This window comes from Octopus bimaculoides, chromosome 1 (genome assembly GCF_046866305.1).
Source record: "Octopus bimaculoides isolate indiv1 chromosome 1, ASM4686630v1, whole genome shotgun sequence".
Lineage (NCBI taxonomy): Eukaryota > Metazoa > Mollusca > Cephalopoda > Octopoda > Octopodidae > Octopus > Octopus bimaculoides.
Genome location: NC_142928.1, coordinates 57,983,828 through 58,055,916, shown reverse-complemented (window position 1 = coordinate 58,055,916; position 72,089 = coordinate 57,983,828). Strand labels below are relative to the sequence as shown.

The window sequence follows — 72,089 nt, the reverse complement described above, 5'->3', positions numbered from 1 at the left end:
TTATTATTATGCGAGGCAAAATGCTTAGCAGCATTTTGTCTGTCTTCATGTTCTCCGTTCAAATTCCACCATGGTCGACTGCGTCTTTCATCTTTTCAGGAGTTGGTGAAATAAGTACCAGTTGAGCACTGGGGTTGATGTAATTGATTTATCCCCTCTCCCACAAAATTTTTGGACTTGTGTCAAAATGTGAAACTATTAGATAGACAGGATTGATACAGAAATGACGGAAAGGGAAGGAGAATAAGTTGAAAAGAGAGTAAACAAACATAGAAAGAGGAAGAGTGGGGGAGAGAAAAGCAAACAGAAGAGACAGAGAGATACAGATAGAAAGATAGATATATAAAGAAGAGATGACTGATAGAAAGGGAAAGAGAATAAGCAGGAGAGAGAGAGTAGACAAACATAGAAAGAAGAAGATAAGTAAGAGTAAAATAGAGAGCCAAGTGAAATGTGAATATGAAGAGATTCTGGAGTAAATAATGTTAAAAGATTTTATTATTAATTATTATGCTATAAGACATATATGAAAATAAAGGTTATAATACAATGAATATTTGGTAGAGATGGACTATATGTAATCTGAACCTTCCCCCCCCCCCTTATAATTGCGTATACTTTGTTAAAATATTCGGTGGAGATGGAGTATATGTAATCTGGGTATACCCCACCTTTTAAATTTTGTTATTTTTTTTAAGGAATCCTATGTTTCAGACCATGGAGAATTCGATTCTGGAAAAAAAATTTCTAAAATCTCAATTTCAAAATTTCGATTCCCCCGCCCTGGTTTTTATATAGATCCACAGGGTAAACCTAACCCTAACTCAAACCCTAACCCTAACCCTGACCGTAACCCTAACCCTAACACCAGTTTTGTGAGATTTGGCTGTTATTTCTAGCATGTAAATAGCCTGCTTGGTGGGGGGGGGTGAAATTTTTCAAAAAATTTTTTTTCAGAATCGGAATCTCCATAGCCTAAAACGTGGGATTCCGTAAAAAAAAATTAATAAGGTCCAGCCGTGTAAAATAAGAACTAAAGGGATCAATAGGCAAAAAATGGTTAAGTACCACAGATCTAAGTGAATCACTAAGTGCGTAAAACGCATAAAATTCCAAACCATCTTGTGCGTGGATGCGTACGTGCGCGCGTGTGATAGAGGTAATACTTAGAGATCAATGGTTGAAGAGAGAAACTAATGAAGTTACTCAGGAACGGAACTACAAAAATTATATCAAAAACAAATAGGCTACAGTAACTAAAACCCTAACACAAAGGCAAACATTAGTGATTCAAATCTGTCAATTGGTGGCTCTGGTGAACATCCACGCCCGTAAGGATTTCTTGGTAGGTTACAGATGTGTTCATCGCTGTCATTTGAAGCTCAGTTTACCTTACGAAAGTAAGTGAATTTGGTTACCGCACCGTTTTGAGAGTTCAGTATTATAGCTATTGGCTCAATCCAATGCTGAGCATATATGAACCGCAGACCTTTCAGCTAGTTATCTGTTACCCTACAGACTTGGCGAACTTTCTCAGAGCATGCGACCAGTTCTCCGTACAGTTTCCGTCAACCAAACTTCATAAGGCTTTGGTTCACCTGAGGCAACAGTGAAGACATTTGGTTAGCCCAAGTTACCGACCTGAGGTTATACAACACCATCCCTTGATGTTAAAAAACAGGAACTCAAAATATTTCGCACGTGCTAGAAAAGATGGCTAAACTTCGTCGCAAGTTTAAAGCAAACCAGTGTCAAATCGGGTATAACGTTTGAACGTTCTTGGGCGAAGTTTTTGAATAACAATCACTACCTCATGGGGAAGAAAAAGGGCAAGGGACTGGGAGATATTTTTTAAAACTTTTTTTTTTTAGTATTCCTGTTTTTCTTACAATAGGAAGTAGGAACTTTTTACAGTTTACCTTCCCTCACCTCCACCATCATAGGATAGTAATACCTATTCCGAAACCCCACCCATATAAATAAGTAATAAAAATTACAAAAAAAAAAATCATCCCAAAAATATTACTTACCCATGCAAGGACAGTAGACTATATATCCACTTTGGTCAACGTCTAAGGACCGGCACTGCCCTACAATTATTAGCAACACTATTGTAACAACATTCAAAATAGTGTAAAAAGCCATGCCGCTCTGAGGTATTTCTCTTCCAAATCAGTTCAATAACAGGATTGGTGGTATAATATATAAATAACAGGGGAAGAAACCGAAACTGCAGCAATAAATAAAAATTGTTTTTCGAGTGTTTTGTTAGGTTATATGTGAAACAGCTTCCGTGAGGGTGTGATTCTCGACAGGTTGCATGACAGCGGGAACTTCGATATGTAAAACTTCATAGTGTAATCGATACAAAACAGTGATCAAGGGGAATTAATCAGTTAGACAGGTGTTTATCGCAATAACTAAATAAATTATACATCTGTTTGACGAAGACGCACCCACATATTTTATGTTCCGTCCGATACCAGTTGACTAAAAATGGCAGGGAACTGCGCGAAGAGAATGTGTAGATCAAGGGAAATAACTCTAATATCACTAATTTCTTCTGTCCTTAAAAATTAAGAATAAAATAATAAATCTGACTTTCTTTGTGGACATATAAAGAACGAATATCAGTTCTATCGCCTGAGATTTGAAACTGCATTTTAAAATTACTGGTCGCACTTTTGCCCGCCAAATCAGTTTGTAGCGCGGAAAAACTTATCCTGTCAATTAAAACAATGATTGATGAGTTTTTAATTACCAGCTAGGTGAAATTAAATTCAGATGAACCAGATCTGACCTGAATATTTAGCTAAGGTTTGTCCATCTTTCTATCGGCTGCAGACTGTTATAAATACGATCAACTGACCAGCCAAAGGGGTCAGTTCCCTGCTAGCGATCGTGGCAGCCTGTTGCAGACAGTTTGGGGGCTGAACAAGAAACGATGTCACTGGGTCAAATGAAAACTACTGTTATCATCTCTCCTTTCTCCCCCATTCATTTCTTTCACACTGACATACATCTACTCACACTTGATTTATCTATCTAATTGTCATGCCTACCACATTTAGATTACCCTTTCTATCACATGTCACACACCACACAAGACTAAGTAGATTGTCAACAAATGCATACAGTTAAAATTATATGTTGATTTTCATCGATCCAACGTGGTTGATTTATAATCGTAAATGTAACGAAAATAAATCATGTTGCTTGAAACTTCACCTTTCAGTTACACACTTTTCAACAAGAAGACATACTCTGCAAGAATCATCCTCATCGTCATCAGTTACGTCCGATAACTCCAACCAACACATCATCGTCAGATTTTCGGACCTCTTCGTTACAGATACTTTGATTGAATTATAAGTGCTTGGCAGAAGTTAATTTTTGATTTCTGCTCACTACATGTCAGTATATATTTTTTACTTTCTATAATTTAAAAACTTATTTCTATTACCTTAGATAAATGGGATTGTTTTATTAATTAATTTTAAACCTATTAGATAATACAATTTACCAAAGTAAACGAACAACAATATTAAAAACGGGACAAAAAAAGTAATAATAAAGCTTGTACACTTTCTTAATTATACACCACATCGGGAGACACTAGTGTTCAGTTCAAAAATGTTTTATCATTTTAGCATTTGGATTACTCTGTCAAATGCAATGCTTATTTGTTCGCATTATTTTGAATTAATCATGCATTATCTTGCAGCTTTTCGGATCTTATTTTTAGAATGTTGGCGTTAGGAAGAGCATCCAGCCATAAAAACCATGACAAAACAGACACTGAAGCCCGGTGCAGTCTTCTGCCTAGCCAGCTTCTGTCAAACTGTCCAAACCGTGCCAGAATGGAAAGCGGATGTTAAATGATGATGATTGTATAGGAAAGTGGGTTATACATCATTAGATGTATACCTGACGTTCCTGTATAAAATTAAGAATATAACGGAACGCTGAACTCCAGACTATCAACTTAAACAACATTTATTCAGGTGGTTAATATATACATTTTTAGCTCTTGTTTGTTGTTACAGCTTCTGTGTATGTGAGCATGGTTGTTGGGACATTGTTATGTAGATGTGAGCGAGCTGTCTAGCGTAAGTTCGAAAGATGGAGAGAGACAGCTAAACACGTCCATGCTCAATCACTGGCCAGCAAGAAAGAGACAGAATAGAAGCGGGAATGCTTGGTTGTTGAATTCCACGCATGCGTGAGACTACGCATGCGCACAGCGCTACTACAATTGTATAGGAGGTGTGATAGGCTGGATCTGGATGGTTTGAACATAAAGGAAGTAGAATATTTAAGCCAGATATGGTAGGTTTGAATGCTGAAAAGTTTCAAGCAACATAAAACAACTATGACATTACTACAAGTGAAGGCCATGTTAAAAGCCCTGAAACAAACATACCCTCACAGAAGTGATAATTGAGTGAAATACCTACCGTAGTAAAAACTTCACTGTCACCAGCTTGGCTCCTCCAAATATCTTGCTCACCATGAACTGAAGTACATAATCCACTGGCAAATTATGCTATTTCAACATTTTCTTCTATTCAGCTGTAGGTGCAGTAAACCCCTCTCCTCCACCACTGTTCTAAAGGTGTATGGTGGAGTGAAGGAGTCACGGTGGCATCCCATAAGAGGTATCTATTTGTAACCCAAAGCAAAATGTAAGCTCATTGTGTCTATTGTCATCATCCTTGGACAATCCAATGGCTTCATAATTGAGAATATATTTACCCCAGCTACACATTTATCTCATAGTTGTGAGCAAAGTGACTAGCATTCAGTAAAAGTGAAAATCCATGAAAACCTCCAGAATTGTGTAACTTACTTCATTGACATGTCGTTCTTCCACATATAATGGATCTGATTCATCGATCAGTGCAGATGCAGAGCTTATTTAGATTAAACAATGTTTCTGTTAATGTTTGAAGTATCAAAAAACAACATTTGTCTATCCTCAGCTTCTTTCTAAATTAATTAGGATATTAATTTCAAATTTTGACACAAGGCCAGTAATTTTAGAGAAGTACGTTGATTATAACAACTCCAGAGTTTAACTGGTACCTACTTTATCAACCCTGAGAGGGTAAAAGACAAAGTTGACCTTAGTGAAATTTGAACTCAGAATGTAAAAGATGAAATGCTGCTAAGCATTTTCTCAGCATGCTAATGATCTGTCAGCTTGCCATCTGACTTTTCTAAATTAATTAGGCCATTAATTATAAAAATTCTGAGACCTCAATCACCAACATGAAAACTAGTCAAAAAATGAAAGAAATGACAAAAACTATTTTTATTGCAACAAAACTCTACATGGCAAACTTGTGCTGATTGTCATGGCTGAAATAACTGGATCTTCATCATTTGTTCCTCAGAAATGGATACCTCTGTGCACAATCATCCAAATGAAGAAGAAAAGAAATTGATCATAAATGTGTACAAGAATCCCATCTTTTTTGCAGCTTGAATAAAAAATCCTACCCAGACATTGCCAATATTTACAAAAACAACTATTCTGGGATCATTGACTTGAAAGGTCAGATCAGTTTTCTTGAAAACAAGATTCTAGAGATGACCAAACATACTGTTTACTAGACTGTCCTCTCATTCTACATTACTCCCTAACTCACTTTATCCAAACTTATTTACTCTTAGACATCATTATCATAGCTACAATAAACCTTTCTGATGACCCCGTTCCTCAACTGGTACTTATTTCATTGACTCTAAAGGACGAAAGGCAAAGTTGACTTCGGCAGGATTTGAACTCAGAACATAAAGACAGACAAAATTCAGCAAAGCATTTTGCCCATCATGCAAATGATTCCACTAGCTCACCACCTTAACCAAAGCCTCTAATAATGCATTAATTGAACATTTCAAAAGAAAGTAAAAACAAGCTCGACATGGTCAGCACTGAATGTAAGGAAGACTTTTTCCTGTTATCCAGCTCTGATTAGACAGACTGAGACAAGGTGAAGATTGATCTATTGAGCAACAGTTGGAAATGGTAAGGACAAATTTTTAATTCCAATTATGATTACATAACAAAATCTGTACGTTATTGTAATCTATACTTTTTCCTTTATACTAAAAAAAATAAAGAGATTTAGCAGATTCAGAAATCATATATAATTTATCTATTCTTTCTGAAGACTTCAATTTCTAGCCTTACAATGAAATAACCTGAATCAGAGTAATCAGGAAGAAAAAAGATTTTGAGATTTTATCAATGTGATAAGAAATTTGCTTCCCAACAGCATGGTTTTGGGTTCAGTCCCCAGCTTGGGCAAGCATTAAAAACCATGAGTTTTTCATTTGTAGAGGTAACATGACTCTCATAGAACAATAAGACTGTATTTTCATTTGTCTGAATAGTTGTCATACATACAGAATATATATATGAATATATCATCATCATCATCGTTTAACGTCCGCTTTCCATGCTAGCATGGGTTGGACGATTTGACTGAGGACTGGTGCAAACGGATGGCTACACCAGGCTCCAATCTAATTTGGCAGAGTTTCTACAGCTGGATGCCCTTCCTAATGCCAACCACTCAGAGAGTGTAGTGGGTGCTTTTACGTGTCACCCGCACGAAAACGGCCACGCTCAAAATGGTGTCTTTTATGTGCCACCCACACAAGAGCTAGTCCAGGGGCACTGGCAACGATCTCGCTCGAAAACCCTACAAGGCCAGTCAGGCGGTACTGGCAACGGTCACGCTCAGGATGGTACATCTTATGTGCCACCCGCACAAGAGCCAGTCCAGGGGCACTGGCAACGATCTCACTTGGCTTGCCGGGTCTTCTCTCACACAGCACATTTCCAAAGGTCTCGGTCAGTAGTCATCGCCTCGGTGAGGCCCAATGTTCGAAGGTCTTGCCTCACCACCTCAGCCCAGGTCTTCCTGGGCCTACCTCTTCCACGGGTTCCCTCAACTGTTAGGGAGTGGCACTTTTTCACGCAGCTATCCTCATTCATTCTCACCACATGTCCAAACCAGTGCAATCGTCTCTCTTGCACACCACTACTGACGCTTCTTATGTTCAGCTTTTCTCTCAAGATACTTACACTCTGACGGGTATGCACATTTACATTACACATCCAGCGGAGCATACTGGCTTCATTCCTTGCGAGCTTACGCATGTCCTCAGCAGTCACAGCCCATGTTTCACTGCCATGTAGCATGGCTGTTCGTACACATGCGTCATACAGTCTGCCTTTTACCCTGAGTGAGAGTCCCTTTGTCACCAGCAGAGGTAAGAGCTCTCTAAACTTGGCCCAGGCTATTCTTATTCTAGCAGTTACACTTTCAGCACACCCACCCCCACTACTAACTATGAATATATATATATATATATATATATATACATATATATATATATATATATCAGTAAGTCATAAATCCGAAAGAGAAGCACACTCTATCTAAATATCAGGTCATCCCATAAGTTCTGTCCGATTTTACCTTTTTTAAAATTGAATGAAATTTAATAGTATTTTAGAATGTCTAATGGAATTAAAAATTATTTTTATGCATTTGTATACATTTAAACTAATTAAATATTATTTTACAGAATAATAGAATAAAATTTTTTTCTTTGATTCTAACATGGAAGTCTCCAAAGAGCATTTGAGGCACATAATGCTTTATGAGTACAAAAAAAGGAAACTCTGCAGCTGAAGCAATTCATACACTCAGTTTATGGGAAAGAATGCTTGAATGAAAGAACTTGCAGAGGATGGTTTGCAAAGTTCAGAAGTGGAGATTTCAGCCTTGAAAGATCAAACAGGACATCCTTGAGGCATTACTTGAAGAAAATCCTGCATTATCAGTTGAAGACTGTTCATCGTCATCTTCAACAACTTGGAAAGGGTGGAAATGCAGATCTTCATGCAAAATACACCTTACTGCATGGTTACCGATGCCAAGTTCAGTGGGATGCCTCGAGGCATAGGTCCTTGCAGACCTATGTTCCTCCCCCTGGGGCTGAGTAATAGCCAGTTCAAAAACGTCCATCTTCTCTGTCCCACCGTGTATGTGTATATATATATATATATATATATATAGATATATATATATATATCATCATCATCATCATCGTTTAACGTCCGCTTTCCATGCTAGCATGGGTTGGACGATTTGACTGAGGACTGGTGAAACCGGATGGCAACACCAAGCTCCAATCTAATTTGGCAGAGTTTCTACAGCTGGATGCCCTTCCTAACGCCAACCACTCAGAGAGTGTAGTGGGTGCTTTTACGTGTCACCCGCACGAAAACGGCCACGCTCGAAATGGTGTCTTTTATGTGCCACCCGCACAAGCCAGTCCAGGGGCACTGGCAACGATCTCGCTCGAAAATCCTACGGGAGCCAGTCAGGCGGTACTGGCAACGGCCACGCTCAAAATGGTGCATCTCATGTGCCACATATATATATTAAAAAATAGGGTAAAAAATCATATATTAATTAATATCGATTAACTACCAGGAAGCTAGCACATTTAAAGAATCAAAGAGATTCAGAAACAGTATCTGCAATCTCAGGGGATTAAAGTACATTTTTATATATAACGTTGACCACTAACGTGGACATTCAATGTGCTAGAAATAGATCACATCTTGTGTCTATTAAGATGTGATCTATTTCTAGCACATTGAATGTCCACGTTAGTGGTCAACGTTATATATAAAAATATATATATATATATATATATATATATATATATATATATATATATATATATATATATTCGCTCTTTTTTTGCATATCAGGACATGAATTTCATTCAAGCACTTGACAAATTGATACATATTATTGACAAGCTCCCAAGAAAAGTGAAATGTGTCCCATGAGTCATTCTGCGATGGTGCTTATTTCGCTTTGATATACATTGTTTTTAACATGTCTATGACGAGATTTTCTCTCAGATAAAAACTACAGCAGCATGCCTTTCTAGGGTATATAAATACATTTACAGGGTGGGGAACCAAATCTTGGAAATAATAGATAATTACCAAATTCTTAATTTTATAAACAACCAGCAACCCGAGGTAAATATTATTTTAATACAAGTTTATAGGTGTTTAAAGAGACAATTTATTCAATGTGTCTACCTTCATATGCTGCCTGAAGTCATCACAACTTTTCATGATGAAGTACTCTGACATTTGTCCCACTCTTCGTCCAGGACATTTTTCTTAAGATGATCAACACTTGGATGCGAAGCTCTGTTGGTAGAATGCTCCAATTTTCCCCATACGGCATAGTCCAGGGGGTTCAAGTCTGAGCTGGAAGAAGGCCAGAAGTTGGCAGGCCAAAAGTCAGCAAAGTTGTCTTAGCAGAATTTCTACACTTTCTTTGTCGTATGAGAAAGAAAACTATCTTAGGTCCACACATAATTACCATTGGGGTAATTAGACTTCAGCCAAGGCAAAACCTTATACTGCAGGACTTTATAGTAAACTTCAGCCCCCACCTTTTCCTCAAACTTGAAAAAAATGGAGAGGCATCTTTTTGTCCATCAGACGCCATGACACCGAGTACCATGACTTGAGCTGGGTGCTTGGTCCTAAAGATGCCCTTTACTTCAGAAGGTGACTTAGCAATGTATCGATCATGGCAACGGTTTAAAACAGTATCAACGGTAAAGATTTTTTCATCTGAAAAGATTTTGACAGTTTGTCCATTGTGCTTCTGATATCACAACACATTTTTGGCCCTTTCGTGCCTTCTGGCTTTCATTTCATGGGTCAATAGGTGTCTCAAGTTCCTCACATATGACCCCCAAATGTAAATCAGTGTGTACAGCAGTTCTGATGGTCTTTGGATCAACTTTCATGTCCATGGACAGTTTTCTCATAGATGTTGTTGGGTCTTTCGAAATTTTGGCTTTGAGAGATTTAAGAAATGCATTATCCCATTTTTTATATATGCCTCTATTTCCTTGCTTTCTCTTGATGCCTCCCAGCAATACGTCTAATTGCAACCCTGGCATGAAGCAAATTTACAGTGCGTTGTCTCTTGGCTTCTTGAGTAGACATGCTAGATTGTATGACTGGAACTTCTGCTTAAATTAACTCTATATACCTCCATCCTAAAATTGAAAACAGTTGTTTCACTTGTGATCATCAAGTTTTTTTACAACTCAGAAAGCATTCTGCAATATCAGTGACTATATTATTCACTATTCTTATATATTAAGGTGCAGATTTTCTTCAAGCAAAAGACAAAAGTGTACATATTGACAAGGTTCAAGAAATGCATCTACAAAGTAGAGGTGGTGTTCAACAGTAACAGCAACAATGTAAGGACACATACATGAAAATATGTTGGAGCAGCAATATGTTAGACCAGACTAAATAACCACAAGTCCTCTGAGGCATAATGTTACAACATTAGCCAGTTATATATGGCATTTAAAAGATGAGGAAATGCCATATAAAATTAACTGGAAGCTGCTGGAACAACCAGAGTGGTATCTCAACAGAACCAGACAGTACAAACATTGCTTGGCTGAGAGGACAATGATCCTAAAAAATTCACACAATCTAGGTGTCTTCTTAAATTCAAAAAGTGAAATTTGTAGATGCTTCTTACTTAAAATATGCTAACAAAAATTTAACTATTTTTTTCCATGTGGATGGCATCTCCAAGTACTTTGCCTCAGTGGTTTGATTTGTTTATTAAAAATAAACGGTAAATTTTCAGATTAACACCCGCACGATTTTCACTTGGGTGTTAGGGTCAGGGTTTTAGCGTGCGGGTGTTAATCTGAAAATTTACCAAATAAACTAATGTTACCTTACTGGGGAGATGGTGATTAAGATGTAAGAGAAATTTTATAGTAAACCACTGCTAGCAAAGAAAACTGAGCATTGTAGTTCTTGATTATGTATTTTTTAACCACCAGGTCAACATTATCGAAGAGGCTTATGATTAAAGGCTTTTCAACTATTACCGCCCCCCCCCCCCCACATTATCTATTGGTCTTGTCTGCGAAAGTAAAGAATACATACACCCGGTGTTTAGGGTTAGGGTTTAGAGTCAGGGTTATGATTAAGGTTTTTGTTACGCCGAAAGTGGGTGGTGTACGTATTCTTTACCTCCGTCTGTCTTGTCTATATAGAAGAGGGCAAGGTTTGATTTACCTGCTGTGTTAACCTGATTTAACAAGATATATGATCAAATGCTTTCCATGACTATCCCTTTATTTTCAGAGGGGAGAGTATCTAGGAGTGCATTATTTGTGTTCTTGCCTTCTTTTAAAATGGAGTGTAATTTAAGGGAGAGGTGGACGCTATTTCTAGGTCAACCAACAAAGTTAGAGGCCTTGGTTACAGTTGAAAATATTTCACTTTACTTCCAAAAACAGGTATCACATTAAGCCAGTTTCACTTCCCTATAAATTCGTGGAAACCTCTTTCATCAAATACGATTCTAATTGATTAGAAATTATTTCAAATGATATAGGTTAGCAAACAATATACTATTATTTATTCTACGATATCATAAAAATTATTGCACACCTTCGTAAAATCAAAAATCTGAAAGAAAATTCTATACAAAATTATACCTAGCTAATATTGTTAGCGCAACATAGACTTGGTTGTTGAAATAATAACAACATAAGTTGATTGTGCAATACAACTCTTCTCGCCCACAGTTTCATTTAATGTTCCCTTAAAAGTTGATACTCGTTCCATTAATACAGATAAGGTTTTTTGTAAATAGATAAATGAAAAAATTCAGTATATATACATATATAATTTTTTTTGGCACTGTCATGGTATTAGCTGTCAGAAGCGAAAGTAGAAAAATCTAAACAAAGAATGTTACTGCTGGTTTGAGTTGAAATCTGTTTCTTTGGCTACTGACTGGCCGGAGCTATCTATCTATCTATCTATCTTTCTATCTATCTGTCTGTCTGTCTATCTCTCTATCACTCGTCCACCTTCGTTTGTTTCCGTAGAATTTATCAAATTAGAAAAAAAAACTTTTTGGCTACTTCCATCATGCTAGCTCCACACGAGGGGCATATTTTGGGGGTATTTAAAAGTCCATGTCTCTTAAGCCAATTAATACTATTTTCTGTTGTAGCGGTGGCGATGGCAATATCGCTGTGATTAATTCCAACTTTGGATTACGCGTGGTGGTGGTCATTGGTGGTGCTGATTGGTGTATGTGATTTGTTTTTAAAAACAATAATGAATAATGCAAAAATATATTTATTTATAAAGTTTAAACTGAATTTCATTTGTTTAAATTCTACGAGGGAGAGACAGACAGACAGATAGCTCCGGCCAGTCAGTAGCCAAAGAAACAGATTTCAACTCAAACCAGCAGTAACATTCCTTGTTTGGATTTTTCTACTTTCATTTCTGACAGCTAATACCATGACAGTGACTTTTTTTTATTCCAATATATTTTAAAATAAGAATTAACGTGTATTGCATACAAACAAAAATATAGATATTAATGTTTCAAGAATCTTAACTGCAAAATTAAACGGAAGTTAGCTTTTCGCCCATGGATACCGGAAATGTATAAACAGCCATTGTTTATCGTAACTTGAGCGTTGCGATTGAGTGTCTCGCTGTTTGTTAAGATATTTGTGAATCAAACATGGGAGTTCCAGCATTTTTCAGATGGCTAAGCCGTAAGTATACATCAATTGTTGTACATTGTGTGGAAGAGAAGCCAAAAGAAATTGAGGACACAACAGTACCAGTAGACGCTAGTAAGCCGAACCCGAACGATGTTGAATTTGATAACCTATATTTAGACATGAATGGCATTATTCATCCATGTTGTCACCCTGAAAACAAACCTGCTCCCGCAAATGAAGACGAAATGATGATTGATATTTTTGAATATATCGATAGAATTTTTAACATTTGCCGACCCCGTAAGCTTTTGTATATGGCCATCGACGGTGTGGCTCCACGTGCAAAAATGAACCAGCAGCGTTCACGGAGATTTCGTTCTTCCAAAGAAGCAGTTGAAAGCGAATTCGAAAAATCTAAACTACGAGATGAACTTTTGTCTAAAGGCTACCATTTACCACCACCGAAAGAAAAAGGTGAAAGATTCGATAGTAATTGTATTACTCCAGGTACTCCATTTATGTTTCGTCTTGCTGAATGTCTTCGCTATTACGTCTACGATCGCTTAAATAATGCACCTGGATGGGAAAACATCAAAGTAATTCTTTCTGATGCAAATGTTCCAGGAGAAGGAGAACATAAAATTATGGATTATATTCGACGACAGAGAGCCCAACCTGACCATGATCCAAATACGCATCACTGTCTCTGTGGAGCCGACGCTGATTTGATAATGTTGGGACTGGCAACACATGAACCACATTTTACTATAATAAGAGAAGAATTCAAATATAATCAACCCAGACCATGTGAGCTATGCGGGCAGTTAGGTCATGAAATGACAGAATGTGTTGGATTACCAAAAGAAGAATGTGACAAACCACTTGAAAAAGCATTGGGTTCAGAACAAGAGTTCATTTTTATCCGATTGTGTGTATTAAGAGAACACTTACAACTACAACTCCATATGGATGGGCTCCCCTTTAAATACGATTTTGAACGAGCTGTCGATGACTGGGTCTTCATGTGCTTTTTTGTTGGTAATGATTTCTTACCTCATCTGCCATCATTGGAAATCAGAGAGGGAGCTATTGATCGTCTTGTTGGCATTTATAAAAGGTGTGTTTACAGAACTGGAGGATATCTGACTGAGGATGGTGTGGTAAAGTTGGATAGAGTACAATTTGTACTGTCAGAGTTGGGAAAAGTGGAGGATGAAATTTTCAAAAATCGTCGTCAAAGAGATATTGAATATCGGCGCCGAGAAAAGCAAAATAAGAGAGCTAAATTTGGAGATAAACCAAAATGGATGCTTGGAGGACAATATGCCCCATCAGCAGTTGGAAGTAATAGGGACCCAGTTCAAAATCCTCGTCAAACAGCAGCAGATATGCGTAAAATGACATATGGTTCAAAACAGAATCACTCTGATAATTCTTCCAGAAATGAATCTGAACGAAGCCAATCTAACAAACGTAAGCATGAAGACGATGAAGAAGAAGATGAGCCAGCAGATGATGTAAAACTCTGGGAAAATGGTTGGAAGGACAGGTATTATAAGTCAAAATTTGATGTTGATAAGGATGATGTTGCTTTTCGGCATCAAGTTGCTAATCATTATGTACGTGGACTCTGTTGGGTTTTGAGGTACTACTATCAAGGATGTTCCAGTTGGAAGTGGTATTTTCCATATCATTATGCACCATTTGCCTCAGATTTTTTAAATGTAGGTGATCTATCAAATGAATTTGAAAAAAACACTGAACCATTTAAACCTTTAGAGCAGCTAATGGGAGTTTTTCCAGCAGCTAGTCGTCAATTCTTACCTGTTACTTGGCAGCGATTGATGGTTGATGAGGATTCTCCAGTTATTGACTTTTATCCTACTGATTTTAAAGTTGATCTTAATGGCAAGAAATATGCTTGGCAAGGAGTAGCTCTTCTTCCTTTTGTTGATGAAATTAGGCTAAAGAAAGCTCTTAGCACTGTTTATGATGATCTTACAAGTGAAGAAAAACTTAGGAATACCAGAGGTAGTGACCGATTGTTTGTTGGTTGTAAAAATCCAATTCACAGTTTCTTTGATTCTTTATACGAGCAAAATCTATATAGTGTGAAGTCACAGATTAATCCAAAGTTAGCTGATGGTATGGCAGGTATTGTTTGGTGTGATAACACTGCTGTTTTACCAGGCCACACTTTCTTCTCACCTCTTTCAAAATTGAAGGATTTTAAAAACCAAGCATTGTGTGTATATTTTACTGACCCACAATATGGTGATGACTTTTTGTTTTCTGCTAAAGTTTTGCGTAATGCTGTTTTCCCACCACCCTCAATCAAACCATCTGACTATGATAGGAAAAATCGTAATCAGCCATATAGACCTCAATTAGGATTTCAGAGAAACTCTGGGTACCGTGAAACAGATGTTAATGCAATGGTACGAATGATACGCCACAGTACCAATCAGCCGAATCAACAACCTACACAACAAGGCTACTCTGGAGATGGTGCTAGGATTCCCCCACCTTTGGAGTTATATCAAGGAAGAAATTATAATAATCCTCCTCCAATGTTGATGAATTGGAACAATGACAGTTACAACAGCAGTGGTTACTCTGGAAATCGTTATGGAGGGGGAGGAGGTTATAGGCAACAGAACAGAGGTGGTGGAGGCGGAGGATATAACAGAAGATTTAATCCGCGAGGTGGTGGAAACTATGGTTATAACCAAAATAGAAACAAAAGTGGGTGGACTGATCAGTATGATCAATATAGAGACAATAACTCCAGATCGTACAAATGATTTCCCCTTGTTTTGAGGGTTTTATATATTTAACCTATTATATTCATAAATATATATTTGGTGATCCATTCGTACTTATAAACATTTATTCAGCATTTTTTAAAAAAGATTTTTCTGTGTACCATCTAATGGCTCAACTTTGCAGGCATTTTACTTTACAAAAATGAGTGTATATTATTAATATAGGGCAGGGGGAACAATTTTCATAACAAAGTAGTGAATATAAAACATTTGAGTTGGGTGTCATCATCATCTTATATTTTATTGTATAATTTTTGAAGCTGTTTGAGGATTTTAGATGTCTTGTCTAAAGACAGCTTCTCTGAAAGACTCCAGCGTCTGTAGTTATCAATTGGATCGGTACCAGTCTCAGTTGACATTTAATTTGTAATTAAAAAAAAGGCATTCAGTTGTAAATATTCAGTAGCACAAGCCTCTCAGAGCCATAAATAGCAGCATAAAACTTTGTTTAAAATGTCTAAGATGAATTATTATGATTCTAATTTCTCATATATTAATCTCATCTCTGAGGATGAAACCTTTTTTTTTTTATAGAAATTTCATTAGTCAGCATGATTATCCAATCTTCATTGTGAATGCGAACGTATTCCATAGCATAGAGTTGTATCATTTTGTAATATGCCATGCCAGGTGATGAAAGAAGTCTTGCAAATTGGGAAGTAAGGGCTTATTTGGATTTGAGATTTGCTTTCAGTATAGGTTCCTTGAATAGTGCATTGATAATTGCAATATTTTTGAGTTCAAATCTCAATGCAATTGATTTTTCATTGCTTCAAGGTCAGTAAAATTGTACTAACAGTATACTGGAATTAGTTTAATTGACTCTCTTTACTCTTTTACTTGTTTCAGTCTTTTGACTGTGGCCATGCTGGAGCACTGCCTTTAGTTGAGCAAATCGACCCCAGGACTTATTCTTTGGAAACCTAGTATTTATTTTATTGGTCTCTTTTGCCGAACCGCTAAGTTATGGGGACGTAAACATACCAGCATCGGTTGTCAAGCGATGTTGAGAGGACAAACACACACACGTATATATATATATATATATATATATATATATATATATATACATACACACACATATACGACGGGCTTCTTTTCAGTTTCTGTCTACCAAACCCACTCACAAGGCTTTGGTTGGCCCAAGGCTATAATAGAAGACACTTGCCCAAGATGCTACGCAGTGGGACTGAACCCGCAACCATGTGGTTGGTAAGCAAGCTACTTACCAGACAGCCACTCCTATGCCTATGTAAAACTTGACTGTAAAACTTCATCCTCTTTTCAAATGAAATTAATGGGATTTTCATCATGAAGTCATAAAAGATGTTATATTTTTCTTAATCACTTTATTTTGTTTGTTATTCATGTTGTGACTCTTTCTAGTTTAGATTATACAACTGAAATATATATATATATATATATATATATATATATATATATATATATAAAATTCAAGAATCTTCATTTATTTTGATGTTAAATTCATTTTGCAATAGTTTGAGAAATTCTTCAAACTGTTGTTATAAAGATTGAAAACTTGTACTTTTGGTTTGATTTTAATAAAAATCTAATGATAGGAGAACTCTTTGTAAGAAAAACATGCAACCTATTCTCCAATTGTTAGAAAGAAACAAATTGATTTTAGTAGACATTTTTATTTGTGGTTTGATGAAATTGTCCTTTGAAGGACAATTTCAAATACATTAATCTGGTTTTCCTTTAAGAAGACTAGCTTTTTCTTAAATTTAAGAAATGGCATAATCTAATCAATGAGTATACAAAGAACTTAGGATATTCAGTAATAAATTTATTTTACATCATACATTTCAGTGTTGAAAGAAAGCTAAGTAATACATGGTCTCTATTTTTTTGTTTTCATAAATCTTCCCTCACACCAAAACCTGGTCCAGGAGGTGGGGTAGTCAAACAAGTTAGTCCACCTTTTGGCTCACAAGAAAAACGATGTTGCTGACCACTTCTGAAATACAAAGCATTTTATAATGTATAATTTTCTTAATGCTGAAAAAATTTGAATTTACATATTAACTATATTTAAACTGAATAATGAAGAAATTTGTATTTTTAGTTGAATGTTCTTTGTTCACTTTGTTCAAAATGACCCAGACCTATGTTATGGAGGTAGGTGGTTAACTATGTGCTTCAGGGTTATATTGTAGATTGCACATGTGTTACCATAAGAAAATGTGTTGTGTATGCACACTTAATCATGTATTTCACTGAGGTGCAGAAGTTTTTTGATCATGTTCCATCTAGATGATTGTCCAACTGTTATGATGACTAGTGGAAACTGTTGAGTAATGTAGTAGATTCTGTTTGATTCTTTGGCAAATTAAGATAGTGATCTTCTGTGATGTAATCGTGTTAATGATTGGTTGGATATGTAAATAACCTTTGCCAAGCTCAATGAATTATATGAAATTTGAAACTTTTGAGGACATAGCCCTGTGAATAAAATAAAATAAAATGGAAGGCTATCTGGTAATTTATGAGGAAGAGAAACTAGATGTAGCATGTTAGGAATAGTCACAGTTCAAAGTTGTGAATTGTACGAGGGATGGAGTCAGTATGGGCAAAAGACAGACCTTGAATGATTAGAAAAATAACAATAATTTGATGATAGGTATATCTAGTAAGGAGAAGGTGAATGAGTTTTGCCAATATCCTGTACAAAATTGAAACAATATCTGTGAATCTGAGCATAGTTGGGAGGAAATGCATATATAACGACACGGGTGCATTCACCTTCAGTAATGCTGGGAAGTGGCACAGAAAAAAAGGTATTGCAAATGGTTATATAACTCGATGCAAGGGAGATTATTCTAAATAGACAAACGGTTAATGAAATTTGATAGATATGCTCAAAAGAGTCATTCACGCTACCAGGAATAGTTGCTGGGATGATGAAAATAACAGGATGTGCTGTTCGTTTGCGTAGTCCATCAGACTGTTGCTTGCCTCAACCTGACCGAGCACGGCTATGATCAGTGATCCTACTTTATACATTCTGTCTTAGAAGTATCTAGGATTAAGTACAGAGAGGCATCATTCTTAATGATAAGCAACATCAATGTCAACTCGTTAAAGAGCAAAGGAAATACTTCAGAAATTAATTAGTGAGACATCAAAATTATAGACTAAGTTATGAGAATGGTAGAGCTCTTGCACAGTCGATTAAGGAGAGAACTAGCTGCAGTTTGGGTTGGTGCAAGAATAGGGAACCATTGATATGGCATTAAATGAGACAACCAAGAACAAATCACTGTAACTAGCATTCTTTGACCTGGTTAAGGCTTGATGGCACCATGTTCAGTATGAAAGCCACTAAAAGAACTGGATGTAGATGAATTGCTTGTGAACTGACATCAACAGTACCAGTGAGGAATTTAACATGACGGTAAGGTGTCCTTAAAGCTCACTTTTTAGCCTATTTAGCTTACTGCTGGAGTTTAAAGCTGTCTGAAGAAAGTTCTCTCTGCTGACAACTGGTTCTCATAGTCAAATCAGTTGAAAAATCTCAAGTGTAAGCAAGGGATTGTAGAACTTAACTGTTATCTAGGAAGTGGCCATACTTGATATGTCAAAAAGGAATAGACGTTTATAGTGTATGTGTGCTGAACATTAGAAGCATCAGTTGTGTGCAAGAGAGACGATTGCGCTGGTATGGACATGTGGTGAGAATGGATGAGGATAGCTGCGTGAAAAAGTGCCACACCCTAACAGTTGAGGGAACCCGTGGAAGAGGTAGGCCCAGGAAGACCTGGGCTGAGGTGGTGAGGCAAGACCTTCGTACATTGGGCCTCACTGAGGCGATGACTACTGACCGAGACCTTTGGAAATGTGCTGTGCGTGAGAAGACCCGGCAAGCCAAGTAAGATCGTTGCCAGTGCCCCTGGACTGGCTCTTGTGCGGGTGGCACATGAGATGCACCATTTTGAGCGTGGCCGTTGCCAGTACCGCCTGACTGGCTCCCGTAGGATTTTCGAGTGAGATCGTTGCCAGTGCCCCTGGACTGGCCTGTGTGGGTGGCACATAAAAGACACCATTTCGAGCGTGGCCGTTTTCGTGCGGGTGACACGTAAAAGCACCCACTACACTCTCTGAGTGGTTGGCGTTAGGAAGGGCATCCAGCTGTAGAAACTCTGCCAAATTAGATTGGAGCCTGGTGTTGCCATCCGGTTTCACCAGTCCTCAGTCGAATCGTCCAACCCATGCTAGCATGGAAAGCGGACGTTAAACGATGATGATGTGTAATGTTAACTTGCATGAACAACAGAGTACAGCTGAGCAGAGAGAAAAGAAATCAGCAAAAGTGTGTAAGAGAGGCAACTGCACTGCTACAAATGTGATGCATATGAAAGATGACAAGCAATCTAATAGAACAAGCCTGTGAAAGCAGAAGTGACAAAAGCTGATCTTAGTTGAATTTCATGAAGATAACAAAAGACTGTCCAAACTACTCAAGTAACTGTTGACTATGCAAGCAGTGAGGGATGTGAAAAGATGATGATACACAAACAAACACTTAAAAATAAAAAGGGAATAATGATGACAGTGCAAAAGACTATGCGTGTACATAGTATGGATACTCATACATTTTAAAAGATGGGAAGGGTTTATGATCATAAGAGAAGACATTAGGAAAAGAAAACCAGTTACTGAAAGTAGGGCAATACCAAGGAGTAACCCAAAGAACTGGTGTCAGGCCATTCAGATATGTAGATGCGCATATGAGCAGTCATCTAAATTGTGCAGTGAAGGGGTAATTGATTAGAGGATATATGTTTAAACTACAGAGAGGAGGGTTTAGGATGTATGGATTGAGATATTTGAATATGAATCTCCATGTTATCCCTGATCAAGTAGACTTCTCATCAAAGGTGTTACAGCCATAACCATCTTGCCTAGTTTTCAGACATAATGTATCTAGGATTTGGGCAATGAGGCAATTGGTGGAAGTAGATTCCTTGAATAAGAGTATTTTCTTGTGGAAGAATGGGTTTTTGAGCATGCCAGATGTTCTTCCCTGTATCAGACAATACTACTTTTACTAATTAGTGTTAATGTAATATTGCTGAAGTTGTAGAGCTTCTAGAGTGCATCAAGTCTTGAGAAAGAAATGTTGCAAAATAAGTTGGAACAATGTGATCATAAACTTTACTGCTTTGTATAACTATATGAGTTTTTGTATTAAAAATTGTATTGGAAGAACTTAAAATATTTTTGTAAATATAGTAATGCTATTATATGGAATCAACAATAGTTACATGTTGAGAAATTTGACTAACATGGAGTAGATATAAATGCGATGAGGAAAAAGAAGTATCTAATTTCTTTTCATGGAAGACAATTTTGCATTCTGGCAATATGCAGTGCTTGAGAAGATCCATCAAATCAAGTGAAATCGTAGTCATGGCTGATGTTGGTGTCATGTAACTGGCACCCATGCTGGTGGCATGTAAAGAGCGCCGTTTGAGCATTGGGCCGCATGGAGGCAAAGTGGCTGAGTTCCTTTCGAGTGTTGAGCCTCACCGAGGCAACAACTGAGACCCATGAAACCAAGCAAAATCACAATTGTGGCAGATACCGGTGTCATGCAAATGGCACCTGTGCTAGTGGCATGTAAAAGCACCCATTACACTCTTGGAGTGGTTGGCATCCAGCCATAGAAAACCATGCCAAATCAGACTGAAGTCTGGTACAGCTTACCAGCGCTGGTCAAACCATCCAAGCCATGCCAGCATGGACAATGGACGTTAAATGATAATGATGATCAAAGGTATCAAATAAAGTCTCCTCGAACTGAAGTGAAGGCTTTATAGATAAAATACAATCTTTGCATTCTAAGGTTTCTAACCTCTTACTTAGGATACAACCTACAATGATATTCTCTCTAGCAGCAGCAGACCCAGGCTGTGTCACTTGACAGGCAGAAGATAGCAAGCTGATGAAATACCTACTGCTCTCTGGTAAGTTTGTTTTCAAACCTATGGCAGTGGAAACGTTCTAGGTACCTGAATCACCTTCCTACATTGGTTGGAATAGAGCTCACCATCTTGTGGGAGTGAGTTCTGCAAGGTAGAATGGCTGTTTTAGCACATCTCCCTTACGACTCTTCAGAGTGGTAAGGGAGATGTCTCTGAAGACTATGATACATTTGCATAATTCACTAATGAAGTACTTCAAAAACTAAATTTGAAGAAAGATAATCAGTATTGGTAACCTGATAAGAACATCCAACTTTGATATTTGACTCAGTGTTTTTTTTAAACCAAGAAGGGAGCTGCCATGTATTGCTTGTTCTGCTAAAAATACCTCAAGTCACACCATACCACCTTAGAAAAAGAAAGGACACATCAGAAAACATAGTTAATAAAACAGACAGGATAATTAGCTGGAAAGCATTTAGCCATAGGTTTGCTTGAGAGATGCCTGAGATTAAAGAACAACTACCAAGAAGAAAGAACTAAAAAGGCAACATAGTACTTATTTGAAATTGTAACATAAATCCAAGTCTTCTGGATTCGAATACTAGAAAAGCATATGGAGAAATCAGATAGAAATGTTAATAAAAGATTCCTGTACAGAATAATTGGTTTAATGAATGCATGGGAAATAAAAACTTACTGTGGTCCTGCTATGGGCTTTTTACCAACTTTAATATCATCCAAAATATTATTTATGTCTTCAACAGTTAAATCTTCCTGTAATCAACATCAAATTATTTAGACATTAATATGAATTATATTTTTCAGTTTGAACAATTATTAAAATGATTACTTTCAACACAAAAGCCAATATTTTCAGATGTGTTTAATCCTTTTGATACTAACCTAAGATCACCTCTGATTCAACAGCACAAAAGCACAAGTTTTAAAATGGTTATATTCAAATTTAGATTTTCCATCATAATTTTACAAAAGAACTTTTTTATTAACATTCCAAACACAAGTTTACTGATAGAGAAGTTACTTTACCAATCCCCTCGAAATTATTGTTTATTATAGCAATTAAATGAAACACTTAGGCATAGTATATCATTAGGAATATGGTAATAAATATATTAACACTGAAATAATAGATATTCTATGTTATATACATTTAAATCTTTTGATCTGACTTGTTATCAAATTAATAGTGCAATACTAAGTCAGTAATGTGAAAAGTTACAGATTAATGAGCTTTAGACCAGTACTAACTAGCCACTGTACATTAATGTCAGCAATGGAAAATCAAGGTTTAGAATTTAAGTTTTCATACCCCACCCACCACTCTACACACATTTTGGTAGCAAATCAATTCTTGATTCTGAATTTACATTCTCTAAATAATTTTATTCAATACATGTTAACCAGCTAGTAATCTTAACAGCAGTGTTACAAATAACCTTGATTATTTTCTTTCTAGTGCAATCAGAAAATAACAAAGACAGGTGTTTATCTTCAGAGCCAGAAAATATTTCAGCCTTTAACAATTACTAACTTCTGCAAAGCTCATGTGATAACCCACAATGTAACTGTTATATATACAGACATCCAAGACTGCATCTGGGGAAAGGCTACTTGACTAATTAGCATGAATTCACTCACATATTCCAACCTCTGGTGCACAGACAATGTCTCCACACTCTGCAATTTCTATTTCTACAACAAGGGTCTCTGCAGCTGAAGGAACTCCTCTATTGACTCAGTCCACTACTATCTGTTTGATGCTGACTTTTGTTTCAAAGATTTGCCTTACTTTCACACAAGAAATGTGAGTTAGCAAGGATTAATAAAGGTTAATAAACCTGGTAAAATTTAACCAACTTATTCTTTATTCCTTTGGTAAACCAAGGAAAATGAAAATCATAAGGATACTATTGATATTTTACTAGCGCTAATTGTAAAGGAATTTAATACATTTATATATTAACACTGTGGAAAAAAGCAATACTCACATAATAATCATCATTGATTTGCACCATAGGAGCATTCACACAAGCTCCAAGACATTCTACTTCAGTAAGAGTAAACATATTGTCGGTGGTAGTTTCACCAACGTTAATACCTAAACAAATAAAAAAAAATATATATATATATATATATATATATATATATAATTCTGATTGTTAAAATCTTTCAGTTAGTTTCTTCACTTTGTGTTGTAATGGCTTCTACAGCTGTGAAGAGTTAAGTCCTAACGTATTTTGTGGTATGCATTTTAGTATACCTGCAACAATTATTGTTGTACCTCAGGTGGAAGGAGCGCATAACTGCTTTTTTCTACTTGATTGAGAATAAATTTCAATTGAAGTCTTTGATCAAGTGATTAATAATGGCATAGCATACATTATGCAGGCTGCATAGGGAGATCACTTCCTATACATGTGTTTACTGTAGTTGAAGATATATCATGATTCAGGAAGTGGGTGGCCAATTTAGGTACTGCATAGAGTGGCCTAAACCCACATTACACCACTAGATTAGTAGCACAAACATCCATTTGTTAATCAATTATTTCAACAGCAATCCATTCTATACATTATAGAATGAAAAAATAACTATACATTTAGTAATATTTTTTTTTTATTATAAGTAAGTAGTTTCATATTTTAATTATGCAAACTTACCAAGATTTTTCTTTATGGCTTCAAGGATTAAATCAGAGCCAATGCCACCTAGCATACAAGGAGTTGTGGTACATACCTGGACAAGGTTCTTGCCCACAGGTTCTCTAAGAATACAAGAATATTGTAAGTGTTAGAGAAAATATGAAATGCAATACATTTAATTATTATATTCTGGATAAAAGTATTTTAAATTAAAAAAATAAATATTTACTTGATTATATAAAGGATAGCAGTGCACTTGCCCTGACACTGAGAAGAATGAAGTATGCAAATAATATTACAAAATGACTGCTGAAAGAAAGGGGTTACCCAAAAAGAATCCAACAAAGGAACCAGCTAATGAGGTTGACTGTTGTAGAAAAGTCATTAAAGATATGAATGCAGGGAAAGCAACAGGTCCATCAGGGGTAGATGCTGAGGTGTTGAACAAATCTAGCAAAGTAAGATACATGTTAATTACTGTGACAGCCAATCAGATATTGTAGGGAGGTGTTATTCTCCATGGCTGATACAACAGAATACCTTGAACCACAAGTGCAAATAAGATTCTCCAAACATTAAACTGATAAACTAAGCAATGAAGCTGGAAGAAAGAATTATAACAAAACTCATGAGGGAGAGAACTACCTTAGATATGATGCAGCTTGAGTTTGTGCATTGTGAGACCCATTCAAACTATATACAGAGATGCTGTCAGTAAAATGAGAATTTATAACAACCTCATTTAGAAATTTTAGCATGTAGATTGGTGTCCATGAAAACTCATTTTTGAGTTCCTTCCTGTTTATTATTGTTCTTCAGGCAATAACAGAAGACTCAAAACTAGGTGTTGGTTTTTGGGAACTCCTGTCTGTTGATGACTTAGTTTTGAATGTCAAATCAGCCAAAGAATACGAGGAAAACCTCCAAATGTGAAAGCAGGATCCAGCATCAAGAGGCTAAAAAGGAAAACTTAAGAGATTCAAAAGTTTTAGCTACTAAGAGGAAATACAGAACTCTACTGCTATCTAGAAACTATTTCATCATCATTATCTTTTAACATCTACTTTGCCATGCAGCAGATTTCTTATAGCCAGATGCCCTTCCTGACACCAACCCTCAACTGTTCCCAAGATAATTCCTCATGGCCAAATATTTTTTTGCAGAATACTGCATGTATGACAGTGGCATTCATTTACATAATGTAAAGACAAAGAGATACATACATACATACATACATATATACAACAGGCTTCTATCAATTTCTATCAAAATCCACTCACAAGGTTTTGGATGGCTTCGCTTCAGTAGAAGGTGCCATGCAGTGAGACTGAACCTGAAACCATGTGGTTGGAAAGCAAACTCCTTAACTGCACAACCACATCTATGTCTGAACACCCAGTAAATAATTGGTACACAAAAGGTGCAATGATATCTTAGGGAAACAGACAGAGAGAAAATGGATTTCATATGTAGATGTACAGGAATAGCCAACAGTAAGAACATCCAAGAAATGAATTCTTTCAGTTGCTCAGAAATCTTGTTCGAAGTAGTTAATAGCTTGTTATCTAGGTGACCTAATCAGCTGTGGAGGTATGTATTACAAAAGTATAGAAGCTAAAGTAAAGACAAGGCGGAAAAATTTCAGGGAGTTATTACCTCTCTCCATATTAAGAATAGACTGTATGATGTTTGTGTACAATGTGTTGTTTTGTCTCCAGTCAGCCTTGATTGAGCAGACTCTTCCTCAAAGGTCTTCCAACCTTCACCATACCATTTCTTTTAGGGTTATCTAAGACTACATTATCTAATGTATTGTTTCCATTTTTAAAGACGGTGTGTGATTTGGAAGAATTTGGCTGCTGTTTTCAGCAGTTCAAATGACCACATAGAGGCCTCCACTTTGGTTTGTGCAAAGTGTGATATGATGATGATAATGGTTGGTAGGATTATAATGGAGTGTTATATTTAATACTTAGTAGATACGTATAATTTTCAATGCATTAAAGTTCTTTACCTGTTAAACATAGTGTAGAATGTAGCTACTTCATAGACTCTCATACGTGATATTCCCACCATGTCAGCTACTTTATGCATTGCTGAGATGGGAGTCCAACCTGTAAAAGAAGAAAAAAAGTGTAACAAGTTACAGAAGTTTAACAAGTTACAGGAGTTTAACAAGTTACATGAGGCAGCTTCTATGTGAGTGCTCAGCCAGTTAGAAACAACAATCAAACCTTTCATAACACTGTGTAACAAAACTTTTCATTTTTCTTGTGTGCGGTAAGTGTTATTTTCTATTTGCTTCATCTCAAAATCAAATGAAATGACAACTATTTCCTTCAAACTTTGCTTTTGTGACCTGGATATCAATGCTTTGAAACTAAACTATTTTTCATTACATTTCAGACATATTCAGTGCTGAGTTGTTGAAGCAGAAATATCATTGTAGCAAATATTGTGCACAACACCACAGATTTCCTTGTCAGTTGCTTGACATTAACCACTTGAGCATGTCCCTTTGTGGCTGACAATATGTGCATCTCTGATCATGAGTATGAGTAATGAGTATGTAGCATCATAACCATGTGTTGAGAGAGATTCTTTGGGGTTTGAATAAATGTAACAAAAGCAAAGTTTGAAGGAAATATTAGCCATTTTTCATACCTTTTCGGGGTGAGCAAATAAGATATAACAGTTGCTAGGACAAAAATCATGTTACACAGCTTAGTAGTACTTGTCATAATGACATTGATAAAGTAACACTAGATACACCAGGCTTGAATGATAAAAATGTGCTAAACAACGTTAGACATCTCACATTTAGGGCCTCCCAAATGAGATGGCACAGGATCAAAAAGAATGAAAATATGTGAAATTACAAGGTTTTCCATCCCAAATCAGCATGAGAAAGAAAATGAACACTGAAATGATGATAATGACATGGAATTTATATTTTAATCAAACAAGTATGCTTTTTATTGGGAGGTAATCATTGATTTAATCAGATATTTGATTAATTCATAATTAGTTGAATAAATCTCTCCATTTAAAATCTACCTACAAGTTAGAAATATACAAACATAACAGATTTTTAAATATTTTTTTACCCACCATATTGCCTCTGCGCAAGATCCAGAAGTGGAATAACAGCTGCAGCTTTATGGGCCTCAGGATAGTTGGAAATTATGGCTTCAGCTCTCTATAGAAAACAAAGAAATCAAAATATATAGTTTTTTGCTACTGTAAGTGCACTAAACTTCTAAAGAATGGAAAAAGATTTAAACAAAGAGCTTTACAAAGCTTGTGACACTTAATACTAATTTACACACAATCTAGCTACAATTTCATTTAAATTGTATTAACATTTTTGAGATAATCTAGTTTTAGCAGTAGTTCTTTGAATTAAAACTACCAAATGAAAATAGTTTCTGTCCAGCCAAGTATTTAAGATATAGTGAAATAAAAGTGAAGGAGTGTTCATCAGATTCTTAAAAGACATAATAAGTAATTTCAAAAGTTTTCCATATATTTTACTGCTATTCTACAATTATTATGCTTAGTGTCATCTACTTCTGATGAATAAATTTATAAATCTTTATAACATTATTTTGTTATACTAAAACTTTTGATTGCCTTTTTGTGTCAGTTAAAATTGTTTAAAGTATGACACTCAAACTTGTTTCATTATGTTAAAGATTTTGATCATATCTTCAATATCATTCTGCGGTTTAAAGTGAAAAAGTTCAATTTTGTTTCATGAGTTAAAGACTATATTTATGTCTTTGATTTCATCCCCAAGGCTATTAAAAGTATAACACTCAAACACATGTTATGACACACTGAATAATATTATAGATAATCTAACATTTTAAAGACAGTTTCTTTAAATTTTACACCACTGTTGAATTTGACTTCTTAAAAGCATATCCTTTAATGCTTACTACAGATGTTTGATGCAGCAAGAATTTACCTTACTTACAAAATATATCTCTAGAAAAAACGTACTTTTACAAGTAATTATGAATTAGCTAATATCAAACTATACTTACAACAGTAAGTAATGATTTGAGGCAAGCAGGTTTCACACTTTTACCTATTGGAACTAGTAAAAGTGCATAACTCTGAAAAAACTTTTGTTAGTGCATAGCTGTTTGAAAGGTAAAATTCCCATTGAAATCAGTGAACAAGAAAGTGGATATACAACATCTAAGTTTGGAACAGAACTGTTTTGTTGGGCCTCCTCCAAGACTGGCTGAGAAAAGAAAGAGACCATGACTTACTGGTTTGCCTCAGAGTAGGCATCTAGTGTAAATACTTGTAACAGACTGGACTTTATAACAAGGCCAGATTGGGGAGGTTGGTGGGGAGGATGTTAAATCAGGCAATGAAGTGAGTTTTCTACTAAAACGCAGGTGTGTAGAATTTTGCTCTATAGGGCTTCACATAGTTTCTGTCAGTCTAGTTTCACTTGTTTGATCAGTCCAAGAATATAGTAGAAGACACTTGCCCAGGAGGAGTCGAACCATGAAACACAAATTTTAGTAACATGGCCATGCCAGGATCATTCTGAGGAATGATTTTTAAAAAGTCTAGTAGGATACACAAAGGTTATGGGTACTACTCCTCCTTTCTGACTAAACCCTAAAAAACAGCAAATAATCTATATAAAAAATACTTCATCAACAGGAGAATTCAAGTCTATCTTCCTAAATGAAAATATGTTTACTAACTTATTGACAACATGACAAGAAAATACATTTCATATGTTTTAAATGTAAGCTAAATAAATGATGATAGTCCTCTAGAAAAAAGAATATATTAATTGTTAAAAGTTAAAGCATTTATTATAACAAGATACCTACCTTCAGATTTTCTGCAGTGAATTCAAATGGTGTTTGGGGATTATTATAGCTGCTGTCACGGTGCTAAAACAATTTGAAAATAAAATATGAAGTTTAAGATGGTACTTAAAGTCTTCTATTTAAAACAACAGTTATAATTAAACATTATTAGCATATGAAAATATGCCAATTGCAAGATATGAGAAGGGACCTTAAGTCTTTCTCATATAGAACAGTCTCTCTAGTGCTAAGGACATAAAATACACTCATTTTATCAATATCAAAGTTGGCTAGTTTTCCTTGTTACTATCTGTGCTAGATAACAGAGACTTTGATGATCTATCAGACCCTTGCCAACAGGAAAATGGATGAAAAATGATAATAAATCATTATCGTTTAATGTCCACTATCCATGCTGGTATGGGTTGGATGGTTTGACTGAAAACTGGTAAGCTGGGGGCCTGCACCAGGTTCCAATCTGATTTGGCAAGGTTTCTACAGCTGGATGCCCTTCCTAATGCCAACCACTCCAAGAGTGTAGTGGGTGCTTTTTACATGCCACCAGTGCATGTGCCATTGATGTTACACCAGCATTGGCCACAACTATGGTCTCACTTGGTTTGAGAGTTCAACACAAGCATGGTATATCGCCAAAGGTGTTGGTCACCTATAACGGCCTCCATGAGGCCCAACGCTCAAATGATGCTTTTTACGTGTCACTGGCAACACTGGCATTGGCCACAACACTGGCATTGGCATTGGCCACAACTATGATCTCACTCAATTCAACAGGTCTCCACAAGCACAGTATATTGCCCAATGATTGAAAGGTGCTTTTAACAGGCCAGTTACTTGACACTGGCATTGGCCACAACTATGATCTCACACAATGAATGAGCTAAGATTAAGCTTAATGTGGTGAGTTGAGATTGTCATTGTATGACATGATGTGATTCAATATAATCCTGTTACTATACAGCATAATCATTGGAAAAGAGAAAACTTACCACGAACAGAGCATCACTACTTGCAGGTGTAGTTCGGTGAAGACTGCGCCGGGCATGGTGACTCTTAAAATTAAAAATAGTCATTTTAAATTTATTTTCAATTGCTTAGATCATTAATTTCATTTATATTTCAAAATTTAGGTGACAAACAATCTAATTATAATCTTGTTAAATGTTACATAAATGATTTTCATATAGATAAGATGCGTTCTTTTAAAATCATACCAGCAAAATTTCTCAGAAATTACACCTTACCATCTTAAAAAAAGTAGAAACTATTGGGTATCGTAGACATATACAACATTTGAGAAGTGAGCAGTTGATTGCAATAGGAACAATTTCGAGCTAAATAACAACAAACTTAATCCATAGTACATTTGCTTCATTCAGCTTATCAGAAAGTATGCTATCTCTAGTTTAATGGTTGACATTAGGTCATTTATATATATATATATATATATATATATATATATATTGTTGTACTTGGGGATGGTCATATTGCCAGTTTAGCCAATAAAAACACACGCACTGTATATTTGGTGTTAATTTTCTTTCTTTTTTTTTTTTTTTTTTTCAGTTTTATATAATCTTAATCTTAATCTTATTTCGGCCAGAGTTCTTTCGTTACACTTCTGTGACCTCATCAGTGGTCCTTTATATGTCTTTTTTTTTTTGCAGTACAAACAGAAGAAACAAATACCCAATACATAAGGTGGCTTCGAAGAATGTATAAAAGAAAACTTGTAATGTCTACAGAGAGAATCTTCACTTCGTACATATCTCGGGTACTTTTTTTTTTTATTAAAAACCAAAAATTATTTTTCAGTAATAACGATATTTCTGTTCTTGAAAACATTCTGTAGTTTATTGTTGATTTCAATCATAAGCATTTTGTAAACGTGAAGAAATGCTGTCATGCTTTCATTTGACAATGTTTTTTGGCACTACTTAAATACAGAGGTCCCGACGCATCGACGTAACGATGTTTGTACAGTGCACACTCGTTAGAGTTAGGGTTACGTAGATGCGTCGGGACCTCTATTTAAGTAGTACCGCTTTGTTTTTTTTTTTATTTTTAAGGGAAATGATTACAGTCGATAAAATTCTAAACAATCTTTCTCTTAATTATTTTATTTGGGGTATAAAATTAACTGTTAATGTTTACAAGTACACCGGTACGAAAAATCGTAAATCTTAGGCAAGAACACATGAATCACTGTTTTCTTAAACATTGTATGAATGATGATATTACAGCACTTGTGAGTCTTTTAAGAGAAAAAAGATAGAGACAAAACATCTGCGTGTCCAACATTTTGTTCAAATATAGTGAGCTGAAAATTCGTGATATAAAGTATTATATAAACAACAGCCGACAGTTGTATTATACACGACATTGTCTACTTCTGTGAAGGACACCTTGATCAATGAATATATACAAAAGAGTTAATAAGAATTGTTATTGAGGAAACGAAATAAAAATTCATCCTAAATGAAACACTATATTTATTTGTACCATATCAATGCGAAAAAAATAGGTAAATGTTCTTACGAAAGTTGGCAACAGTCGACGACTGACGAGACTGGCTAACCTTTCCATCTTCAACACCGAGTCAAGAAAATGCAACTATTAAGCAGAAAATTATAGATTTGAAAATATATTTCTAATAGAAATAACATCATTCAATTTGTGTTTAAAAATATATCTTAACATGGAATTAAATTCTAAATTATTTTTCTTTGGTTGAATTTAAAATTTATAATTGGAGTGAAGTTGTGGGGAAAAAAATATTAATTCCGCATTGAAGTTACTATGGTAATTACAGTTCCCATTTCTGTCGCTTCCAATATAGTGGCTTTTCTCAAAGATGTCCAAGCCAAGAGATAAATATAAACTTACATGGAAAAATACTCATCCAGTTTCGATAAAGATCAGACTATTGAAAGTCGATGTTTATAATGTCTATGTTTCGTTGAAAATGAAAATTTCAGAACTCAAAGATCATTTGGAATTAGTTACTGGAATACCATACAGTCTACAAAAACTAAGCTACTTGGATGCAGGTAAAATGATTAAATTCAGTGCGTGAGTTAATTGAAACTTCACTCTAGTATAAGTGTATGTCGTTTTAGAGTTGATTCAACCTTCTCTTCGAATAAATAAAGTGTTTAATCATAATTTATAGGGATAAAATCTTTAATGTATTAAATGCGTGTGGCACCTGGTTTCGAGAAGCAAAATTGGGAAGTATTGACATTTAAAAACTTCTAGTATCCTTCTGTCACAATCATATTTTAACTTACCTAAATTTTGTTTATGCCTAAACACTTCTTGGTGCTAACATTTCATTTGGCATAACTCCAGATTTCTGCACCCCCGACTTTGGATGATTATAACTTTCAGAAAAGTGGATATTTTTTAATGAAATTTTCTACGAATATGTTTTATATCAAGTAGATTCCGAATATACAAAATTTTGTGGGGAAAGTGTTTTAGGAGGGGGTTGAGGTGGGGAATTTCGAAAAATTCACCGGAGTCCAATTCGTCTTAACTTTCAAGAAAATGGATATTTTTTAATGAAATTCCCTACAAAGAAAAAAAAAAGATTTTTGGAAAATGTTTTTTTTTCTATAATCCATACCTCACTCCCATCTTCCCCTCTCCGGACCGATTTTGGTCGATTTTGTGAGCACTACGCTCGATGATTTAAGAGGTATTTGGCTGCTGTTTCTAGCATATCCCATGACCTGTAAGATTTAGGGTTGATAAAAATCATAAATTAAAAAAAAAAAAAAATTGTAGTATAAATGAGTTTATGCTATTATTGGGGAGGAAATATTGAAAAACATTAATACTTGTTAGAGTAAGAAAAGAAAAGGGGAAAGTGGTCGTGGGATATGCTAGAAACGACAGTCAAATCTCCCTTTACTCACATACCGTTTTGTCTAAAAATATTTCCCCTTCTTTTTTTTTTTTTTATGACAGACTCTCTTTTAGTTTCCATTTACTAAATCCACTCATAGCTTTGGTCAGCTCTAAATCCAGAACCACGTGAATGGGAAGCAAAGTTCATACCACAGAACCACACAAGTGCTTAGATTGTCAAAAAAAAAAAAAAAAAAGAATTGCATTTTAATTTTTAAAATGCAGTATTTTATTTTTCCATTTTTATTTTCAATAGATACTAGAAGTTTTTAATTGCCAACTATAATTATTTTTGAATTAATGCCTCTTAGAGACTACAGGTGTATATGGTCCTTCAACTGCCATAAATTTTAAGCAGCTTGACCATCATCTCATTGACATTTATGATATTCAGTGAATTTCAATTGTTCTTAAAAATACCATCAGATGACTTAACTTAGATAACTTAGTTTGGTTTTGGTTTTGGTCATTATAGGCCCAGGCCATGACTAACTCAATAGCACCACCTGGAAAAGTCTTTTAGCTAATTATTTTGGGACACCATGAACCACTCAAGTAGAGAGTTGTTGTTGGTTGAGATGTATCCAGGTGTATGTGGTTTATCCAGTATTTCCTGAAGGAATTTGTCCAAGTACCATTTGAAAGTTGTGGGGTCTTTAGGTACTTTAATTTCTTTCGGGATAACATTGAAAAGAGCAAGACCATTTGCACTGAAGAAATTGTGTCGCAATGTTCTTATGTGTAGGGGATGTATTGCATGGAGGCCTAGTTTTGGGTGAATTGTAAACATAATATCGATATCATTTGGATAATATTGGTGGAATATTTTCCACATGGTGCAAGTAATATATCGCTCACAGTGGCATTGCAGAGAATAGTTTCAGCTGTTTAAGTCAAGCCCAATAATCAAGTCCCATCATGCCATTTATTTTTTTAGTGATTGATCTTTGTGGTGCTTTGATCCTCATTATGTCTTGTTTTTTGTAGGGGGACCACAATGGGCAGCAGTATTCGAGGTGGGACCTAGTGAATGTGGAGAGAAGGATGATGATTTCATGATCCCTAGATAGAAAAGTTCTGAGGATCCTTGAGCACATTCTGTGGGCAACATCAACTTTTTTGTTGATGTGCACACTCCAGCTAAGGTTGCTGTTGATAGTTACACCTAAGTCTCTGATATTATCCGATGGTTCAAGTAGGTCTCCTGATGGTAGTGTATATGGTTGTTTGAGTGTGCCCTCTTTTCCAAAGTGGATGAGCTCACATTTTTCTTCATTCAAATGCATATTGTTTTTTTGTGCCCACTGGATTACTGCACATAGGTCCAATTGAAGCATCGCTCAATCATATGCTCCTTTAATGACTTTCTGGAGCTTAGAGTCATCTGTAAATATTTTAATGGTGTTATGTTCAATGGAATCTGCAATGTCATTGATATAGACAATAAAAAGAAGTGGACTCAGCACAGTACCCTGCGAGTCTCTGCTGATGACTTTTGCTGGTCTTGAGTGGATGCCATCAACCACAACATGCTGGGTCCTGTTTGTTAGGAAATACTTAATCCATTGAAGTAGCTTTCCACCGACTCCAGTGTTGGATAGTTTCTTTAACAGTATATTGTGGTCGACTCTGTCAAAGGCCTTGCCAAAATTCAAAGTATATGACATCTGCGCTAGAGCCCTCAGTGTATTTAAGATGTCATCAAAATGGTGGAGGAGATGTGTTAGACAATCCCTCCCAACACGAAAGCCATGCTGGTTGCAATTTAGGAAATGATTTTGTTCTAGGAAGACTGTTATTCTTGATCTCAACACTCTCAAATACTTTGATATGTGAGGTAAGTGACATTGGACGGTAGTTTACAGAGAGTGATTTATTCCCCTTTTTAAAGATAGGAACGGCTGACTGGGAGAGAAGGTTTTGAGAGATAAAACTGGTATCTAGTAATTTCTTCCAGAGATTTGCAAGAGGAGCTGCAAGTTGCTGTCTGTATTCCTTCAGCACTCTAGCAGGGATCCTGTCTGGACCCACTGCTGAATGAGGTTCGATTTCTTTTATTGCTGCTAGGATATTGGTGGCATTGAAGGTTATGTCGGAAGGACATGTTGAGGATTCAAAGAAGCAAAGCTGCATGAGTCTACTGAATCAGGGTCACTGAAAACAGAGCAGTATTGACTTTGCAGGATCTCAGCCATGTCTTTGGCATTACTGTGAGGGATGCTGTTTCCGTCAACCAGTGGGCCGATAGAGGAAACTATGGTTACCTTGTTTCAGTAAACATAAAATACACATTAGTAATTTATATGGTAACAAAACACAAATGTAATTACAATTGCAGACAAGTTTTATTTCAACATTTCAAGCACTGGAGAGTAAGCTTACAGTATATACCTGGTCACAAAGATATCAACATAGAATACCAATTTTGATCTTTGATTATAGCTATACCTCTGCTCTTAGTGTCTCCCACAAACAAAACCTAGATATTTTAGGCTGTCTACTTACTTAGACAATATTTTACCCTTTTTGGCATCACCTCTGGTGGGAGTGTCTCATTCCATTGTCATTTAAAACTATATATCTCAAGGAAACGTGTCATTCATAAACTATTTGCTGATAGCTAAAAGCTGTAAACTACATTGTAAATGCCATGCCAAACAGTTTCTTGTGACATATGGGAGCATGCACTTTCTTCATATAGCTAAGATTGCAGCACAAATATTTAATTTTTCTTTTGAGAGACAATTAATATGTCATCATTGAATAGTTTTAGGTATGGTAAAAATACATTCTGTACAAAAATTCTGTTCAGATATATGGATCAAAGTACCTGCCATATGCATGTGTTTATAAAACCTGCTAACTACTTGTTAGCTTGCTAAGTAGACAAACCATTACTTTCTGAGTCTCTACAATCACTTTCCAATCAATTAAATAGACACATCTATTTCTACAACTATTATTACAATACTTCCCTGAATGGCTCACCTAAACCCATTCTTTATACATTACTCTCCTCCCATTTATCTTATCTTACATGCCACTGTAGTCTTCTACATACCATTCAAAATATTGACAATTATTTTGATGGAAAAGAGAGAGAGACAAGTGCATGAAATTGATTTACTTTAGGACATTGCATAATCTACAAGTTCAAAACAGTGTCCACTATAGTTAATTGCAAACGAGATGAAAATGAGACACAGTATGACCTAGGTCAGTGTTTGTAGACTGATGAGTTAAAGCTTACTTAATATCTGCTCAAATTATTTTTATGTAATCTAGAATATATTAAAGAAGAGGGTGCATCATCCTCAGTATGTCAGATGTATTCTAATGTATGTTGTCTTTAGGTTTTATGGACATTCAGTAAAAAAAAAAATGTGTTGTGTTAAGACTTCTGTTAGCTTTACTTTTTTTGGCAAGAAGCAGGTGAAATATAAACTCTTTAATTAAAAAGTCAGTCTATCTCAGGTGATAGACATACCCTGAAGATCTGATATTTATTCTGAAAAACACAATTAAGTAAACTATACAAATATACAATGGAATACCTGCAGTGCAGGTTTGATTTTCAATTGTATAGTAGTTGACCTGATCTCTTTTTTTTTTTTTAAAGTTAGTCAAAGAAAAGAGGGCAGTGCTCATGTCCTTTGCAAGTTGTGCCAAGTTTTGTATCTGCAGAGAAAAAAATATAGACAAGTAATGAATTCCAGAGAGTAATGGGTAATGAGAGTAATGAATTCCAGGGAGTTTCAGTTCTGGGACAGAATAATTAACTGAAGTGCTTTGTGCAGAAAATAAGAAGTGAAAAACAGTAGGGGGAATGAGTGGAGGAGATATGAGTAAATCATTTTGGCCGAGTTGATGGGAAATGTAGGCAAACCAGTTCATAAGAACACAGGCAGAGAGAAGAAACAGTGCATCTCTGAACTTGGAGCTGTAGAGGATGAAGTAAAGGACTTTCTTTTTCTAGAACATGTCACAATTATATCTTTGCACTGTTGAAAGAGACTAGATTGAAGGTTGTTATTTAGGACTCAATTTATGGAGGTAATGTTGGTTTGTTGTAAAGTATGTGGGTTACTGATTAATTAACTCCAGGTCATTTCTAGGGCTAGTCAGGTTGGCCAGACCTAAGATCAAAGGCATTATAGTAAGGAATATCTCATCTTTTCAAAGATAGTTAATTTCATATGTCACTATGTTTCTCTTTTTCTTTGATACCTGCTAGAATGTAATATTTACCTACTTACATGCATCCATCCATGCATGCTAAGCAAGACCAAGACTGAAGACATCAACTACGTTATTGCCAACTGTGAGAGAATATTTTCCAGATATCATCTTCCCATGAGGCATGGTGTGGTGGGCAGAACAGTTTGGACTAGGATAACAAAAAAGAAAACATCCACAAATGAAGTTGACCTTATTGAGACTAATGGGTCAATAAGATATTGACAGAATTTAAAAATTAAAACAGCAACTAAGTTAAAACACAACCAGCCAGATATTATTGTGTGTGACTGCAAGGAAAAGATGTGTTCCATTGTGGAAATCAGCTACCCCCAGGACTCAGCGTGGTTAGAAAATACAAGAGAAAGAGAACATCTATGGACCATTGATAAAGAGTTTGCAAATCTAGTGCTCAGGATGCACTTTCAGATTCATAACTATTATTATCGGAGCAGGAGGATACATCCCAATCCACCTAAAGCAAAGTATGGCTGATCTTGGATTCTTTGGAAGAGTATTCAACTCTTTAATTTGTACACTACAAATGATCACAATATCTGGGGTAATAAAAATTTGTAAGGATGATAAACAAAACAAACTGCTGTCCTTCATAACCTTGCAACCAAGTAGGTGGCCTGTCAGATTTTATTCTAAATTACATACATACATATACACACACATGCATGCACACACGCATACACATATACACACATACAAACAGACAAACAGTTTGAATATAAAATTATAAATTAAAAACAATGTTGTGGCGAAGCAAAAATGCCAGGCGATTTCATGCAAGATCAGACTTTTCTAAGCAGAAAGTGAAATCACCTAATCATCATTTGACTGGAAATGTATAACCAGACATCATTTGTACTGGAGTTTCAAAAATTAACATCTGGTCAGGTAGAAGGGTAAAAGCAAAGCAAACTACTTGGCTGCAGGAAGCTGGAAAATGAAACCTAAGAAAACCTTTAATTTATCAAGAGACATTTTGGAAAAGGCTTTCAAAGTTATTTACCCTGGTATGAAAAAAGTTATATTGTAAAGCAAGTGGATGGAGGAAAAGGCAATGTTAGAGTATTACATGTACGTATGTGTACATATGAGAGGTGTTTAGGGATAAGGAAAAGAATGTCTGAGAGTGTTGGAATGGAATAAATTACACCAATCTCAACTGCTTAGTAGGACTCAACCAGTTTAGACTATATTCACATTTGTGGAAGCAAGGCATAAAAATATCCTTTTTGGAATTCAGTAAACTATCCAGATGAAGAGAATTGTTCAGGACCATCCACTTCCCTACCAAACAGAGTTTGCAACTCTTGCTGCTGTTAAAATGCAGCCTGCATTTTCCAAGCAGTGATAAACACAAACACATAGACATGCATACACATTCATACACACACATGTATTTCAGTCATCATCATCATCATCATTAGCACACTGGGCGAAATGCTTAGCAGTATTTCATCTGCTGCTACGTTCTGAGTTCAAATTCCGCCGAGGTCAGTTAAATAAGTACCAGTTACACATTGGGTTGATGAAATCAACTAGCTCCTTCCCCCAAATTTCAGGCCTTGTACCTTTAGTAGAAAGGATTATCATTTCATGTCCATCTTCTATGCTGGCATGGGTTGGATGGTTTGACAGGATCTAGTGAACTGGAAGACTGCATTAGGCTCCAGTATTTGTTTTGACATGATTTCTACAGCTGGATGCCTTTCCTAATATCCTTTCTACTAAAGGCACAAGGATGATAGGCAAAGTCAACCTTGGTGGAATTTGAACTCAGAATGTTCACACAGACAAAATATTGGCACTAGTGAGGTTGCTGATTAACTCGCAAGACAAAGAAAATGACTCTTCAACTGAATGGGATTGCAGTAGACAGGGAAGTGACTCTATGCCCAGTGTTGAGATGCTGAAGTATGACAGATGAACGGGCACAGGTGTCTTGCTGTAGAGGAGATACATGGTTGCCTTGTGTTATATAAGGGTGGAAGTAACTGGAAAGAAAACTGATAGTGATGAAGTGTCAGAACATACTTTCAAAATACAAGAAGGTGAGTATAAGAAAGAATAGACAAGGGATTAGGAAGAGTGAGTGGTTAACTCCACTAGTGTGATGTGAGAGGAGGAGAGAAATAGATGATTAGAGTTCAGGGTGTATATGTCAATAATATTAATACACTTAGTTTTGTTTGTTTTGTACGTACCAGTAGTGTGTGTTACACTTCAAAAGAAGAAGTGAGAGAGAGGAAGTAAGAGAGAGTGAATGAGACATTGAGTGGTGATGGTGTTCGTTTTGTGTTATATAATTGTTTCAGAGAGGAAGTAAGAGAGAAAGAGACAGTGAGTGGTGATGGCGTTCGTTTTGTTTTTAAATGTTTATCACATCACAAGAAAAGTAGATACAGAGATCAAAAGAAAAGTTGATACATACACACATTGTTAAATTAAAAGTGGGAGAGAAGAGGTACACAGAGGAAGTGAAAGAGATAGATACATAGATCAAAAGAAAGTTGATACATAGATATTGTTAAATCAAAGACAAATAACTACAGCAAATATTGGATGTCACTTTCACTTTTCATTACCACATGAGGATAAAATTAACTTGCAAGTGGCTGAGTACTCTACAGACATGCATACCATTAATGCATCCATCCATATGTACATATGTACATATAGTGATCAAGAGTTGGTATGTCCAAAATAAAGAGTGTGCTTATACACTATGAATATAAAGGCAAATTATAGTAGTTACATAAACATATTAGATTGTAAGGCAGAAGAATGATTACTACAATTTCAAATACAGATTGGGAAAACCTGAATTATTTTGGGATCAGATGGTCTATCTCTTATGGTGGCAATCGAAACAATTGTCATGGCTAGCCGAAGGTCCTTGTTCCTTTATCTAATATAAGAAATATAGACAAAGTAAGGTTCATCCAATATGGTATTATCATTTCTACCCTCAGTGCTTAATAAAAGAGTTACTGGTAGATGCTTTTGTATAAAATAATTTTGATAAAATATTAAAAATAAAGTTGTTCTTTTCTAACCACCAGTGAGGAATACATTTTTCTGGGAAGTTATAGTGAGGCCTGGGAGAAAATAGGTTGGAAACACTGGCCTAGATTTTACACCCAAGAGCAGCAGACTAATATAATTAATAGGGGAGGGATGAGAGATGGAAAAATAATGGGTGGAGGTAGAAGGCCAAAGATCGCAGGAGTTGGTGGGAGAGTGAAAGACACAATGATGGAGTTGGAGTGGTTAGACGTACATAGGTTTGAATGAAGTGAATGGCAAAAATGTCAGAGTGATTGATGGTAGTATGAAATGGTGTTCTTAATGAAATATGGGTGTTAACAGGAAGTGTCTCTAAGGAAAGGGAGTGATACTGGCAGCATAGAAAGGGTAGTCAGTGGATAATATGAGTGGTGTGAAGAATAAGGGGATAGATGTCAAGAGGCAGTAGTTCAGAGAAGAGGGAAAGATAATTAGTAGCACAAGAGAGGATGATGGTACATGTAGTTCTGCTCTTAATTGATTACAGAATAATGCAGTTGTTAGAAGAGTGATGGAGGGATAAATGATAGGAAGATATACCCCTTTTTATCTTGAATGAAGAGAACTGAATAGCTAACACTAAATCAAACACAAACCAAGATCTAACTGAAATGGTTAAACTAATTTGCATATTGTTCATTTACTGGCAGTATAATTAAATGATTAATAAGTATTTTATATATTGCATATTGCAATATGTAAACAATAGGGTTACTGGTTCCAAATTTCCAACTGGCCACCCCTTCGTTCACTGCATTTCTGATAATAAGAAAACTCAGTGGGGAAAAAATATCTCCAGGAACTTCATAAAAATATCATTTTTCTGTTTTCCTCCTTGTTCTTTATATCTTTCCTTGAGGTACACAGGTGAAAGATGTACATGCACAAACACACACGCACACACACACACGTATGTTTGTGTGTGTGTATAAATATTATGGGTTTTTGACTATCAAATGCCGCTTACAAGGTATCAGTCAATCTGAGGGTATTTGCCAAATGTGCTGTGTTGTGAGATCAAACCTGGCACCATGTATTTTCAAAGTGAACTGCTTAACCACATAGTCATACAAACAGATAGAATGACATACGTTTACACACATTTAATAAATATAATTTCCTTGCAACAATTGATAAATATCAACTCTTTCCATGGCTTCTTCTTTAAAGTTACAATGTAGTAGTGGTAACTAACATTCCCTGTATTTTATAGAAAAGACTCTGAGTCTATTTACTGACACTCTTTTTATCTGTTTACCTGTCCAATGCAGCAGATTTGTTGGATGACACAACCCTTACAGAAAACCGTATTCTTCCTAAAACAGAAGTAGATCTTGATGTCTGGACAATATGGAGAGAGTTTGTAAAAGCAGCAATTAAAGGTGATGTTTATGAGGTTTGTAAATGCCTTAACTTTTATCTGGCTTGTCCCTCCTCAGATTAAGAAAAGAAGGAAAAAAAAGAAACATTTGTCTTCTTTCTTTATTCCATGATTCCAAACGTTCTATGGTTTCCAAAGGTTTGAAGTTTTCTTTTATTCTGAAAAAAGCTCATTATATATATATATATATATATATATATATATATATATATATATATATATATATATATATATATATATATAACAATTGCAGTGTGGAAGGTGTTTATAAGCCATTTAAAATAACACACATAAGCCATCAGATTCACTTCAACATTTAAATTTAATTTGTCAAAATATTTTCGTCGCTTTGAGACTGCGATCTGACAGCTTTTGTGTGTTATTTTAAATGGCTTATAAACACCTTCCACACTGCAATTGTTTTCGTTCCAGCACACGATCTCAGATCAGGTCACTTGCTATGCAAGTACATCTCCGTAATATATATATATATATATATATATATATGTATGTATGTATGTATATATATATATATATATATATATATATATATATATATATATATATATGAGTGTGTGTGTGTGCATGTGTGTATAATTGTGTGTCTGTGTTTGTCTCACCATTGTCGCTTGACAACCAATGTTGATGTGTTTACGTCCCCATGACTTAGCTGTTCAGCAAAAGAGACTGATAGAATAAGTGCCAGTCTTACAAAGAATAAGTCTAGGGACAATTTCTTTGACTAAAAAGGTTGTGCTCCAGCATGGCCACAGTCAAAATGACTGAAACAAGTAATGGCACTAACAGTTAAGAACTGAATTAAATGTTTCATGAGTTTTACATACTTTATTTTTCCAAGATTGATAAAATAAATACCATTTGTAATATAGTAATAATATTCAGTTGACTATATTCATTTCCCCTATAAAACCTGTCATGTACTAAATCATGAAAAAAAATCCATATACTGTATACTTTTTTAGCATTGGTATATTGAATTAATTTAAAGTGAATAATGTAAAGTGTATATCTTAATATATGACTACTAAGGCGGTGAGCTGGCAGAATCGTTATCACACTAGGCAAAATGTTTAGCAGCATTTTGTCCCATCTTTACATTCTCAGTTCAAATACTGTCAACTTTGCCTTTCAATCTTTCAGGGTTGGTAAAATATGTACCAGTTGAGCACTGGGGTTGATTTAATCAACTTACTCACTCCCCCAAAATTGCTGACCTTGTGTCAAAATTTGAAACCAATATATGTAAGATTTCTAAGGTAGTGACCTGGCAGAATCATTAGAATGCCAGGCAAAATACTTAACGGTATTTCATCCATCTTCACTTTCTGATTTCAAATTCCACTTCTCATCTTTTCAGGGACAATAAAATAAGTACCAGTTTAACTCTGAGCTTGATGTAATCAAGTCCTCCCCCCTCCAATTGCTATCCTCATGCCAAAATTGAAACCAGTGTATATAATTACTAAATCCTATATAAGAGAATTAAGAATACAGAATAAAACTTAGAACTTTGTTGTATCTGGGGAGAATCATTCTGTTTTAATGCACATTGGTTCAATTTCCACTCATTTTTTAGTGTTTTTCCTAAAATTTTCATTGCTTCTTGCAACCTCTTATTAGAAATATTTTTTTCCTTGGCAGTGACCAGTGGCATAGCTAATGTGGATCAAGGGGAGAGGCTGCTCCCTCTGAACATATTTTTCAAAATTGGCATCTTTTTCAACAAATCTTTAAAATTCTCTCGTTGTTTATATCAGTAGCTGTAAGTTTCATACATAATGACATTGTTCCTGAAGCATGAAAGTAATGACTGTAGAATACAATTTTGTATATTATAACTAATGAAATATTTTGTGTTATATAAGAGAAATGAGTTAAAAATTGTTTGGTATGTGTCACAACACCATTTTTTTTATGTGCTCATTCCCGTTAAATTTAGAACCTGGCTACACCTCTGATGGTGACTATAAATAGAGATAAGCTGCATCTGTTATTTAGTTTTAATTTCAAAGGAAGATATAAATGTTGCAGTTTTCTGTTCCTTCCCATTTAAATCTTTGTATGTATGAAAGAAGTTAAAGTAAATTATAGGTGTGATTTGCTATCTTTTTTGAAAGGTTTTCAGATTAGGAGTAACTCATGACACTCAATTTGAAGCACCTACAAGTCAATATATATTAGCTATGGAAGAAGATGTTCGAAGAGACTGGATTGACTTCAGAGCTTTCGTTGCTTTGTGTATTGGAGCTAATCGAGGTTTCCTGTCACTTTGCAAAGAACTGGTTGCTCATGGTAAGAATGGAATGCTATTTAGAATATTCAACATTATACCTTACATATTAATAAATTCTGGAGTGTAAATAAATCAAGATAATATAGAGAAAAAAGTACTGGCGTATGTGGTTGAATGCTGAATAAGAGTTCACTCCCTTAGACTTTTTTTTTTTCGCATCTAATCAAAACCAAAAATCAAGTGAGGAATTGTGTTTACTATCCTTATTAAATAGTTGCTGGTTCTTTCAGTTCATAATCATCACCATTAACATTTTAACATCTGTTTTTCCCACGATGGAATGTGTTAGACATACATCTACTGCACAACATATTAATGACTGTTTCAATCTTTCATCTTCTGTGAGGTTCAATATCCTGAGATGTTTCCTTACCACATATTACCATGTTTTCTTTTCTTTGGGTACCCTTTACTGATTTGGGCTGAGTATCTCAAAGCTAACATTACGCATTCAACAGATATGTTTTACTCATTTCTCTCTATCCCCACCGATCTTCTATGATCAATGCTCATGATTTACTAGTATCCTTGCTACACAATTTTTTGCTATTATTTCTTGGAATGCTGCTTAACCCTTGTAATCCTGTCCATCGCATTGCCTGCTTTTAGTTGCAGCCTTGTTCTTTCTACTGAAGTGGTCAATAACTTGAAACTGCTTGTCACTTAGAAATTCCCAACTTCTATATTGTAATCTATTCTCTTTGCTATTGAAATCATCTTCAACAGGAGCTGTTTGGAAATTTTGCTTTTGTGCATACCCTCCTATTCCTTATATTAGGCTGGGTTTCTGAATGTGTTTGGTCCTCAGCCTTAATTTGATAACCATTAATCTTTTTTCCTTCTACTTAGAAGAAGTGCCAATGATCTTTTCAGGCTCTCCCAAATTAGTGAGATTGATGTTGTTAAGGCACAACTTGAATATTTGCAGATAAAAACAGGAATGGGGGAGGAAACTGAAAACTTCACTGGAATGCTTGTTAGCATCCCATGTTATCTGGTAAATATAAAGCTAACCTAGCTCTTAAACCCACTGGCTAGTTGCTTTACCAAAGTTTGTTTTGTTAGGTCATTTGCACCACAGAACTCTTGAAGTGTTGATCCTTCCTTGACCAAGATTTTTGTAATATGACTATTGCCTCCATGTGTACCAGTATATTCTAGATAATCATTAAAATCAGAAGCTATGTTGACAATATCATTGTCATGAGTTCTCAAGGTAGCTTGCATGGTTGTTTCAGTAATTTTGCTCATCTCTCAATTTTACTTGTAAAGTACAAGTAGAGAAAACAGTTGCTATCATACTGTATAATAGTACTTTGAGTTTACTTACTCATTCTGATGATTTCAATTAACATTTATCTACTTCTCTGCTTTGAGTATACATACATCATCAGTGAAACCAGTGCTTTTGCTTCCTTGTGTGTTTAGGTGAAGTACCTTTCCCATGTCACTTTTTGCACACAACATGCATCCAACTATTTCTATTCTAACATCTTAACTATCTCCCACCATTCTATCCTTCATTTTTACCAATATCAACAATGGCAAGCTTGGAATGTAGATTCTGAAAAGAAGACTTGATAATAATCAAGAGACTTTTCACATCAGGCACTATCCCTTTGTGCATAGTACTAATGTATCTGATATCAGTTCTGTTAACACAATTGCTGTTACAAACTGTAATCTTCAGTTTCATGATTTTAAGCAAAGATTTCATGACTAGCTGCCTTTCTTATCAACAACTGCTAGCAGCACTAGATACATGCTTTCTTGCCTTGCAAGATTAAGGCCCTTCTCCATCTTATATCAGTTCTAGTCCAGAATATCTCCTTTCCTAGATGGATTGTCTTCACTGTGGTTATGGTGCCACACAGCTCCTTGTCATTAGAATTAAAGTTCCTTTTACACTCCTGGGTTTCATTGTAGTATCCAACTTCCTTATTGTAACTGTACTGGGTGGATAGAAAGGCCACTTGCAAGTGGGAGAATAAATTCTATGAAGTTAGTGACCTTTATAATTTCATATGAATATAATGATCTTCGTATAGAGCTCACCTACCATGAAATCTTTAATTCTCTTTAGTTTCCTTTTGCTATTTCTTGATGTTATTATGGTTAGACAGAAGTTTTTTATTCTTTGAATTGAGGCTGAGAACTTCTTACTCAATCATTATCCATCCATCTTCTCCTTCCACGCTATTCCTGGGAGGATTGTGGGAGAAGAGTCTTCAGGCACCTCCTCCATAAGGTCCTATCAGAAGCATCTGTCATTAGACTTTCTGACTAGATCCCAAAGCATGACCAACTGAGACTATGGATATTATTCAGCCATCTCATTCTTGGTCTATTACTAGGTCTCCTTGCCTGTTAACTCAGATTAAAGGATTTATCTTGAGATTTTTTTTCTGTGACATTCTAATCACATTTCTATGTACCAGAGCATAAAAAGTGATGTACCAGAGCAGAAAAGTGATGGGTCAACCTGGAGAGATACCCTGATCTTCAAGCTACACACCCTGTCAAGTACTGTTACTTCAGAGACCATTCCATTCAGAGAACCTCATTTTGGTTACTTATATTCATGATCATACTCTTTCAGTTATTAAACCCTCATTACTCTCTTTATAAAATTACAAATACACAACTGAAAGATGCACAGAAGGAAATGTTAAGCATGGATATATGTTCTAATAAAAATACTGAGGTATAAGAACACAAGAATTACAGAAATGATATAAAGAGAAAAACAAGAGAGGACCTTATAAAAATGACTTAATTTAAAAGTGGATTGATTCAAATAATAATTTTACATTAATTGTCAAAAAATCAGATAGCTGAGAGAGAGATGATGTAGATTGTTAAGCTCCATTCTAAAATTGCTCAATTTATGGTGTATCCAACTATCTATTACTGATATTCTTTGTGTTACATAAACTACTGGGATGATTTTTTAATCAGTGATGTATTTCATTTACCATATAAAATATCTGGAAAATATTCTGCTCATCCTAGTAAAGTTGAGAAGAAAACAAAGATTGTTTCATTTAATGCAAGTAAAAATTATTCAAAGAGTAAATTAGTGACATTCAGGTTTTATAATTAAGGATCATTTAATAGAAGTCAAGATGAAGATTGTCTGAAGATTATTTATCAATGGAAGATTCTCATTACATAAGGAAATCCTCACTGAGCAAAAATGTGCTAGGCTTTATAGAAAAATATAGTTACTAATATCATATTTAAATTACTTATAAAAATACCACTATATCGTGTTGAAATCTTCAACAACAGTGAGTTGGTCAGCACTATAGAGCAAGAACTTCTAAAAATATATATTTGAGATTAAGTCTTACTTCTTAACTCTTTAGCATTTAAACCGGTCATTACTGGCCCTAATAATTTATGTGTTTAATGCTAAAACTGACCAACTCCAACCTCCCACACCTCCCCTATAATGTCATTCAAAAAATATACAATCACATCATTGAAATTTTGACACTTCAAGACAATGCAGGATTAATTCAAAGCAATGTGAATAAATAAGCATTAGATTTCACAGAGTTATCTGGATGCTAAAAGGTTAAAGCCAATTCTCTTCACTCATTCAATCACTTCTAAGAAAACTATGAATGTTCTCACAATCTCATATCCATATAAATTTGTGGTTTTATGCTGAAGACTTGGAGGCTAGGCTCTATATTTGCTACTCAGTAGTTGGCTGCAACTCACAGGAAATAGTTTTTCAAGACAATGCATTGCAATTTTAGTTTCATCACAATCTTAGTTTAAATTCTGTTGGGGTCATCTTTGCCTTTCCCTGTTTCAGTAACTAACAATAATGAACCAATATTCAACATATCACCTTTACTCTTTCCCTGCCAAAATTGGTCTGTGTCTAGTCAGAAGAAATCAAATTACTTGTCTAAGATGAAATTCTGTGACAAATATTGCTTTGACCCCTTCTACCCATTATCCTGAGTCAGTCCAATTAGATACTGGAATACTAACCAAAAACTATAGAATTCTTGTCATTGTGTTGCCTCCTATTATTTATCCACCATTCTGAGATAAAGTGAAGCATGCTGAATAGATGTTCAGTCAAAGGACACAATAAATTCCTTTCAACTCATAAACCATGAAATGGTATCTCATTTTTTTTTTGTTTGTTTGGTGAGAGCAAAAGAGGAAGAAGCTACAACTGATAGGTTATCTACAGACTGAAGACTTGGTCCAATGTCTGCAACAGATCCAACAGGGACAATGGATTAAGGTTATTACTCAAGAAGAAGCACAAGCCATTCATCAACAAGATCTGCTAGTAATAGCAGTCAAATCTCATTCCTCACATTCTGCAGTAGTTTAAAAGACTCATTAAATAGTGTAATTCTAATTCTGAATAAAAGGATAGTTGAAGCTGGAAAGCCTTTGATTATTGATCAACTCAATTGTAAGGTTAAACAACAACAATTAAGTACCATTAATAATATAATAGTAATATTCAGTCTGCTATATACATTTCTCTTCTAAAATTGGCCAGGTATATAATCATGAGAAATCAACTTTTACAGGTGTGAATCTCAAAGCAAAAACTTCAAGGGGTCGAACAGCACTTCACATAGCTGCATCTCATGGACGTCAGGAAATTATAGACCTGCTCATTTCTGAAGGTAAATAAACAGCAATACTCTGCTTCACTGATACAAAAATATTGTTATGTATGATTCTCATGGGCAATAAGTGTTCTATGTAGAAAATCCATTTAACAGAAACTGTATTGAAATCCATAACTGGGATTTTGAACTTGATATTATACAAAACGCACACACACACACACACACACACATATATATATATATATATATATATATATATATATACACACACACATATATAAAGAGAGTGAGTGTGGTGAATAATTTGTCGTCTTAATTACACAAAAATGAAAATAACACTGATATCTCATTTTAACATATATTTACCAAAAATGCCGAGCCCATGCCAACATAGAAAAGCAGGTGGAAAATGCCACTGTTCTACTGTTGCTGCTGCTGCTGCTGCTGCTGATGTTAATGACAATGACAGCAGCAGTGGTGGTGACAGCAACTGAATTACACTTCTGAATCATATTTGGATAGACTTCAATTAAATTTCAAAATCAGAATGCTCTTCAATTAAACTTCAGTGTATCAAATATAGTTACATTTCAATTTCATTAGTTAAATCTATTACAATTTGTTCTTTCTGTTAAAATTCTTACATTGATACTCCCATTTCATGAATACATATAATTTCATTGATTCCAGGGATAAAAATCCTAGAAAAGGATTTAAGTGGCTGGGCAGCTATTAACATTGCAATTTTATTTGCAAAAACTGCAGCTGAAAAGCAGTTGGGTTCAATACAATCAAGACAGAAATTTGCAAGATTGAAAACACCTGCAAAAAGTAAGTTGAGTTGGAACATTTTAAGGAACATTTTGTTATTCATTGATATATTTCTTACAAATCATTTAATACTTTGTAACAGTCTCAAATTTCTGTTGTATAGATGATAAAGGTATGAGACTTGGACTTTGGTGAGACAGCTGACTGAGCATAATTTGAGCAAAGTCTTCCATTGCAGATATTTGTGAACAATGTCTGCATCTAATACACATCCTCTACATTATGTGACATATAAATGTAGATGGTACTTAATTCCAACAAAGTTTATTTCTGAAGATGGATATGAACAATGACAAAAAAAAAAAAAATTCTTGAGCATCTATTATCTAGATCTGGGTTTACTGGATTAAACTTAGAATTGATTGTAAAATATCTTACGGAAAGTATCAATGATAATTTTTGGAGAGAAAAAAATAAAATGGCAAAATTTATTTTGTATTACGTCGGAAGGAAAAAGTAAACACTAAGACAATTAGAAATGATGATATGATATTTGATTTAAGAAAAAAAAAAATCAACTAGTTTTAAATGTTATGTAATATATTATATTATTATTTTGCTGTAAGAAATATTCTATACACCATATGAGAGATGCTAGTGTTTATTCAAGCTTTTCCAGCCTTAATACAATTGAAGAGCAATTCACTTCCTAGATAGGGATACCAGTCCAACATAGCTTTTCCCCCGTAGTAAACACAATAGATTCTCATTGTAGAAACTGAAAGGAATCATTTGAAATAGTTTAATTCTTAAAAAGCATATATCTATCTATAAATGTAATTTCATCATGTATTTCTATTAATAATGACAATTATTTTAATCATCGTTTATTATTTAAAAGGTTTCAGAGCAAAGGAAACAGATAATTCAAAAATAACTCATGAAAACTTAGCGGAATCTCTACTTAAAAAAATGTTTGTATAATTTGTCATCATCTATCTTCTATGCTTGCATTTATTAAAACAGCTCTTTATCATTGCCCTCATTCTGCTATCTTTACCCTAAGCAAATTCTTTTAAGCAGTATCAAATAATTAGGCCACATTTCATGTGGACCTGGGATAATATTATGATTACTTTCCATACATGGAAATATTTAAAAAACAAAACAAAACAACCTTCATTGAAGATTGCTGTGAATGTAATATCATATAAAATTCACAGATCTCAATATTTTGATTTGATGTGATTTATGAAAGGAAGTGAAAAATAGTTTTGATGTGTTACCTTATTTCTTACAAACTGCATTGATTTTCTGTGTTACTTTAATTCTCATCTACATTTTACTTCTATAGAAGCAGTTTGAAAGTAACTTATTTAGAATGAAATTATACTTGAAGTATTATTCTAGATATACCTTTCAAAACCTTGGATTCTAAATCAAGCTTTCTTTATATTCAGAATCATTAATGTTGCTTAAGAACATTACAAGTGATTTCAAATTACATTTGTTGATATTTTATATTGTTCTATGTGACTCAACTCTTCTGGGTAGAACTAAAGTGTCACTGGAAATGAAATATGCTGTATGAAACCAAATGGGTAGTGGGCCAGAGATGTTTGAATATCATTGCTTTATAACATATATTTATTGTTTTCCTTCACAGGTCTAAACATGAGAGCAGAATGCCAAATATTGAAAGGACTTTGACAAGTCATCAATCTGGAATTAATAAAGAAGGATTAAAGGAAGACATTGAGGGTGTAAATGAACCTCCAAAGACAAACATGTTTGTATGATTTGTCATCATTTGCTTTTGTAGGCTTGCATTGTTTGAATTAGAACTTATTTTGCCTATATGAGGTGGTATCAAAAAGTTCCTAAACTAGTTCTGTAGCACACAGCCGCATGCACAATGAGAGCTAGCAATGACTTCATGAGATAGTGTGCTGAGTGACATTGCTGTGTTTACTTTGCAAGTTGTAAAATTTGTGTTTTTGTGGTCAAGTGTATACTGTAGTCTGTGATTTTGTCATGAACAAAGAGCCAACATGAAATTTTGTGTTAAACTTGGGAAGTCTGCTACAGAGACATTGAGAATGTTTTGGCAAGCTTACAGCAGTGAGGCAATGGGTCATATGCAATGTTTTGAGTGGCACAAACACTTCAAAAGTGGAAGAACATCCCTGGAAGATGATGAGAAAACTGGAAGACCTGTCATGTGTGTCACCCCCAATAATGTGGTATCATGTATCAATGAAGGCCAGGCCATCAATTGAGAGTTCTGCTGTGATGTTTTGAAGTGTTTGAGGGAGGATGTTTGGCAAAAGTGACTGGATCTGTGGAGTGTGAGGAATTGGATTTTTCACCAAGCTCTCTTCACTCATGAGTTTCTCATCAAAAACAACATGATATTGTCTCTGCACCCACCCTATTTGCCAGATTTAGCACCTGCAGACTTCCATCTCCTCCCCAAGATGATAAAGCTGCTCAGAGATCACTGTTTTAACATCATTGTCAAGATTCAGAGTGAATCGCAGAAGGTTCTCAACTCGCTTATGGAAAATGACTTCCAGGCCAGATCCCAAAAGTGGCAGAAACTCTGGGATTGGCATGTTGCTGTGTAAGATGACTATTTCAAAGGAGATGGTGTTAAAACTTAGGTAAATAACTTATTTTTTATTAAACATAATTGTCCAGGGATCTTTTGATACAACCTCGTATTCTGAACAATTCTTGTAAGTAGTGTTCAATAATTTAACTGCTTTTTAAGGAGGTTGAAATACATGAGGTCTGATTAATAAGTATTTGGACTGTTGCCATAGTAATGAAGCTAAAGCACACAGAGTGAAGCCGCTTGGAACAGATTGACCTTGAACTCTGCTGTGCATGTGCACTAAAGTTTAACATTTTAGCTCACATCTGCTGCTTACAGCAGCAGTGCTTGGAAGGACGGTGGGTAGCGTGTGATCATTGCATTGACCATGACAGAGAAAGTTGTCATGGCAATACCTGCTCAGAGACCTACGCAAACTTGCAGAAAGTGTAGGGAGAGGAGTGTATGAACCACACACAAATATACAAGTGGTTCAGACGTTTTCAAGATGGCCAAAAAAATGTTGATACTGATATTTCATTGTATCAGTATTGATGGTAGCAGACCTGAAGTGTTGCTCATGGCAGAAAGAGGATAGTTTCTTGTGGCAGTTGTGAAGGATGGGCTGTTTGATATTCATCTGCATTAGAAAGTGACTGAGTGAGAGAGTTAGTGGAAACATTTGATGATGGTCCAAGAGATGCCCACTTCTGTGCATGACACTACCATATGTGTTAGCCTTGTGTATGATGTTAGGTTTTGCATTGATTTAGTAAATTATCACATTCTTTTTATTCCCAACAACTTTACAGCATGGATCGAGCACAAATTATAATGCCACTAGTTACCATATTGAAATTCATGACTGTTCATAATTGAACATGGTATGGTGCATAGAAAGCAGTGAAAAATGACCTTGATATGTTGCTTCTTTCTTACAAATCACACTGATCTTCTGCATTCTTTAATTCCAATCTACATTTTACTTCCATATTAACAGTTTGAGAATCACTTCTTTTCTTAAAACATTTGTTCCCAAATATAGCTCTCTTAATATCCAGAATCATTAATATTACTTGAAAGCATTATGCATAATTACTAAAAGGTGGTTTTCAGATTTCATGAAATTGTTTCTAATACAGTTCTCTCTGACCCAACTCTTCTGGGTAAACCCGTAGATTAGGGATTACTGGGAATGAAGTATGATGTATGGAGCCAAGCAGGTGAACTAAAGATATTTGAATATATTTTATAACATATCTATTATATTTTCTTTCACAGACCACTTGTTGAAGAAACTTCGGAAAGATTTTCAGATCTTCTTAAGGATATTGACTCAGAAGGACTAAAGGAAAATATTGGTGGTGTTAAAGAACCTCCAACAAAAAAATTGTTTGTATAATTTGTCATCATCTGTTTTTGTAGGATTGCTTTGTATGAACAAGTTCTTGTTTTTGCTAATATTTTGGACAGTTCTTTAAAGCAGTGTTAAATAATTTATCTGCCTTTTGTTCATCTCTTTAGATGAAATAAAAAAAATACATAAACAAGTTTCACACTACCACCACCACGTCCACTGTCTCCTCCTCCTACTTCTCTGCTTCAATGTTTGGAGTTTAGCTATAAGAACTAAATTTTCAACATAGAAAAGTTCCCATGCGCAACCAGTCTTGAACTTATCTGTTAGTGTGGAAAACTAAAATAAGGTATTGGGAACTAAGCCCTGATGAACACCTACCTGCATGTTAAATTTCTCACTGAACCCATTGTCAACTATCATGTTACTGATAGTATATCTGTACCTAGTTTGGACAGCTCTCATAAGCTGTTCATCTACATCTAAGTTTCTTTAAGACCATCAGACTACACAGCATGGTATCCTGTCAAATGCCCTTTTCCAATCAATGAAGGCTAGGTATAGTGGTTCACTCTTACCTAAGAACTCCTCTTGCAACTGTCTCATTAGGAAGAGGGTGTCTGTAGTACACCATCCTTACACAGACTTGAACTGCATCTCATCTAAGTTAGTTCTCTTCTTAATCATTTATGCAACAACTCTTTCTGTTACTCTCAGAACTTGGCTCATCAATTCAGTTTCTCTGTTGTAATGAGTCTGGCTGGCACCTGTCTCCATCACACATCTTGCACACAGTACACATCTATAATGGCAAATGTAATGGTTGGTTAAGGTGGAATCAGTGATCACCAGTGCAACAGTTTGAATTATGATATATGTTGGAGTTGGCAGTTAGCGATTGTAATGGGTATTGCTGTTGCAGATGTACAAGATGAAAGAAGAACAGTGATCAAAGTTGATGTTGACTTCAGATTTATATATTTACCATTACTTAATATAATGCCATGCCTCGACAGGCAGGTGTAATATAATTGAAAGAGCATGCGAGGTTAAGAAAGTTAATTTCAGCCTGTATGTGTGTACAGGTTCTTATTTTAGTAGTAAACCATAGATAGTGATAGAATGATGTTGTAAAAGAAATTGAGCTAGTGAAAGTTATAGAGTTGAGGGAAGATGTGTTTCATAGTTGGCTGATTGTGACCTTTCTCCTTCTGGCTGTTTGGCCATGACTCTAGTCGTTGCGGTTCACTAACTAATTTTGCCTTGCCAAATTCTAGTATTTATAACTATCCAAAACTAGTTAGAAGGTGAGACATATTGTTGAGAACAATGAATTTCGGTTGGGGTCTTTTATGGCCTAGCAAAGGTTGGAAGAATCAAGTGGCAAAGACATTATTCTGCTTAGCAAAGGCATCTGGCAAATGTAACTGCTGTCACTCACAGAAAAACTATTGTTTTACCATGAGAAAAGTGCAGTTGAACTGTTAAGTGAACTTTGGTGATCGAGGATCAAATCGACACTGTGCTTGCATGAAGCCACTACACATCTAATCATCTCCACTCTAGCACTACTTCAAATCTTTCCTGACTTACCTTCATTGATGGCCACAGTGATGAACACAGTGCAGTCCTTGGATCCATCAGATCCTGTCAAACAATCCAACTCATGCCAGCATCGAACATGGATATTAAATGATGATGTTGACGTCACCTTATTTCTTACAAACTGCTCTGATTTTCTGCATTCTGTAATTCTTTAATTCCAATCTACATATTACTTTCATAGTAGCAGCTTCAGAATCACTTATGTAAATGAAAATATAATCGAAACATTGTTCCTGATACTTCTCTTTTAAAACAATAGTTCCCAAATTTAGCCCCATTTATATCCAGGATCATTAATATTGCTTGAGAGCACTTTGAGTTGTTACCAAGAGGTGGATTTTAAAATTTCATGTATAAATATCTTATGCAGTTTTCTGTGTCTCAACTATTATAAGAAATGTTATAGGATAGAGGTTATGAGGACTGAAGTATAACATATAGAGGGAAATGGGTAGTGAACCAAAGAAGTCTAAATATTAACTATTTTAAAAGATATATCTATCATTTTCTTTAACAGGTCTAATAAACGTAAGAGCAAAATATCTCCAGGTACAGAAAGTTTTCGAAATATTCAAGTTAATGATGGTTTGAACAAATCTTCAAATGCATGTATAATGTAAGTACAATAGAATTTACCTTTACATGCTATTTTCTTAAATTTGTTGGAATAGAAACCAGCTCTGAATAAACCAAACTGATGACAACTGGCAACTTCTCTATCCAAGGACAGATACTAGAGATAGTGCATAAGTTGAAATCCCTAGGGGAAATTGTAAATGATATAAGTTCAAGATAAGAAATCTTCCATGAACCAGAGAGACAACAACTGCATTAATCAAATTTAAGCAATATGGAAAGATAGAAACATTGCCATAAAGACCAAAATCGAATTCCTGCATGCACTAGTACTCCCCAACTTCCTGTACCATATGTAAAGTATGTCCTCATCTCACTACAGAGATTCAGAGAAAGAAGTCAGATGCTACTACAGCATGTTTGTCATTTGATACTTAGGTCACATGACAAACATGCAAGTTTGTCAAATCATTCAGTATCTCATTGACTACTAAGAGGACTTTTTCACAATAGTGAAGAAAAGAAATATGGTCATATAACAAGATATTGTGTTCTTGTTGGGAATATTTCTCAAGGAACTGAAGAGACAAGGAAAAAGAGTAGCAAGCAGAAAAGATGGGCAAGGAAATCATTAGTAGCGATCCAAACTTGATCAAGCTTCTTCAAAGGATGGAAAAGACTGGTGTACAATGCACCATAATGGTGATCCTCTGATCTTGTCATGAGCTGTGGGATTCAGGAAGGAAGGAAATGTATTCACATCTACTCTATTGATATGTATTACTTTTCAAATTATGTGTAGCTTGTTTGAAGGAACTGATTGTAACAATATTTTTATTTTTCTGTATATATATTTTTGTAAATGTTTGTTATTTTTGCTATAATCTTCAGATTGTTTGTTAATGTCTTTATAGTGCTGTAATCTTATGGTACAATACATATGTTTGGTGGAATACAATAGGAAGTTCAAAACTACAGCTTTGTTTGCTTTGTAGTTTGTGATTTTTTAATTCCTAAGTGATACCATACTCTAGTCTGCTGCTGATCATGTTTAATGCAAAGCATTGAAAATCTAATTGAAAATTCTAATGTAGTGTGCATTAAAAATGTTCAACCTCAACTTAACTATTGATTTTTATGTGAATGGTGTCTCTGAGTAACTTACCTTAAGCTGCAGATTCCAGTTATATCACAGATAATATGACCCAAATCAAAATCATGATAGTTATAACATGCCTACTGAGTTTGTAACCTCTAATTTTATCAATTTATATAAGCATATGTGTGAAGGCACATTGCCAAGTGGTTAGTGTGTTGCACTCACAATTGCAAGACTGTGGTTTCAATTCCCAGACTAGAGGCAAGTTGTGTTCTTGAGCAAAACACTTCATGTTGCTTCAGTCCACTCAGCTGTAAATGAGTCACTCTGTGATGGACAGACATTCTGTTCAAGGGGAATGCTAGCCTGCCTGCCTAGCCAGTAGGGTGGTATCATTTGAGAGCTATAACAATGTGAGGGAGTGCATTGTGACCAGCATGTATAACAACACCCAATAGTCTGGTCGATACAGTAATACAGTGATACATAAGCCTACATTAAATTTAATTTAGTTTCTAGCTGTCATTTACATTAAAATTAAACTATATTTGATTATGTTTGCTTAAATCAAATTTAATTTAATAGACTATATGCTACTGGAAATTATTTCAAAATACCCAGTTTAAATATCATTGGATTGACTCTTCCTGTTAAACAGAATAATAGAAAATAAATGTCCAATTTATGACAGTCCTCTTTTTTCTTTCAGATGCTATTACATTATTATATTATTGCTCTTAATTTTTAATATTTCGTCTCCTTTTTTCCTTTTCTTTATTCTTTTTTTCACTGTAGAAGGGAGAAGTCAAACAATCTAGTTGAAACTGAAGTTATGTGGGTAAATTATAATGAACATCTTGAACAAGAAGATTATAAAGAAGAAGAAGGAGAAGAAGAAGAAGAAAAAGGTCAAAGAAGAAGAATAGGAGGAGGAGAAGGAAAAGGAGACAAAAATGAGGAAAAAGAGACGATTCACTCAAAAGATTCCCTCCATGATTACCTTATTTCATTGAAATCTGAGGAGTCTGCTGTTCAGTATCCTGCATGGGCTGTTGATGCCCACCTGAAGCAAATTGAATCAGTTAACAATTCGGCTAAATTGGTTTTGCTTAAATTACAGAATCATGAAGTGGGGAAGATTAGTTAATTTAATTATGCTGCTTAGATTCCAGGTGACCTATACAATATTAGTAACCATATAATATTACCATATAATATTCGTTACCCTGGGTTTCCTGTCCATAAAGGGTTTAACCTTATGGTGTAACTATGGTATATAAATCAAAGACTAGGAGAAATCTCAACTGTAACATAGCATTGAGTTAATTTTTCCCTGATTCAGACTACAAAAATGTATCCATAATAATGTCTCTAAGGGCAAAAAAATCAAAATGTGATTAAGTTGATTTCAATATATCAGTCAACATATCCTGATCATGGTATTTATAAAAAAAATACATAAATCTGAATTACAATCTTTTCAAGCTCATTTGTATAATATTGCTGTGGGGAAATTGCAAGTCATGACATTTTACAAAGATGCCTAGCATGCTGTATTAGTTAGTAAATTTTGGTATTAGTACTACAATTAGTAAATATTTTACCAAAAACAAAGTAATAATAAACAAACAATATAATATATAATTAATTAGTGTTCACAGTTTATTTGCAAGCAGAAAGCCAGAGGGGAAGCAGATAAGAAAAGATTTGCCAATGTTCTGCGCCGTGAGGACCAAAGACTCGAGGTATTTCGTGTTGCAAGACAGTGTAGGAGAGAGAATAGTGATGTTGTAGGAGAGAAATGTGTTCGCATGGATGATGGTACGCTTGCACTAAATGAGGATGCAAAGAAAGAGGTCTGGAGATGCCACTACGATAGATTGCTTAATAAAGAGAATGAATGGGAGGAAGAGAGCCTGCCGTATGTCGACCCAATAGAGGGACCAGCTATCCGAGTTGACAGTACCAGGGTAGATAAAGCAATTAAGAGTATGAAGACCGGGAAAGCCCCCGGCCCATCAGGAATCACTGCAGAGATGCTCAAAATATCTGGCAGTGTTGGCTATAGCCTAGTCACCCGTATTACGAACCAGGTGATACACGAAGGAGTCATACCCAATGACTGGTGTAGCAGCATCATAGTCAACTGCTACAAAGGTAAAGGTGACGCTTTAGATACAAATAATTACAGAGGCATCAAGCTGTTAGATCAGGTTATGAAAGTTACAGAGAGGGTCATAGCCCAACTAATTAGGGAGCGAATCAATTTAGATGAGATGCAGTTTGGGTTCGTGCCAGGTAAAAACACTACTGATGCCTTATTTCTAGTGAGACAGCTGCAGGAGAAATACCTAGCTAAGGATAAACCTCTGTACCTGGCTTTCGTTGACATGGAGAAAGCCTTTGACAGGGTCCCCCGATCCCTTATCTGGTGGTCAATGAGGAAACTTGGGATAGAAGAATGGTTAGTGAGAGCTGTGCGAGCCATGTACAGAGATGCTGCCAGTAAGGTGAGGGTTGGAAATGAGTACAGCAATGAATTCCGGGTAGAGGTAGGGGTCCACCAAGGTTCCATCCTCAGCCCCCTCTTATTTATCATAGTCCTCCAGGCAATCACAGAGGAGTTCAAGACAGGTTGCCCCTGGGAGCTCCTCTATGCTGATGACCTTGCCCTAATTGCGGAGTCACTATCAGAACTAGAGGAGAAGTTTCAAGTGTGGAAGCAAGGTCTAGAATTGAAGGGCCTTAGAGTCAACCTAGCTAAAACCAAAATCCTAATAAGTAGGAAGGTAGATAAAACACAAACCCCTTCAGGTAGATGGCCCTGCTTAGTATGTAGAAAAGGAGTAGGTAGTAACTCTATAAGATGTACCCGGTGCAAGCTATGGACACATAAGAGGTGCAGCAACATCAAAGGCAGGTTAACTAGCAAGTTAGTTTTTGTTTGGGGCAGATGTTCAGGTGCAATAAAGACTGTAAACAAACAGGAAACAACTTCTATCTCATTCCAGGGTGAAAAACTAGAGGTAGTCAATAGCTTCCGCTATCTGGGCGACCAAGTTAGTAGTGGGGGTGGGTGCGCTGAAAGTGTAGCTGCTAGAATAAGAATAGCCTAGGCAAAGTTTAGAGAGCTCTTACCCCTGCTGGCGACAAAGGGACTCTCACTCAGAGTAAAAGGCAGACTGTATGACACATGCGTACGAACAGCCATGCTACATGGCAGTGAAACATGGGCTGTAACTGCTGAGGACATATGTAAGCTCGCAAGGAATGAAGCCAGTATGCTCCATTGGATGTGTAATGTCAATGTGAATACCCGTCAGAGTGTAAGTATCTTGAGAGAAAAGCTGAACATCAGAAGCATCAGTTGTGGTGTGCAAGAGAGACGATTGCGCTGGTATGGACATGTGGTGAGAATGGATGAGGATAGCTGCGTGAAAAAGTGCTACACCCTAACAGTTGAGGGAACCCGTGGAAGAGGTAGGCCCAGGAAGACCTGGGCTGAGGTGGTGAGGCAAGACCTTCGTACATTGGGCCTCACCGAGGTGATGACTACTGACCGAGACCTTTGGAAATGTGCTGTGCGTGAGAAGACCTGGCAAGCCAAGTTAGATCGTTGCCAGTGCCCCTGGACTGGCTCTTGTGAGGGTGGCACATGAGATGCACCATTTTGAGTGTGGCCATTGTCAGTACCGCCTGACTGGCTCCCGTAGGATTTTCGAGCGAGATCGTTGCCAGTGCCCCTGGACTGGCTTGTGCGGGTGGCACATAAAAGACACCATTTCGAGCATGGCCGTTTTCGTGCGGGTGACACGTAAAAGCACCCACTACACTCTCTGAGTGGTTGACGTTAGGAAGGGCATCCAGCTGTAGAAACTCTGCCAAATTAGATTGGAGCCTGGTGTTGCCATCCGGTTTCACCAGTCCTCAGTCAAATCGTCCAACCCATGCTAGCATGGAAAGCGGACGTTAAACGATGATGATGATGATGATGATGATGATGAACCCATGAAAATTTCACCATTATTTGGAAAATTTAGTTAGTTGGCAGTTTATAGAGAATCATGAAATATATAGTTACTTTTGAAATCATACTTTGAAATATTTGATTTTACAGATAGCGTAAAAGTGTTCACAGGCATTAGTGAATGTACAGTCTTAGGAGACAATATCACTATACACTCTCATCTTTTTTATCTTGAGAGTTATTATCTATTATTTTACCCTTTCAAGAAGTATACAATCTTTATGTCAGTCAGACAGCATTGACTTTGGCCATGACTATGATATCACTCAGTTCGACAGGTCTTCACAAGCACAGCATATTGCCTAATGGTTGAAGGGTGCTTTTAACAGGCCAGTTACGTGACACTGGCATTGGCCACAACTACAATCTCACTTGGCTCGACAGGTCTTCTCAAGCACGGCTTATCTCCAAAGGTCTCAGTCACTTGTCATTGCCTCTGTGAGGCCCAACATTCAAAGATTGTGCTTCACCACCTTGTTCCATGTCTTCCTGGGTCTATCTCTTCCACAGGTTCTCTCCACCATTAGAGTGCAGCACTTCTTCACACAGCTGTCCTCATCCATATGCATCACATGACCATACCAGCATAGTCATCTCTCTTGCACACCACATCTGATGCTTCTTATGTCTAACTTTTCTCTCAGGATGCTTACACTCTCTCGTGCATGCACACTGATATTACACATTCAGTGGAGCATACTAGCTTCATTTCTTAGAAGCCTACACATGTCCCCAGCAGCCACAGCCCATGTTTCACTGCTGTGTAGTATGGCTGTTCACACACATATATTATACAGTCTGCCTTTCACTCTGAGTGAGAAGCCCTTTGTTACCAGCAGAGGTAGGAGCTCACAGAACTTAGCCCAGCCTATTCTTATTCTTGCAGCTATGCTCTCTGAGCATCCACCCCAGCTACTGACTTGGTCACCTAGGTAACAGATGTTATTGACTACTTTTAGTTTATCTACAAAGGTACTGTCAATTCAGATAGCTGGTCCCTCACTTGGGTCAACATTTGGCAGACTCTCTTTCTCTCATTCATTCTCTTCATTTAGCATCCTTTCATAGTGGCATCTCCAAGTGTCTTTCTTTGCAGCATCATTAAATGCAAGTGAGCCATCATCCATGTGGATACATTTCTCTCCTATGATATTGCGATTTTCTCGCACACACTGTCTTGCAATTCAAAACACTTCAAGTCTCTGGTCCTCACAACACAGAACATTGGTAAATTTCTTCTTATCTGCTTCTCCTCTGGCTAAGTAAGCCTGTCTCCTAGCTTCCCTTCTGGCTGTCTGAATGGAAATGGTGTGAGACTGGAGTGTTGTTGCCGAGTCGGATGTCTCAGAGGTGTTCTGCAAACTGGTCAGCCAAACGGCATCCCATTTGACTGATGTATAGAGAAGGACAGAGAGAACAGGAGATGCAGTAGATTACATTGCTAGAAGTGCAGGTGAAGGAGTCAGTGATATAATAGGGTCGATGATGGGTACCTGTGAGGAAGGTGGTGTTGGAGAGGTAACGGCAAGTGTGGCAACATGGGCGGAAGCAGAAGAACAAGACAGATTGGGAGGTTGGGTCAGGGAAGAAGCTGTGGAGCAAGAGGTCTCATAGGTTGTGGGCTCATTTGAAGGAGGGAAGGGGTTGGTTAGGGAAGATGTGCAAAGTGGAGGGATCGGACTGGAGTTGCCGGAAGGCTCGGAGAATGGTGTGTTCGAGAGGTAGGGTGGTGGGGTGGTAGGTGAGGGGAAACGGGAGACGGTGATGGCGGGGCAGGTGCGAAGGGAGAGAGCAGATGCATGGTCCACGGAACATGCTCTAGCAAGAGTGGTGTGGATAGTGGTGAGAGGATATCCATGTAGGATGAAGTGGCAAGCCATGAGTTGAGACTGAGTCTCAAAGTCATGGTCATCACTGCAGAGCCTGTGTAAAAGGAGGAATTGGGAATAGGGGATGAGGGGCTTGGTGTATTTAGGGTGGGAGGAGGAGAAGTTGAGGTATGTGTGTGAGTCTGTGTGTTTGTAGTGGATGGAAGTGGTGAGAGTGAAGTGATGAATGCTGACCAAAATGTCGAGAAAGGCAACTGAGGTGTCAGAAATAGTGCAGAAGTGGAGTGCAGGATGGAAAGATTTGACAAAAAAAAAGGAAAGAGTCTAGATGTTCACGGGAGAATGAAGTCGCACCAATACAGTTGTCAATATAATGGCCGTATAATTCATGAGTGGGACCAGTGAAACTTGAGAATATTCAGGCCTCAATGTAGCCAATGAACAGGTTTGCATAGTTGGGGCCCATTCTCAATCCCATGGCTGCTCTTGAGTCTTGCTGGTAAAAATCACCTGTGAACGAGAAGCAGTTAAGTGAGAGGACAAGTTCGGCCAGACAAAGGAGTGTGGATGTATCAGGTTGGGGGCTGGTCGAAGGTCAAGGAAATGTTGGAGTGCACACTGCCCCTCATGGTGAGGGATCACCGTGTATAGACTCTTGATATCAAGAGTAAAGAGAAGTTTAGAGGTGCCAGGAGGGAAGGAGAAAGAGTTGAACAAACAAAGAGCATGGATGTGAGAGGGGAGGGAAGCCACTATATATATATAAACTGACTTCTAAATTACACAAAAATGAAAATAACACTGACATCTCATTTTAATAGATATTCTTTTATTTTTTTTATTTGTTTCAGTCATTTTGACTGTGGCCATGCTGGAGTACCACTTTAGTCAAGCAAATTGACTCCAGGACTTAATCTTTGTAAGCCTAGTACTTATTTTATCATTCTCTTTTGCTGAACCACTAGGTTATGGGGACGTAAACACAACAACATTGGTTGTCAAGCGATGGTGGTGGTGGTGGTGGACAAACACAGACACACACACACACGCACATATATATATATGACGAGCTTCTTTCAGTTTCCGTCTACCAAATCCACTCACAAGTTTTTGGTTGGCCTGAGGCTATAGTAGAAGACACTTGCCCAAGGTGCCACGCAGTGGGATTGAACCTGGAACCATGTGGTTGGTAAGCAAGCTACTTGTAACACAGCCACTCCTACTACACTTATATACTTACCAAAATTACATAAAAATATCATGAAATACTAAAGAGTAAACTTATTAAATAAAATCGTCATTGGCTTCGACTACGACCTCCAGATGACTTTGGAATCTTCTGCAACACTTCTGGAGAGTGCCCTTGTTTAAGTTGATGGATGCTGCCATAATTCTTGCCTTCAGTTCATCTTTGGTGTTACAAGGAGTTTTGTTGGTCTCTCGCTCAACTGCACCCCACATATAATAATCAAGGGGGTTGCAGTCTGGGGAAGTAGGTGCCCAGATGTTAGGGGTGATGTGTTCGCAGAAATTGTCTGACAGCCATGACTGGGTTCTCCTGCTTGTGTGGCATGGTGCAGAGTCCTGTTGCCAGATGTAGGGTCTTCCAGCAGCTACCCGCTTCACGCAGGACAGCACTACCTTCTCCGGGCACTTGATGTAGGCCATGTTGAGTTTGAGACAATGTGGGAAGATGAATGGAGGCATAACATCGCCATCACTAGTGATCACTCAAAAGTACATGTCCTCAGATTGACACCCAAACACTCTGAAATGTTCATATTGGAGCTTCCAGCGAGAATGTGAAGCAGTACAGCATGTCATTTCCAAATTTCTGATGGAGTGAATAGCATCATGGTGTTGTTTTGCTCATAGACAGTGCTCAACTGACCCTATTATATTGTGTAGTCGACAAAATCAAAAACAAATAATGCACATGCATAAAATAAAAATTATAAAATGGTGACATTTTACCCATCGTACCCTGTATGTATATATATATATATATATAAAATTTATTTATTTATATACGTATGTGTAAATGTATGTTCTTCTGTATTCATTATGTTTGTGTATTTATGTATCTATATCTGTATATAACTTTTTATGTATATATATATATCGATATGCATACATGTTGATGGGATGGCTATCATCTCTCAAGATGAAGCAATCATCATATATATATATATATATATATATATATATATATATATATATATATATATAGGTAATAGTAATCGTTTCTTATCAGGAAACAAATTAGTTTTTTACAGTGCTGCAAAGAGAAGTGCTCAAGTTAATTGAGACATGGATAAAAAATTATTAGTTACAAAATAAAAGCATTACATTTGGGTCAACAACTCAACATACAACAGTCCCCTCAATAAACGATCATATATAAAGAAATACATCAAAGTCCACAAATACATACGAAAATATATATAAAATATAAAATACAACATAAAGCCCACAATATAAAAATTTTGTATATATATATTATTTTCTACTAATAACATACAAATAAATCAAATTTGAGTTAAAAATATAACACAATATATATATATATATATATATATCATTTTATAATTCGAATTCGAATAAAATTAAGTGATTAAAAATTAAAAATAGACAAAAAAAAGCAATATAGAATAAGATAAAATGAAGTAAAATAAAATACTATAATAGTCCATCGGCTAAAATACTATATCTGATGAAAAAACTTTAAAATGACAAAAAACTTTAAAATAATTTAACATCATCTAAAGTTATATTAGAAGGTCCTGTACTTCCCTCAAGGTACACGTAATAACAGCAGACTTCCATAGGTAAAATCCGTCTCTGTTCACCAAACTTACAAAAGTTCATAAAAACCACTGGTCAAAAACATAGGTCAAAACACACACAAGCACCAATGGCCATTTCAAGGGTTTACCACCAAAGTCCATACACGTCATAATACAATCCAGTGATGACCCCCTCCTCAGGGTAACATTTACAACCAAACATCAAGTCGTTGACCCAAATATAATGCTTTTATTCTGTAACTAATAATTTTATATATATATATATATATATATATATATATATATATATATATATATATATATATATATATATATATATAAAGTGTAGTATATTGCCACTTAAGTGTGGCTGACCCCTAGGGGTGGATGTTACTGTTGCTTTTAGCCCCAGGAGGACATCTCCTCCAGCTGGCTTATCGACACACGACTGTGTCCTGTTTGCCAAGGGAAGTTATCCCTCTCACCATGATCTGTAGCACGAACGGATCCGGATTTCAGGGTTATTTCCCTTCGTCGGCGTTCGATAGCCACTGACCTTGGTGAGAGAGACAAAATCCTGGCAATCTTATATCTACTTTTCCAGTGAAATTCTTCACTGATATCGAAAAGTAGATATAAGATTGCCAGGATTTTGTCTCTCTCACCAAGGTCAGTGGCTATCGAACGCCGACGAAGGGAAATAACCCTGAAATCCGGATCCGTTCGTGCTACAGATCATGGTGAGAGGGATAACTTCCCTTGGCAAACAGGACACAGTCGTGTGTCGATAAGCCAGAGGAGATGTCCTCCTGGGGCTAAAAGCAACAGTAACATCCACCCCTAGGGGTCAGCCACACTTAAGTGGCAATATACTACACTTTACCGTGCAGTTACTGTTAATACTTCATTTAGAGAATTAACATTGCTTATATATATATATATATATATATATAATTGGAAAAAGAAAAAGAATGACTTCACTGGTAGTTCTAATCAGTTAAATTTATTATTTTTTAATTTTTTAATATAAACTTTAGTTCATAGGTGCAGGAGCGGCTGTGTGGTAAGTAGCTTGCTTACCAACCACATGGCTCCGGATTCAGTCCCACTGCATGGCACTTTGGGCAAATGTCTTCTACTATAGCCTTGGGCTGGCCAAAGCCTTGTCAGTGGATTTGGTAGATGGAAACTGAAAGAAGCCCCGTCGTATATATATGTATATGTATATATATATATATGTGTCTGTGTTTGTCCCCCCAACATCACTTGACAACTGATGCTGGTGTGTTTACGTCCCCGTAACTTAGCGGTTCAGCAATTTTATAGGGGGAATCGCATGACCGTGATATGTAGAACACATTATCGAAAGCGAAAATCGCCAAAATGAAAAAGTAAAAAAAGTTACAGTGGTTTTCCCTCAGTGTCTAATCCCAATGTGCACCTAAAATTTTTTTTAAATGGTGAGAGAAAATAGAGAGAGAAGTGTAATCGACAATAAAGGAATTAAAGGGGAGAAATGTTGTTGGTTTAATATATAGTGGTAGTGAGAGTAGATTAGAGGGAAATTTATAAAGGTTGGTGGGGGATAAATTTATGAAGGTTGGTGTATTTTTAGAATAGATATAGTGACCGATGTTTGCAGGTGAATACTCTGCTGTTGCATTCATTAAGACAATCTGTGGACTGCAGAATAGTCAAGACCTTGGCTATGCAAAGATCACACTTATCATGACTGCAGTAAGGCTTGGTGTGGGTGTCTATGGACCACTTGAGAGTGTAAGGAGTTGAATCAAGTGTTAGTTTACTGATAAGTTGAGATAATGATGTTCCATTGGAGTTTGTTTGGGACTTGAAGCTGGAGTAGTGGTTGTTCACTCTAGCTTTGAAGGTGGTGCTACATGATCTGGTATAAATGTAGTTACAGATGGCAGTTGATACTGTGCACTTATAAATTATGTTTCTTGTGAGACAGTGGTTATCTAAAGGACAGGAAGTTAGGTGTTCGTCTTTTTTGTAAATTTTAAATATATATATATATATTTCATTTTGGGATTTGGTTTGTAAGATTCTTTATGTGAGTTTGTGTGTTGAAGCATATTTTGTTGTGTCTGGAGAGAGACGTTCTCTTTTAGTGCCGTATTATTTAACACACTCACCGGTAAAATTTCCACTCATTTACTTATTTATTTTTTTCCTAAAATTTTCCTTGCATCTTGCAACCTTTTCAATAGTTGTTGACTATTATATATATATATATATATATATATATATATATATATATATACATATATATATATACATATATATATATATAGATGTATACATATAGATGTAGGTATGCATGGATATATGCATATATTTATATATTATTTATATTATTATGTATATATATGTCATTGCCCATCCCCACTTATATGTTCCATTAATCAGCCTTTCTATGCTACCAGTTATCTTTCCCTCTTCCTTGAGCTACTTCCTACTGGCACCCATTTTTAACATCATTTCATATCTACCTTTGACCACCCCATCCCTATCATTATGCATTTCTCATTTTTCTTCCACAACTCTTGCAGCTTTTGCCTCTACCATAACCCATCAACTCTCTATCTCTCATCCTTATTCTATCTATTGCACCCTTTCTGTACTGCCAGTCATGTCCTCCTCTCCCTTGAGCAATTTCTATTGACATATCACCACCACCTTTAGCTCTCTTTCCAGCTCCATCCCAGTAACTTCCATTCTTCCCTATATAATGTCTGGTAGCCATGTATCTTTTATTGCAACAAACCTGATCCTTTCCCCTCTCTATACTTTAACCTCTCAACACCTAACATGAAGCTGCCTTCCGCTCTAATGTACTCCCACTTAGTCAAGGTAGCTCTTTACTTTTGCTAGCTACACAGCAACCTTTCTAGTGGTGGAGCCAAGAAAAATGCGCCCAGTACATTTGTTAAAGTGGCTGGCCTTAGGAAAGATACAGACTGTGGAAACGATACAGCAACACAGTCCTCCAATTCATTGGATCCAGTTGAATCTTCCAACCCATGCCAGCGTAGAAAACAAACGTTAAAAGGATGAGGATGATATTATGTATGTATGTATGTATGTATGTATGTATGTATGTATGTATGTGAGTGTGTGTACACAGGGATGAATCCAGGATAAAAATTGCCGAGCCTTCCCCTCCACCATGTACACACGCATACACACACAAAGAGATGGGTAGGGCGAGCTATCGTTAAAGTTGGGCGGGTGAGTGATATTGTCACATGATAACAAATTAAAATGAAAATAGAGAAACTCCAAAACATAAATAACAATAGTAGGATATACTAAAAAAAAAAAAATCAATAGAAAATAAATATTTTGTCTAACTCTTTACTAAATCGTAATTTCCAAGAAGCATGACGCGACGTTATTCAAGTTTCATAAATATTACGAGGTACATAACCGCCCCGCTTCAGTTCACACGCATAATATAGTCAGTCGCTCTGAGCAATACACCTGGTTTTACTTTCCACCCGCAGCTCAGGTAAAGTATTTTTTAATTCTATGCATTTTTCATTTAACTTCTTTTTTTTTTTGTGTGTGTGTTAGTTCGTTGATTATTTATTTTTAAAGAATTTATTTGGTCGTGATTAAGGGGACAGTTTTCTTTTTCTCCCTGAGGACAAAGGAGAAAGGTATAAGGGCTAATGGTGTTTTTTTCCTTTGTTAAATAAGAAAAAGCAACAACCCCCATCCTTTAATTAATTGTATGTTTAACAATTGTCCAAGAGCATTTATCCAAGAATCAATCAATTGCTATGTTAATTAAATTTGAAGTTAAGTCATCAATTGCTTTTAGGCTACTTGCTATTTATGAAAGAATCGTCGTTGATTATTGGAAGTTGGTTCTATGATACATCGATTAATTGATTGCTATAGTAATTATTTTACTACACACGGATCTCTTTTATAATTCCATTCGCATCATCGATGCTAAGCAACAATGTGCTAACTTTTTTATGCATCTCCCCACGAGCGATTGATACTGTGGTATATCAAACGATTAATTTAATTTGATTGATTTAATAGGTTTATATTGATCGATTTAATAGGTTTATATCAATCGCTATAAAAGAAATATCAACTTTAAAATGCGAAAAACTATTGAAACAATAATCCCTATATCACTCAACAGGTGAATCTTAAAACGAATACAAGAGTTTATACAATGTTTTCGTATGTATGTATGCATGCATGTATGTATGTATGCATGTATGTATGCATGTATGTATGTAATACATACATACATAGTATACATACATACACACATACATACATAGTATACATACATACATACATACATACACACATACATACATTCGTCCCACTAGTTTCAGAGGTGAGATGAAAGTGTGTGTGTGTGTGAATGTATGTGTGTATGTATGTATATGTGTATGTATGTATGTATGTATGTGCATGCTCATTTTGTGTGTGTATGTGTGTGTGTGTGTATGTATATATATATATATATATATATATATATATATATATATATATATAATCGGATTGTTACCTAACGCTCCGTTGTATCCCTAGCGCGAAACCGATTGGTAAGACAGCCGTGATGGATATAATACTGTACATTTTGATAATATATAATATGATATAATATAATTTAATATAATATAATATATATAATGAACTTATTTGTGTATATGAGAAATTTTATTCAAAACATCAGGATTAAAATTGGGTAGGAGTTGGGTAGTATTATACTCGAGTGTTAAGAAAAAAGATAAAAGGTTAAAATATATATGATTTATAAGTATAAAAAGTGGACCCTTCGTCCCACTAGTTTCACAGGTGAGATGAAAGTGTGTGTGTGTGTGTGTGTGAATGTATGTGTATGTGTGTGAGATATTATATAATGGTAACGATGATATTATATAATGGTAACGATGTTAAATAAAAGAAATATGTTTGCTCTTTGTCTATCCTTCTGGAGCATAATTCTCTAAAATGTCTTCTTAGCTTGCTGTTTGTTTCTAAATAGACTGCTTTCCTATATGTTTGGTTGGCTTACAATAAAGTATTCCCTTGGCATGTACATATGTCTTAGGGGAATTCTTTGCTGAAGCTGCGTGAGTTAATTCTCACAGAGGTGTATTCTGTGAGAAAAACTCCGTGGTACTTCTCTCCTCTTTATTTTTACTGCATTAACTCATTATGCACTTTTGTTGTTTGTCTCGGATCACTTCTGATCCAGCAGGTCGGTGGTAGAAGATATTTTAGTTGTACCTTTCCATCCTCCCTACCCCAGAAATGGTGCTCCCAGGGCTAGATTAATACAATGTTCCTTTCTTTATGAGACAGTAAGGTATGATTTGAAGTTGCGGCTGTTATTTCTAGCAGTTCGAGTAACCGCATTGAGCTGAACTTTTAGGTTTCAGACTGTCATACTGAATGTTTTGGTTAATATCTAGTTTAACAACCGGCCCAAAAAAACAAACAAAACAAAAAAACAAGTGTAATAGATGCCAAAAAATGTGTAGTAAACGAATCTGAAAACCAAAATTTGCGCAAACGAACGTGGGGTGGGTGTGGGGAGAGGATTTTTGGAAAATTCACACGATCCGATTTTTTCCCTCATAACTTTCAGGAAAATGGGTATCTTTTGATGAAAGTTTATATAAATACCTCTCAAACGGCATAGATTACGATTATAAAGGAATTTGTGAGGAAACTTTTTCCAGGGGTGGGGGTGGGGAGAGGAGTTTCGAAAAAACGGAGTTTCAGATCAGGAAGACCACAAAAGTTCATTTTTTTACTCCCCACCTTATCTCCCCTCCGGACCGATTTTGGCCAATTTTTTGCACTTGAAAACTTTCGGAGGAGCCTTTTTGGTAAAAAAAAAAAAAAATTGTAAATATTTTCGGAAGAAAAACTGATTTAAGGGAGATTTCACTGTCGTTTCTAGCACATCTCAAAACAACATTCCTCATTTCTTTCTCACTGTCGCATGTATTGATATTTTTTCAATATCGTTCTTCCCATCTGAGTTCAAATTCCGCCGAGGTCGACTTTGTTTTTCATCCTTTCGGGATCGATAAATTACGTACCAGTTTTGTACTGAGGTCGATCTGATTGACTGGCCTCCTCCCTCAAAATTTCAGGCCTTGTGCTTATAATAGAAAGGAATATTGTTCTCCTCATAAACACATTTATGCTATAAAAAAAAATTTGAAACTTTATGATTTTTTTCAATCCCACTCCCGCCCTTGATTGTTTCTGTTTATAATTTAAAATACTGGAGAGCCTGAGGTCATTTCTGGCATTTATCCACAGTGATATTTAAAAGATAGGTATGTAAATGGTGATTCATTTTAATAGCATACTTTTCTGTTAGAAAATGTTTTTTCCTTACACACACACACGGCCTCGTTTAATTAAGGTGGGGGTAAAAATTTAAATTACCATTTTGTTGTCGATGCTTATATACTACCAATGGAGCACGCGTGTGGTCCATTGGTGTCATCATTAAGGGGAGAGGGGAGTAAAAAAAATCAAACTTTCCAAACTGTTTTTTTTCATAAAAAGATGCTCTCCATCATTTCAAAGGCAGTGGTGAAAAACAATTGGAAAAATCCCCTTCAAAACGGAGAAATTCCAACTTATGTGGTCTTCTTCATCTGAAACTCCTCTCTCTATATCCCTCGGAAAAATATTTCCTGACAAATTTCTTTATAATTGTAATCTATGCCGTTTGAAAAGCATTTGTATAAACTTTCATTAAAAGATACCCATTTTCCTGAAAGTTATGAGAGAAAAAATCGGATCGTGTGAATTTTCTCAAAATTCTCTCCCCACCCCCCCCACCCCGGTTCGTTTGCTCAAATTTTGGTTTTCAGATTTGTTTACTACTCATTTTTTTACACCTATTACACTTGTTTTTTTTTTATTACCATGTTTTTCAATTGACTATATATA

The 72,089-nt window shown here is 35.9% G+C and overlaps 5 protein-coding genes and 1 long non-coding RNA gene across 12 annotated transcripts in view; 4 read left to right on the top strand and 2 right to left on the bottom strand.

Moving 5' to 3' along the window:
* The window catches only part of LOC106869159 (GDP-fucose protein O-fucosyltransferase 1), a 19,368-nt gene extending 16,844 nt beyond the window's left edge, over positions 1–2,524 (bottom strand). Inside the window, exon 1 of the mRNA XM_014914771.3 lies at positions 2,031–2,524. Coding sequence (XP_014770257.1) covers positions 2,031–2,145 — 115 coding nt within the window. The 5' untranslated portion in view covers positions 2,146–2,524. The remainder of the gene's footprint in view (positions 1–2,030) is intronic.
* A 68-nt stretch (positions 2,525–2,592) lies between these two features.
* Positions 2,593–6,149, top strand: LOC128247561 (uncharacterized). Its single transcript, XR_008263876.2, has 2 exons — positions 2,593–3,413; positions 3,746–6,149. It is a non-coding gene; the product is annotated as an uncharacterized LOC128247561 (long non-coding RNA).
* Positions 6,150–12,037: 5,888 nt separating this feature from the next.
* Positions 12,038–17,096, top strand: LOC106869156 (5'-3' exoribonuclease 2). Its single transcript, XM_014914766.3, has one exon. The coding sequence runs from the start codon at positions 12,651–12,653 to the stop codon at positions 15,435–15,437; it is 2,787 nt and encodes a 928-aa protein (XP_014770252.1). The 5' UTR covers positions 12,038–12,650; the 3' UTR covers positions 15,438–17,096.
* A 157-nt stretch (positions 17,097–17,253) lies between these two features.
* LOC106869160 (NADH dehydrogenase [ubiquinone] flavoprotein 2, mitochondrial) lies at positions 17,254–31,544 on the bottom strand. The gene is made up of 9 exons (XM_014914773.3): positions 31,470–31,544; positions 29,921–29,983; positions 28,935–28,997; positions 27,184–27,271; positions 26,087–26,186; positions 24,091–24,194; positions 23,419–23,528; positions 22,107–22,183; positions 17,254–17,439 (listed from the first exon to the last, which is right to left on the bottom strand). Exons 1-9 carry the CDS (start codon positions 31,515–31,517, stop codon positions 17,337–17,339), a joined length of 756 nt encoding a protein of 251 aa, XP_014770259.3. The 5' UTR covers positions 31,518–31,544; the 3' UTR covers positions 17,254–17,336.
* Positions 31,545–31,712: 168 nt separating this feature from the next.
* LOC106869157 (uncharacterized) lies at positions 31,713–58,116 on the top strand. 6 transcript variants are annotated; one of them, XM_014914768.3, is made up of 10 exons: positions 31,713–31,981; positions 41,435–41,556; positions 43,680–43,854; positions 48,424–48,522; positions 49,159–49,299; positions 50,141–50,213; positions 50,906–51,028; positions 53,117–53,227; positions 55,315–55,413; positions 57,268–58,116. In XM_014914768.3, exons 1-10 carry the CDS (start codon positions 31,786–31,788, stop codon positions 57,617–57,619), a joined length of 1,491 nt encoding a protein of 496 aa, XP_014770254.1. In that variant the 5' UTR covers positions 31,713–31,785; the 3' UTR covers positions 57,620–58,116. The 6 variants fall into 6 exon arrangements, with proteins under 6 accessions (XP_014770254.1, XP_089207732.1, XP_052822876.1 ...); XM_014914767.3 differs by having other exon boundaries at positions 31,714–31,981; positions 41,432–41,556; XM_089351589.1 differs by lacking the exon at positions 31,713–31,981 and adding an exon at positions 38,969–39,145.
* Positions 58,117–67,590: 9,474 nt separating this feature from the next.
* Positions 67,591–72,089, top strand: part of LOC106869154 (leucine-rich repeat serine/threonine-protein kinase 2) — a 131,655-nt gene continuing 127,156 nt past the window's right edge. For both annotated transcript variants that reach the window (XM_014914760.3, XM_014914759.3), the window contains exon 1: positions 67,591–68,646. The gene's annotated coding sequence lies outside the window, so the exon portion shown is untranslated. The remainder of the gene's footprint in view (positions 68,647–72,089) is intronic.

Excerpts from the sequence above, each read along its gene's own strand:
- LOC106869156 (XM_014914766.3), top strand. The coding sequence starts at position 12,651 with ATGGGAGTTCCAGCATTTTTCAGATGGCTAAGCCGTAAGTATACATCA.
- LOC106869157 (XM_014914767.3), top strand. The coding sequence starts at position 31,786 with ATGTCCAAGCCAAGAGATAAATATAAACTTACATGGAAAAATACTCAT. Across the intron at positions 41,557-43,679 it reads TTAAAGGTGATGTTTATGAG|GTTTTCAGATTAGGAGTAAC; the intron begins GTTTGTAAATGC and ends CTTTTTTGAAAG. Across the intron at positions 43,855-48,423 it reads CAAAGAACTGGTTGCTCATG|GTGTGAATCTCAAAGCAAAA; the intron begins GTAAGAATGGAA and ends CAACTTTTACAG.
- LOC106869160 (XM_014914773.3), bottom strand. The coding sequence starts at position 31,517 with ATGGAAAGGTTAGCCAGTCTCGTCAGTCGTCGACTGTTGCCAACTTTC. Across the intron at positions 27,272-28,934 it reads TCACTGCAGAAAATCTGAAG|AGAGCTGAAGCCATAATTTC; the intron begins GTAGGTATCTTG and ends TGTTTTCTATAG. Across the intron at positions 22,184-23,418 it reads AAATCAATGATGATTATTAT|GAAGATTTAACTGTTGAAGA; the intron begins GTGAGTATTGCT and ends TGTTGATTACAG.